The sequence below is a fragment of the Silene latifolia genome, chromosome X, assembly GCF_048544455.1.
Source record: "Silene latifolia isolate original U9 population chromosome X, ASM4854445v1, whole genome shotgun sequence".
Taxonomy (NCBI): domain Eukaryota; kingdom Viridiplantae; phylum Streptophyta; class Magnoliopsida; order Caryophyllales; family Caryophyllaceae; genus Silene; species Silene latifolia.
The window spans coordinates 70,029,780-70,101,868 of NC_133537.1; the positions used below are offsets into that span (position 1 = coordinate 70,029,780).

The 72,089-nt window shown below is 37.9% G+C and overlaps 1 protein-coding gene and 1 non-coding gene across 3 annotated transcripts in view; both read left to right on the top strand.

The window, feature by feature from the left end:
• Positions 1–19,006: 19,006 nt before the first annotated feature.
• LOC141624829 (small nucleolar RNA R71) lies at positions 19,007–19,114 on the top strand. The gene has a single exon (XR_012534632.1). It is a non-coding gene; the product is annotated as a small nucleolar RNA R71 (small nucleolar RNA).
• A 47,845-nt stretch (positions 19,115–66,959) lies between these two features.
• LOC141623398 (uncharacterized) overlaps positions 66,960–72,089 on the top strand; it is a 13,307-nt gene continuing 8,177 nt past the window's right edge. For both annotated transcript variants that reach the window (XM_074439516.1, XM_074439515.1), the window contains exons 1-4: positions 66,960–67,419; positions 67,514–67,661; positions 69,354–69,505; positions 71,317–71,499. In XM_074439516.1, the coding sequence (XP_074295617.1) occupies positions 67,165–67,419; positions 67,514–67,661; positions 69,354–69,505; positions 71,317–71,499 (738 nt within the window). In that variant the 5' untranslated portion in view covers positions 66,960–67,164. The remainder of the gene's footprint in view (positions 67,420–67,513; positions 67,662–69,353; positions 69,506–71,316; positions 71,500–72,089) is intronic.

The following is a 72,089-nucleotide window of genomic DNA, read 5'->3' on the forward strand; positions in this document are numbered from 1 at the left end:
ATAGTATAGTTATGTTACAGTAACTATATAAGTATGTTATTATAATGATATAAGTATGTTATCTTGTCAAGTTAATTCATGGTTCTGTTCTGATGGTAGCAAATTTACTGATTTTTGATGGTAACAAATTTACTGATTTCTTTACATTTCATTGCAATTTCAGGATTCTCATGTTACATTTCTTTGCAATATTACTACAATCAAGAAGAATAGGTACGAATTACGAAGTGTCGTAATTCCATCTTTCTAGCTAGCAAGTGACATATGTATCTAAAATTTCAATGACAGTGTATGGGATATGGCCTATTCCTAGCACAATTCAGAATTTCTTATATGTACATTGGATAATTCCCATATATCGTTAGATTTCTTTGCAATATTACTACATTTTATTGTCACATTGTTACAGTAATACTAGGTCTCCATAACAGTAAAACATAACTTGTTTTTCAATATTTACAGTAACAATAACATTGTTACTGTAATACGAGTCTTTCATAATAATAGCAATATAGTTTTATATTAATCGTTGTCAATGTTTTTCATGCTCAGAGGTGAATCAATTTACCAAGGATTGATTGCTATATCATATTTATACTGAAGAAGGGGCTGTATTATTAGTGAATTCGATGAGGTTCATAATCATCGGTCATCCTCTGTTAATGATCAAGACCTCCGAACACTTTCGAGTGATCTTTTCTTCTTTTCATAAGCAGATTTTTGCAGACCATTCAAAAGTTTACATCGACGCTACAAAGAGGTTCAACATAATGGAGTTTACGAGCTTTTAATGTTTTGTTTGTAATACAATAACGACTTTCATTCATGTATTTATTTTTCATAAGCAAGGCTGATTATTATTATAGTAACATTTTTGTTGTTGCATAACTTATTTATCAAGGTAACATTGGACAATATTAAGAGAAATATTATTTAGTTCGGTACATTAATACTTATACAACTAATCCTCATCCTGCTACTTTAAAGTGATAATGTTACTGTAACATCTTTTAATTTACTTCATCAAAGGGAGATCAATGTTACAGTAACACGATTACTGTAAGAAATCATTACAGTAACACGAGAACAACGATAGAGTAATAATTATCTTTTTCATTTAGTATATAACAGAGTGTATAAATTAATTTAAAAATGTGAAGGTAGAGATTAGTCTTTAATTATTATTGTATTAGTATTATCGTAACATCATTACATAAAGTTGACGCTACTACAATATTTCGTTATTGTAACATAATTGATTCATGAAAGTAATATCAGTAACAATATTTAAGTTTCAACTTGAATTCATTTCAATGACAAAAGGCAAGGTTAACCTGTTACATAATACCACAAAACACCAATGTTAAAGTTTACATCATAATCCCGCGCCAAAATCTCACAACAACGTTAAAAGTCTATACTAGCATTTCAACTTCAATAACGTTGTCATCTTCACGTATATCTTCATGTCGGTGTCTTACTCTTTGTTTGTATGTACCATCTTTTTGCGCAACTCGACTTTTTGTGTTGCTTAATCAAACTTTCTTCTTCGAATTTCCTGAAATTTAAAACAACATTTGACCATTATTAGTGTTCAACATCACTCTTTTGAGTTTATAACAATGCTATACCATTAAATTTAATTGGACAAAAGCACACAATATTATTTTATGATGTTACAACATCCAATATATAATGTTAAAATAATATTGCAAGTTCGATTAAAAAAATATTGACCTTTGCTCAATAATAACTGCATTATCTTGTGTAGTAATAATGTTACAGTATCAATGTTACAGTAACAATGTTACAGTGTCAATACAAGTACGCCATTGCTCCATTATCTTCGTAGAGAAACATCGATAATCAACTATACCAGTATAATTACACACTTGTATCATTATAACACTCTTATAACACCAGAGTAACACTATTACGCAGTAAAATGATACAACTATATCATCATAATAACAAACACATGTCATTAGAATAACACACTTATAGCATTAGAGTAAATTAATTATCCACTACAATAACACTTATTGCATTACTGTAACACCGTAATACCATTAGAGTAACACACTTACCTCTTAATGTTCCATTATCGCATCAAGTAACTACAAAAAGAACGAAGAAATAAGATTGAAAGAATTGAGCGCAACAGTTGAATAACACATTTATAACAATAAAAAAAACACATTATAACAGTAAAGTAAATTTGTTATAGCATGAGCATAACAAATTAACTAAGAGGATGACACATCCGACAACAATATCAGTGTTACAAATTAAAATGTGATTTGAACCAAAAATTATGGCCTGATTCTAGCAAAGTCGCTCATTTCACCACAACAATTGAAAGTCATCAAGTCAACAATGTCAAAACTTTGACAGATCAAACTAATCCGATAACAAGCGAATAAACGCATACAACTTTTACTAATATTGATCCTATAACAAGCGAATCAACACATAGAATTCTAATGCCTTTTGTTTCTATTGCTATTAAGCCTTGAACAGAGGAATAATCTATCAAATACTCAATCACGACATCAAAACTAGCCAAAGCTAGCAATATACCATATTTAATGAATCAAAACAGCTACTACAAAACAAAATCTACAAAATCGAATCAAAACCTCGAACGGAGGAAACATTGAGGTCGCAAATTAGAAGAATCGCTAAGGTTCAAGATAGTTCAATGACGACAAAGGAATTGGAGAAGAACAATCAGTGTGCTGGTTGAAGGCGGCGAAACGAGATCCTAACAGAAGTTCGGCAAGATCATGAGACGACGATCACCATTTCTGAAATATTCTCGAATCTCCACGAGAGATAAAGACATGCGAATTAGGGTTTACAGTTGTTGATGTTTGTTTAATTGGGAATTTTTGTTAATGACGAAAGAGGGAGAGTTGAAGAGTTTGGAGCAGAGAGAGAAAATTAATGGGCATTATATAAGATATTTCCGCTGGATCTGCTTATGTATAGACGGGTAATTTGACACTTTTACCCTTAGTATCACGCGCGCTACTATGGTCGTTGGATCTCCTTCATCTAACGGTTTAGGATGGTAGGACGGACTCATCTAAGAAGCTGGACTCACCGGATGCTCACTATATATATATATATATATATATATATATATATATATATATATATATATATATATATATATATATATATATATATATATATATAAGGGTGCGAGATCGCGTGCAAACAGTTGTTCGGTGCGAACTGTACGAACTTAATGAGAGCCATTAGATTGATTCAAATAAAAGGTCCAAATTACTGGTAAAATAAATCCCCAAATTTGATCCCTTAGTTTCCTATCTCTACCCCGTACTCTAACCTCCCTCTACCCACCTCTCTCATCACCTATCTCACCTGCTGCTGCCACCGGCAACCTTTGTCGACCACCACCGGTGAGTGCAATTCTAATTTCGTCACCACACAACCCGCATAATCGAGAGAAAGGTGAAGAATGACGGCAACCTATTCAGAAAACATCGGCGACGTCGACAAGAAGCACATCTTTGCGTTTCTATGGTGGTCGTGGTGCACGACGTCGAGTGATAGTTGGTTACGGTGGTGCGCGACATTGAGTTGTGTCTTGTGTGTGGTGTTAATTAAAATAGTGGGCAATGGGCGGTCTGTTGTTCACCGCTGTCGACTGGAACGCCTGAGGTTGCGACGATTGGAGAATACCATACTCGATTGAAATTGCTGCAACATTATAGTGGAAGTCATGCCCAACTATTCTAGTTTAGTTTTCATACTCATTTATCTGTTATGTAAAACTTGTTAGTTCATCAATTTCTTAGCTAATTGGATTTACATCAATTTGCTCATTTCCTGAGTTTTTCACCAATTTCTTCGTATATAATACCTAATAAATGTGATTTTATAAAAGTAGATGAGTATATGTATGTCCATTTAAAATTACAAATATGTTGTTTGTCGATGCGATTAATTCGATATTATGTTTACATTGCGATTAAAATTTGTAAAGTTGTTTATCATTTTGTGTTATCTCTTCACTGCAATTTTGTTTAGCTGACTCGATATTATGTTTAGCTCACTGGTTAGGTGCGAAATTTTGCCGTAAAGTGTTGGGAAACCCTCTAGTCTGTCGGGTTTTTGATGCTAGAGAACCCGAATTAGTTGACCTTTAGTCCTTGAGACTGTCGAAGTTACATTTCTCGTCAATCGACATTGTGTGTGTTGTCATTTTATTAAATTAAAAATTGCTAAATGTAGATGAAATGGACGTTGCTCTTAGTTTAAAATTAAAGGCAATGGCGAGCACAAGGAGCTCTATGTTGCTTTTTCTGTCATGCGAAGTATTCTTTCTGAGTGGTGTTGTATAAAACAGTTGAATTATCCAAAACTCATACTGAATCAGAAGAGTTTCAAGAGTTTTATGGCAAATGGAAGCAACAATTTGGTATAAAAGATGGACAAGTTCCACTCAAAACGCTTGAGAATTGGTTGATAAATCATGATCATGGTGGTGATGAATTCAAGGTTAACTTTGTTGTGTTTGTTGTTTCTTTGCTAATGAGAAACACGCAAAAGCCTTTGGTTAATCATCATGTTTTAAAATCGTTGATGAATGTTGATGAAATCAAAGATTACAATTGGTGTTCCTTTTTGTTAAAAAGTTTGCAAGAAAGCAAGATTGAGTGGGTGGAAAAGGAGACTCACTTCGGCGGGCCACTGTTGTTTTTGGAGGTAAAAAGTCCCAAAAAATATATTTGAAGTTCATAAATTAATTTAACATTGGAAGGTACGTTTTCATTCTCTTGTAATTAATTTTTTTTTTTTTTTTTTTTTGCAGCTTATCCATGTTGATCGCGTTGTTCATGTGGAACAAAAAGTTGAAAGAGATTATTATACGTTGGTAAGTTGGACTAGTAGTTTGTTATCATCGAGAGAGAAGGATGAGATGAAACGCGGTATGTTTGGAAATGGTAAGTTGGAAGCACCAATGGAGGAGGTGGTTGACAATACAGGTGTCGAATCTGTCTATCAAACAAAGGACTACACGGAGGAGTATATTCTTGATCTTGCTAAATGTATAACTAGTTTTGCTCAGAACATATCATCTGTTAAGGCTAAGTTAGAAAAAGGAGCATCAATAATTAAGGAGAACAGGACTGCTCAGAAGCTCTGTGATCATGCATTTAGTTTACTCAATTTATCAAATGAGCATGACTCACTGATAGTGAAAGTTCGTTGGTATTAATGTTTGATATTCCGGATGATGTTCTATTTCTTTGAGATTGATGTTAGTAATCATCCTTTGGTTGTTGAAGCTTTGAATAATGTAAACATAACTTTAAAAAATAGTATTCAGGTTGAAAGCATGTCATTGAAGAGGCCGATTTTTTATACATACAAAAAGGTAAATATGTTGATCATATTTTTTGTTATATTATGTTAACTTGGTGCTTAATTGTATTGTTCTTTAATTTGATACATTTCAACTATTCCAGAAGCCTTGTGCATTGAGAAAAGAAGGTGAATTAGTTGACAATGGAAATGAAGATAACAAGGAAGGGGTGTCAAACGGAGAGTCAGAAGAAAACAAAGTTGAAATAGTTGAGGTTGAAAATGGGAATGAAGACAACAAGACAGAGGTGTCAGAAGGGGAGTGTGACAACAAGAAAGAGGTGTCAGAAGGGGAGTGTGAAAATGGAAATGTTGACAACAAGAAAGATGATGACAAAAATGTACGAAATGATTCGAAGCATCTTTATGTTGATAGTGACGTGGAGAATGAGGAAGAAGCCAATACGGATAATCTTACAAATACCCTTGTATGTAGCATGTTATCTGAAGATTATAGTGAAGAACCCAAGGTAACCAATCCTAATCCAAGCTTAGATATTAATACTGAACTTGATTTACTAAGAGGAGACACTGACCCATGTACATAACTATCTAAGTTTCAGCACTGTATTGCTGACTACGTCTACTACACCAAGGGAAAAGGCACTGTTCTTGCTAGGTATATTTTATTCTACTCATTATGTTTCTTTTATTTAATCATTCTGTACATTTCGTTTGGGTATTATGTGCATTATTAATAAAGATAATGTACATATGTGTAATTAACTGACTTATTTTGTGTAACGTCTGAACCAGTGAGAAGCTCTTTGAGTTTAAGAATGTCGTGGGTACCCAATATCTTTTTGCATCTCTAAAACCACCTCGGTATATAGCAGATGCTGTGGTTGATTGTTGGTCAGCTTACTTGAATTTCAATGAACTTGAAAGAAAATCTTCAGCACCACGTCGATTCTTTGCTTCAACCCTCGTATTTGTATGTAAAATTTTATTTCATTCTATATTACAATAATTTTATGTTATACAAGTGTATATTAATAGAAGAATATTATGTTCTGTGTGTGCAGCAAGCATTTCAAGGGCAAAGGAAAGAATTCAAATTTGAAAGAGAATTGGAAGTATTCAAGAGGCATTTTAGAAATGAGTTAAATCATGCTGGGATTATTGATGTGACAAAAGTTGATATGGTTAGCTCAAACAATATATATAGTCAATACAAAGTGTTTTCTGCTGCTAATTTACTCTCGTAACAAATTTTATGTCTGTTGTATCTTCTAATCATTTCTTATATAAAACAGTTTTTTTTCCCAATAATATCCGACAAGTATTTTTATCTGTTCGTATTCAATATGGAGAAGAATAAGTTTATCATTCTTGATAATCAACAGCATGATGAAACCCCAAAAACTCGTTATGGAAACAAACCTTGGAATATGGTAATTGTTCAGTTGCCTTTCATTGGTTATTTTTTCTTTTACAATGTCATATTTTTTGCACGGTCTCTCTATACAGTTTGATCTGAATTTTTCCATGCAGCGTAATGCTTTTAAGAATATTTCAATGACATTGGTGATTTGAAGGAAAGAGTAAGAGCAATGGAGCCTGCTGTATTGAAAATGCCTTGGAGAAACCATCAAAATGTTGTTGACTGTGGTATTTACACAATGAAACACATGGAAACGTACAAGGGGGGTCAGTATTGGACTTGTGGGTTGACAAAAAACAACGTAAGTTTCTAAACAATTTATATCCAATAATTGTAAATGTACTTTTGGTTTAATTAAATGATCTTTCTTAAAGTATTAAAAGCACATTCTTGTTTATAAGTTACCTATCCTCAAGATATTTTAACTTTTGTAGATGGATGGACTTCGAATATTGAGAATCAAATATCTTTGCACTTTGGTTTCATCCAAGTGCAACATTGTTTGTGATGACGTTTGAACAAAGGTGAAGCAGTATCAAGAGAAGCCCTTCCCAAAGAAACTGGATTCGTCTAATGAAGAATTCTACGAGGGTGATGAGACTGTTGGGGATGAGAAGATAGAAGATGAGGTAGTTGGAAACAAAGAGAAGAGTACCGATGATATTGGTGTCCCTGACAACAATGAGACTGTTAGGGTTAAGAAGAGAAGAATGGAGGTAGGTTGTACAGAAGGGAATATTATACCAGATGGCTATGATGCTTCTGAGAAGAATGAGAACATGACAGATGTGAGTAATATAAATGAGCATAATCTGGTTGACAGTGGTGACACTACCAAGGGCGAAGTCATCAACAATGAAAATGTTCATGAACATGAAAGAAGTCAACCAGAGTCTCTTAGCATCCTTGCAAATCGTAATTTACTAAGCACAGATACATGCATTATTACTCCTCTTACTGAGTTTCAGAATTGCATTGCTGATTATGTGTCGTATAGTAGAGGAAAACATACCGATTTAGCCAGGTATATATATATATATATATATATATATATATATATATATATATATATATATATCTACTAATGTACAATATTTAAATTTAAAATGTTTTGTATCCTGTTTTGAGTTAACACTGGTAGTCCTGAACCAGGGAACTTCTTGTGCATATGGGTGAAATTTCTCTTCGGCATATTGAAATGGCAACGCTACGACAATCTAAATATTTAACGAGTGATGTGATCGATTGTTGGGCAAAACTTTTGAATGCCAAGGAATCTAGAAGAAACTCTTCCGAGCCTTATCGATTTTTTTTCACCACAATTTGTGTGTCGTAAGTCAAATATTTATATAAACTTATTTCAACAAGTAAATTTTGTAATGTTTTTTCCCTTGATTAACATCAAAAACTTTACTTGTCTTGCATACAGATGATGCTTCATGGAGAACTGAACACTGTTGAAAATTTTATCGTGATTAAGGATATAATGAAAGAAGAGTTTACCCAATTCTCGGTTAACCCAGATAGAATTGATTTGGTTAGCATTGACAATATACACTCTTTCTGCATGTTATATTTAATTTGCTTGTTGCCTAATTAAATCTTTTAAAATTTACAGTTCTTCTTCCCAGTTATATATAAAAGGCATTACAATTTACTAGTCATTGACAGCAACAAGTATAAGTTCATCATCATTGATAATGTGCATCGTGACGGAAAACCAGAAGAATTTTTCCACGATAGACCACTGTCTTTTGTAAGATTCTATGCTCTCTTTTGCTTAACAGCACTACATACTGTTCTTATTCATTATTGTGAATGTACAATGACTTTACATAGAGTGTACCTTCCCCAAAAATTTTGTGTCTGTCTTAATTTTCTAATTTTTGTGATATTGTACCTCATAATTATTAGTGTCCTAATGTTTTCTTGCACCCCTTCTTCGCCAGCGTAATGTTCTAGCAGAATACTTGAAAGACATCGGTGTTTCAAAGGTAAAAGTTGATCGCATTAAAAAACTGCAGCCTATTCTTGCAAAGATGAAGTGGAGAAACAACACTAACAAGACTGATTGTGGTGTTTACGTTATGAGACATATGGAGACATTTAAGGGTAATCTAAATTGGACCTGTGGGCTTAAAAAGGCGATGTGAGTTTTGAAGTAATACAATTATTTTTAATACATAATTCAGTACACATTTGTACATGTTCTAACCCCTTGTTTTCTTTATTTTGCTAGGATGCTCCCCTACTGATTCTGCGGAAGAAATACATTTCATATATGATTTCAACAGAAGGCAATGTATGTTTTGATGCTGTACTAAATAAGGCAATGGATTTCGTTCAAACCCACTGCCATGGGAAGAATATGACGATGAAGATGAGGAAGATGCTGAATTGAAGCTGTAAAAACTTTTTTAGTTTCGTTTGTGACATACATTTGTGTGAGTAATGTAACATATATTGAGGAAGCTGCGAGTCGTACAACCTGAAGTTTGAAAAAATTTTAATTCAAGAGAGTGTTATATTGCGGAAACAAATTTCAATAAAGTTTATTATGTTCTTACTGAACAACAATAATGTTTATTGTGCAAAACGCCTTAAAATTATTGTACTCTTGGAAAACAATTCGAATCAAGTTGATGATGTCCCTGCAGAACAACAATAATGAACCTTTAATACAAATGTAATATACTTTGGCTATAAGAGTAATGTACTTTGGCTATAAGAGTAATGTACATACAAGCCTTTAAGAATGTTCCTCGTAACAACAATAATGATCCTTTAATACAAATGTAATATACTTTCCCTATAAGAGTAATGTACTTTGGCAGTAAAATCGAATTGTGCATACAAGCCTTTAAGAATGTTCTCGTAGTGTATATTATGGATGTCTATCCTTGAATCAAAAATTTGCACCTTCCACTTCGTTATCAGATTCATCTTCTTCATCGTCGTCCTCCACATCATCAAATTCTTCTCCTTCATCGTCGTCATCTTCATGGTAGTATTTGGTGAATATGCAACAAAATGTAAATTAAATATCAGATTTTATAAGGAGAAAATGGCCAAAATGAACAACTAAATTGATAATAGATTTAATGTTAACCAAATATACATTGCTGAAATTCTCATCTGTTCCTTTAGAACAACCATAATGTTCATTGCACAAAGAGCTTATGTGCCTCCATATAAGATTGATGATTTTGGAAGGTAAACACTATGGGATATGCTTGTATAATTTAATAATTATTTAACATTAATGTAATATGCTTTAACAAGAAACCAAATTATACATACCTGTAAGATGGTTTGTTTCTTTGCAAGTCCTAGAGTTGTGTCCTTAGCGGCCACATGTTTTGCAGTACCTCTTCTCTTTTCCTCTCTTCTTTAGGGTTTTAACATTTGTGATTCAATTCTCTTACCCTTGGTCCTACCCTTGTTTTTAGATTTTTTAGGAACATGAATCACCAACTTCTCAGGTATTTTACAGCCCACATACTTTTCTATTTCTTTCATCTTGTCTTTCTTCTTTGCTGGTTGGTAGGCTTATCGCGTACCTAACAAAGATAAAATACCCTAGGCATAGCTAACAACAAATGAATGTAGTTAGGGAAGTAGGGGTCGATCTCAGGGAGACGGTGGATGCAATATGACAAGCTATGAGTAGAATTCTATCAAGGTCGGTCACGATTTGGTTTGGTTTGATTTGATTAAAGTAAAAGCAATGATGAAAAATAAGTTGTAAACAATTATGAATAAGGATCTAGGGGGAATGGGGTCACACATGTAGATTAGCATAAATTGATGTCAAATAAGACGAACATAAAATCAAATGTTGTTTAGGTTATTAGCAATTTCCTCTCGGTCTATTACCCGACCATAGAACGATTACTAACGAACTCTCGCACAAATTAGATCGAACTATTAAAACATACTTTGCCTAATTCAATTCCCGACTTTCGCTCTTAGGAAATGAATAACAAATTAATCAACGATTATGGCCAAACAATCAAAGATTAACAATATGAAACAAGCATGTATTATAAGCAACAATTTGATAATATAATTCTCTAATTCAACATGTGTAAATGGCTAATCAAACATGGCTTCCCCTCCCCTAGATTAAGAAACTACTCACACATAATTATGAGTAGACTAACAACAATAAGATGAATAAATATGAACATGGTAACAATATTTAAATTGGTCAAATAATAGCATAAACAATATTAAAATATAATAAAGGTAATTGATGTAAATAATGAGAGAATGGATGAAATTTAATTTGGAACTAATTATTTTATTATTTGATGTCTATGTCTCTATGTTTTTTCGTACTTCTCAAAAGCAAATCACCTCCATTATATAGGCGATCATTTGAGCTTTCAAATTTAATTATACATGTACGTTTAGAACAAATAATTAATATAAAAACATTACATATAAAATTATTCCTACGGTTTTGTGCTTTTAGTGCATGAAGTTTTTTCAAATAAAGAATGTTTCATGAATTAAAGAATTAATTTGAGATGTTTCATGTTGTAATTATCAGAATAACTCTTCACCCATGTAAATGTTGCATGCGTTTTGCTCGTAAAAATCCTTCAATGTAACATCATCAAATTGAATGCTTCAAGACTTGATGTTCAATGCACTAACTTCTACGAATATGCTTCTTTATTTTATCATTTGTAAAATGATGGTCTTGTCAACATTATTCAATATTTGGCTTTCATTTTATTTTGGACGGCTTCGTTTTTATTTTGTGGACTTGGAGATTTTGAGTCTGAGCTTGAAGTCCTTAATTGTTTTGCCAGTTTGTATTCATCGCCTCGCTTAGCTGTTTAGCTAATATCAGCATCAAAATAGCTCCTTCCTTCCATGGCCAAGACTCGTCTCAAGTAGCCTCGTGATTCTCGGTGAATGCCATAATGATAGGAAAAATCTGACAATTGCTTCATTTTCTACAAAAACACAATAATGCATGCAAAACACCTAGAACACGGAATTAGCTCATAAAATCATTTTATAAAGTGCAATTGTCATGTAAAATCGAGCTAAAAGAAGGGTGAAAATAATATAAAATTACGACACATCAAATTCCCCCAAGCTAAGCCCTTGCTTGTCCTCAAGCAAGCATACAAATAAAGACAAGGGCAACGAGTCACTAAATCTCATCAATTGCAAATCCCAACATCAGCTAACAAGCACAATGAATCATAATCCCAAAACAACATGGGCATGGGGAGAATGCAAAAACATGGATGAGATTTACATGGTAGCGTAGCATGAAAGACTTCATCTAAACTTTTCGGCTCTTGCATGATCTTTTGACAATGGACTCTCGCGGTTCACTCAAGCACACATCTGTATGTAAAAGGCAATTTATTTGAGTGGCACTCACCTACTCCGACTCATGAGAGTGCGCCCGCAACCTAATATGGTAATCATTCGACGTCCACAAGTCAAAGCAATCAAATGCAAGCATAGAAAGAAGCCAATGGTAAAAATAAGGTAAAGGGATATGGGTAAGAAGGGGGAACAAATGAATTATGGAAAGTGGTGCTAAGTTAAGCTAGCAACTAACCAAGATGTGCATGGATGCTCAATCCAAACTCCAACCCAATCCTAAGTAGAGGACATGAAGCCAAAATCAGCAATTCGACTTCCTTTTAATTCAAAACAAAAGTAAACTTCCCAAAAATCATGATTAACAACATAGAAGTTATTTCACAAACCTCTTCTCTTCTTCTTTTCTAAAAATTTTCAATAAATTCATTTTTTTTTCATTTTGATCATGCTTCTTTCTTTGATTTTCTTTCTTTTCGTCACTTTTTTTCAACTTTCTTTTTTTCAATTCACTTTTTTTTTTTTCATTCTTCACAAATTTCACTTTGTTTTTCTCAACTTCTCAATTTCCTTTCATCCTCCTTTTTCAATCTCAAGATAACATTTCAAGTAGACACAAAGGTACGAAAATCAGTAATTCCGCCCAACCAAGCTCACAATGACATAAGCTGAGCAATATCCCAATTAAGCACCCAAACACAAATGATAAAGTTAGTAGCTCAACAAGGTAGGCAAGTTTTTAATGTAGCTAGATATGAGGAAATGTGTGAGAGGGTTTCAAAATGAGCAACAATAGTCATGTGAACGGCTTCAAATGCTCGCAAAATATGAATGCAATGCTCGTTAGAAATGGGATAAAGACCATACTTATGCGTTTTGACATGACGTACACCATAAGGAGACCTACACACACCTAGATGAGACCGGATATAGATGCACCGGTCGTTAGAGGCTCTACCTTACCAATTTTTTTAGGTTGCCAATGTCAAGATCAAGCCTACTAGATCTAAATTCCATCCACTCACTATGTCAAGACATCCCCATGTATGCAAAATCCCGTCGATAAGTACGAATCATTAGCTATAAAGCTACAATTGGGATAAGCAAGGAGAGAAAATAGTAAGCTCAAGTGGGGATATGCATCATAATGTCACAAGAGAAGAACAATTTTTCAAATTTTTGATTTTTTTTTTCAACTAAACTACATGCAAAGCTAACTAATATGCTCTAACTAGATGCAAATTCCTCCCCCAAGCTAAACATCACATTGTCCCCAATGTGCACACAAGAAACAACCATCAAACCGTAGAAAACGGTTTTCAGCACATTATCCAGCAAGGTACAATACGTTTAATGGGGAAAGGGAACGAAAAACTAAATGCAAAGGAAGAAAAGCTTACTAAACGATCTAGCCTCCCCCAAGCTAGTATGTACAAGGGGGTCATACATTTCGTCATCAAGAAAAGGGCCATCAGTAGTGGCTCGGCTCATATTGGGTGCGTGATCACCTCCGGATCCCAACGCACCATCAAAGGAACTACCTCCAGCTTGGTAGTCACTAGCATAGTCATAAATACCCCTTGCACCACTTGAGCTGCCACCATAATAATCATAGCCTCCATAGCCGCCTCCATAGCCTTCAACTCCATAATCCGAACCACAATAGTATGGGTGGGTTATAAGTACCTGCAACATGATCGAAGAAGACGGAAACCCACCCTCTGGCGAAGGATACAAGGATGGGTGAGGGCCCTCGGGTGGAATAACATCTCAACATCTTCTTCTTCATCATTTGGCTCCTCTTGTGCTCTTCTTCTTTCACCTACAAATGACAATTCAAATAACAACTAAACTAAAAAGAAGTCTCTAATTCTACGAAAGCAATAAATTTTTCAAAATTACAACAAAACACGGGTTGCCTCCCGAGAAGCGCTGATTTTATGTCCCGCATGACGTAATGAAGCTTGAGAATTAATTCGTCAAAGACGGAAGGTCGAAGAAAACTTCCTCCACAACTCCAATGATAGCATTCTCATGATAAATCTTCAAACGATGGCCATTGACTTTGAACTTCTCTCCATTGGTGGTCATTACTTCAATAGAGCCAAGCTTGTTGACATTAATGACGGTGTATGGTCCGGACCACTTAGATCGCAACTTTCCCGGAAAAATCTTCATTCGGGAGTTAAACAAGAGCACTTTGTCACCAATTTGAAAATCTTTCTTGAGTATTTTCTTGTCATGCCAACGTTTTGTTTTCTCCTTATAAAGACGGGAGCTCTCATAGGCCTGCAAACGAAATTCATCAAGCTCATTAAGTTGCAATAACCTTTTCTCACCACATAAAGTAGCATCAAAATTAAGCTCCTTGATTGCCCAATATGCTTTTTGCTCCATCTCCACGGGTAAATGACAAGCTTTTCCATAGACCAACCTATATGGCGAGGTGCCAATAGGTGTCTTAAAAGCGGTCCTATATGCCCACAAGGCGTCATCTAGCTTCATACTCCAATCCTTTCTTGACTTGGTAACAACTTTCTCAAGTATGTACTTGAGCTCACGATTTGAAACTTCCACTTGGCCACTTGTTTGTGGATGATAGGCCAAGCCTCTTCTATGGGAAACTCTATACTTAGCAAGCAATGCATCAAGTTGTTTTTCACCAAAATGCGTGCCACGATCACTAATCACCGCCCTAGGGACACCAAAGCATGGAAATATGATTTTCTTGAACAAGTTTATTACATGACGAGCATCATTGGTTGGAGTAGCAATTGCCTCTACCCATTTAGAGACGTAGTCAACGGCGACTAAGATGTAACGATTACCCTTTGATGAAGGAAAAGGGCCTTGGTAATCAATACCCCATACATCGAAAATTCCAACTTCAAGTATCCCGGTTTGAGGCATCTCATGCCTCCTTGAAATAGAGCCGGTTCTTTGGCAAGCATCACATGTCATCACGAAATTCTTGGCATCTTGGAACATGGTGGGCCAATAGAACCCGGATTGGAGAATCTTAGCAACGGTCTTAGATGGTCCATGGTGACCACCATAAGGGGAAGAATGACAACCTTCTAGAACACCTTTCACATCCCATTGTGGTATACATCTCCGATACAATCCATCGGAGCAATGCTTGAACAAATAAGGATCATCCCATAGATAAAACTTGGCATCATGCATGAACTTCTTCTTTTGTTGATATGAAAGGTTTGGTGGCAACTCATGACCAACAAGATAGTTGGCAATATCGGCATACCACGGAGTATTTGAATCCACCATCATCAAGGAGTCATCGGTAAAAGAATCATTAATTGGAATATGAATACTTCCATCATCAAATCTCAAGCGGGAAAGGTGATCGGCAACAACATTTTCAGCCCCTTTCTTGTCACGAATCTCAAGATCAAATTCTTGCAAGAGCAAGATCCATCTAATAAGCCTTGGTTTTGCTTCTTTCTTTGAGAGTAGATGTTTTAAGGCGGCATGATCGGAGTGGACAATGACTTTAGATCCAATCAGATAGGAGCGAAATTTGTCTAAGGCATAGACAATAGCAAGAAGCTCCTTCTCGGTGGTCGCATAGTTTATTTGAGCTTCATCCAAAGTTTTGCTTGCATAGTAGATAGCATGGAGCACTTTGTCCTTTCTTTGTCCAAGAACGGCACCTACCGCATAGTCACTAGCATCGCACATCAATTCAAATGGTAAATTCCAATCCGGTGATTGGATGATAGGTGCAGAGATCAAAGCCTTCTTAATCCTGTTAAATGACTCAAGACAAGCATCAGTAAACACAAAAGGAGCATCCTTTAAAAGGAGCTCGGTAAGGGGCTTGGCAATTTTGGAAAAATCCTTAATGAAACGACGGTAGAACCCCGCATGGCCTAAAAAGCTCCTTACACCTTTAACATTCACGGGAGGGGGAAGTTGTTCAATAACTTGGACCTTAGCACGATCCACTTCAATACCTCTTTCTGAAACAAGATGACCAAGCACCACTCCTTCATTCACCATGAAGTGGCACTTCTCCCAATTTAAAACCAAATCTAGTTCTTCACATCTTTTCAAAACCTTGGTTAAGTTAGTCAAACATGCATCAAATGTAGTGCCATAGACACTAAAATCATCCATAAAAACTTCCATGATTGACTCAATAAAATCCGAGAAAATACTAGTCATGCAACGTTGGAAGGTCGCGGGTGCATTACATAGACCAAAGGGCATCCTACGGTAGGCAAAGGTACCATAAGGGCAAGTAAAAGTGGTCTTTTCTTGGTCATCGGGGTGAATTGGTATTTGAAAGAATCCCGAATAACCATCTAAGTAGCAAAAGTATTTATGACATGCCAACCTCTCTAACATCTGGTCAATAAAGGGCAATGGGTAATGGTCTTTTTTTGTGGCCAAATTCAACCTCCTATAGTCAATGCACATGCGCCATCCTGTCACAATTCTAGTGGGGATGAGTTCATCTTTATCATTTTTTACTACAGTGGTCCCTCCTTTCTTAGGAACCACTTGGACCGGACTTACCCATTTCGAATCGGAAATTGCATAAATAATTCCCGCATCCAAAAGTTTCATGACTTCCTTTTTTACCACGTCTTGCATGTTAGGATTTAAACGACGTTGACCTTGGACACATGGTTTATGATCCTCTTCAAGATGAATTCTATGCATGCAAAAATCGGGGCTTATACCCCTCAAATCATCAAGTGTATAACCAATGGCTTTCCTATGTGTTCTCAACACATCCAACAATGAAGACAATTGACTCTCACTCAAGTGGGCACTAACTATGACCGGACACATTTCCAACTCGTCAAGAAAAGCATATTTCAAATTCAAGGGGAGGGGTTTAAGCTCGGGTTTTTGTACCTCAACCTTGGTAGAAGTAGCAACCAAACCTATGAATTGAGAGCTTTCCTCCAATGGTAGCTCCTCTCCATCTAATTCTACCTCCAAAGCATCAATTTCTTCACTTCCAATATCTCCATCACCTGAAAAAGATTCCAACAACAAGAGTGCCTCCAAAGGATCTTTGCTTAAAGATCGAGGCAATGAGTCATCTACAATAACATCAACAACATCCAAAACATCAAGGAAATAACATGACTCCTCTAGCATTGGACTCTTCATAGCATTATTCAAATTATAAGTGACCTTGTCATCACCTACTTCCAATGTTAACTTACCATTCTTGACATCAATGACCGCGCCCATGTATGTAAAAATGGCCTTCCCAAAATGATTGGGATTTGTGAATCTTCGGCAATGTCAAGAACAATAAAATCAACCGGAATGAAAAACTTTCCAACTTTGACGGGCATATCCTCCAAAACACCCAAAGGGCGTTTTATAGAACGGTCTGCCATTTGCAAGGTGACACTAGTACATTTTAAGACACCCATGTTTAGCCTTTCACAAATTGAGTATGGCATCACACTCACACTAGCACCTAGATCGCATAAGGCTTTATCAATAGTGTAGGTGCCAATAGTGCATGGAATAGAAAAGCTACCAGGATCTTTTAACTTGGGAGGGGACTTATTTTGTAAAAGAGCACTACACTCGGCGGTGAACGCTATAGTTTCAACATTATCAAAAGTCCTCTTCCTAGTTAAAATGTCTTTCATGAACTTAGTATAAGAAGGGATTTGGGTGATTAATTCGGTAAAAGGAACGGTTACCTGCAAATTCTTCACCACTTCCATGAACTTACCAAATTGAGTCTCCTTTTGGGCCTTCTTTAATCTATGAGGGAAAGGTACTTGAATCTTTTCCGGCTCTTTGACCTGATCATCATTCTTTGGAGGAACATCCTCCATATCTTCCACCACTATTGGCTCATCAACTTTCTTTGAAACATCCTCAACCTTTCTCGACCTATCAACCTTGTTGCCATCTTCAACATCACCACTTTCCTTACCAACTACCCCACCATAATCGTTAGGCATAAGGGGTTCATCATAAGTGGTACCACTCCTCAAAGTGATAGCATTTGCGGTGTCATGAGGTTGTGCACCTTGAGGTGGTAATTGACCTTGTTGTCTTTGGGCACTTGAGGTGGCAAGTTGGGCTATTTGGGTTTCAAGCATTTTGATTGTCGCATCCCTAGCTTGATCGCTCTTTTGAATGTGGGCGGCCATATTCCTTTGTGTCTCAACCAGTTGTGTCAACAAAGACTCAATCTTATTTGATCCTTGGTTGGATTGTTGGTAATTTGATGATTGACCTTGAGTTTGTTGATTTTGGAAGGGTTGTTGAAAGCTTTGTTGGAAATTTTGTTGATAATGAGGCCTTTGAATTTGATTTTGAAAACCCGGTGGGGGTGCTTGAACATGCCTTGGTTGTTGTGGCACATTTTGGATTTGATGTTGTGGATTTAACACATTGGTGCTCTTGTAGGACAAGTTTGGATGATACTTTGTAGCTTCATTGTAGGTGTTGGAGAAAGGACTGAGATTTTGTCTAAAACTTTGAAAAGCATTCACCTCTTCAATAGATGCCCTACACAAAGCGGTGCAATGTTCCGCACCTCCACAAGCTTCACACACCATTACTTGGCTAGTAACATTCACTTGTTCATGAGATTGGGATGAGCTTGCTCCTCGGTTGTCCATTTGTTGTTGGAGAAGAGCCACTTGAGCTTTCAAAAGAGATATAGTTGTATCCTCTTCCTTATCTTTCAATGGGGTGTTACGAGAGTTGACGTATTGGGAATCATGCACCGCCATGGATTCAATGGTAGAATGAGCAAGTTCCGTATCAATTTGGTCAAACCTCCCGTTGTTAGCGGAATCTAGAACTCGACGAGACTCGGCACAACAACCATTATAAAATGTAATGGCAAGGAACCATGGATCTAACCCGTGATGAGGGCACTCTCTTTGCAACTCCTTATACCTTTCCCATGCTTCAAACAAACTTTCATGACTATTTTGACGGAATCCCGTGATTTGGCTTCTCAATTGTTGGGTCTTCTCCGGGGGAAAATACTTTTGATAAAATGCAAGAGCCAATGAATCCCAATCGGTAATTTCCATTGTGGCTCTATCAAGGCTATTAATCCACAACTTGGCTTTGTCTCTCAAAGAAAAAGGGAAAAGTATCTCCCTAATTTGAGCTTGTGTAACCCCGGTTGCCTAATCATCGAGCAATAGTCGCAAAAATTTTGAACATGTAAATTAGGATCTTCCGTTGGACTCCCACCAAATTGCTTCCTCTCAACAAGGCTAATGAAAGCCGGCTTGATTTCAAAATCTGCCGCACCAATTTGGGTAGTAACAATGCCCCTAGGAAGCATTGCTGCGGTGGGCTTGGAGTGATCGGATAAACGAACCATCTTCTTGATTGGTGGTGTTGAATTAGAATCCCCCTCTTCCTCAATAATTTGAATATCTTCTTCGTAAGATCTCCTCACACTTTCAAGTCCTTCAATAGATGTAGCTTCGTAAATCTCCTTAAAGAAGCGTAGTCGTCTATGCAAAGTTCTTTCGGGCTCTGGATCGATTGGAAGTAATTCACCAATCCGAGAGGACCTGGGCATAAGACAACAACCTAGAGGAGATCGTGAGTAACGGTCTTAAGGAACAAGTGCTCCTTAAGACAAAGAAAAACAAGATAGAAATCAACTAATCCCAAAGCAAACAAAACCGTGCTCCCCACAAGCGGCAGCGCCAAAATTTGGTAGGCTTATCGCGTACCTAACAAAGATAAAATACCCTAGGCATAGCTAACAACAAATGAATGTAGCTAGGGAAGTAGGGGTCGATCTCAGGGAGACGGTGGATGCAATATGACAAGCTATGAGTAGAATTCTATCAAGGTCGGTCACGATTTGGTTTGGTTTGATTTGATTAAAGTAAAAGCAATGATGAAAAATAAGTTGTAAACAATTATGAATAAGGATCTAGGGGGAATGGGGTCACACATGTAGATTAGCATAAATTGATGTCAAATAAGACGAACATAAAATCAAATGTTGTTTAGGTTATTAGCAATTTCCTCTCGGTCTATTACCCGACCATAGAACGATTACTAACGAGCTCTCGCACAAATTAGATCGAACTATTAAAACATACTTTGCCTAATTCAATTCCCGACTTTCGCTCTTAGGAAATGAATAACAAATTAATCAACGATTATGGCCAAACAATCAAAGATTAACAATATGAAACAAGCATGTATTATAAGCAACAATTTGATAATATAATTCTCTAATTCAACATGTGTAAATGGCTAATCAAACATGGCTTCCCCTCCCCTAGATTAAGAAACTACTCACACATAATTATGAGTAGACTAACAACAATAAGATGAATAAATATGAACATGGTAACAATATTTAAATTGGTCAAATAATAGCATAAACAATATTAAAATATAATAAAGGTAATTGATGTAAATAATGAGAGAATGGATGGAATTTAATTTGGAACTAATTATTTTATTATTTGATGTCTATGTCTCTATGTTTTTTCGTACTTCTCAAAAGCAAATCACCTCCATTATATAGGCGATCATTTGAGCTTTCAAATTTAATTATACATGTACGTTTAGAACAAATAATTAATATAAAAACATTACATATAAAATTATTCCTACGGTTTTGTGCTTTTAGTGCATGAAGTTTCTTCAAATAAAGAATGTTTCATGAATTAAAGAATTAATTTGAGATGTTTCATGTTGTAATTATCAGAATAACTCTTCACCCATGTAAATGTTGCATGCGTTTTGCTCGTAAAAATCCTTCAATGTAACATCATCAAATTGAATGCTTCAAGACTTGATGTTCAATGCACTAACTTCTACGAATATGCTTCTTTATTTTATCATTTGTAAAATGATGGTCTTGTCAACATTATTCAATATTTGGCTTTCATTTTATTTTGGACGGCTTCATTTTTATTTTGTGGACTTGGAGATTTTGAGTCTGAGCTTGAAGTCCTTAATTGTTTTGCCAGTTTGTATTCATCGCCTCGCTTAGCTGTTTAGCTAATATCAGCATCAAAATAGCTCCTTCCTTCCATGGCCAAGACTCGTCTCAAGTAGCCTCGTGATTCTCGGTGAATGCCATAATGATAGGAAAAATCTGACAATTGCTTCATTTTCTACAAAAACACAATAATGCATGCAAAACACCTAGAACACGGAATTAGCTCATAAAATCATTTTATAAAGTGCAATTGTCATGTAAAATCGAGCTAAAAGAAGGGTGAAAATAATATAAAATTACGACACATCACTGGTACACTTCTGTTACTAATCATATCCAATCTAATATCTCTCAGTTTTTCAATCAAAAGCTTCATGTCGTTATCATCACACTCAGCTACGCTGACACAAGAATAAACCTCTTGCCACAGCTCAGTACTCAAACTTTTCGGTCAGAAAACTTTTGAGAGACATCTATCAGTTTGCCATCTTTGTCAAAGACAGGCTTAGTCATTGCAGCTTTTGTCCATCTTTGTGTTATGTACTGTTCTGGTATTTTCTGAAAATCTTGGTTGTGTAGAATCCAAAGGCAGTGCCTGCACAACAAGCCCATTCTCTGAAACATAGAACAGGAACAAGTAATCTCTCCATGTTATCTGGTGAATATGCTACGTTCCATGACTTATTTGGCATCTGCAAGTCTGTTAGAATATATATTTTTGTCTCATCAATCTTCTCCACATCTTTAAAACGGCAATCAGACAAAGCTGCAACCAATTCTGTTTGGAAGTCTTTGAAAATGTTGTGCGAGTACATTTCAGAAGCATGGACTTCAAGGTTTGACTTTGTTTTCCATTGGATTTCAGAGTGTTTGTTGTCACTGTTCAATTTGGACTGCTTGTGTCTTTGTGCTTCCAAGGCACTCTCATAGCACACCCAAAACTCAACAAGGGTCAAATGAGGTGTGAGGAACCTGTCAAAGAAACTATTTTCACTCTCGGACCTAGAAGTAACCCTCATCAAGCCGACATTGAAACATCTTTAAAATAGGCAGGGATCCACTGTTTCTCGAGATCGTACATATCTGAAAACCACTCGTGTTCTACAAGTTGATAATCAGTCATTATCTTCCCCCATTGTTCTTCGAATTCATCAGGCTCAAGTTGGTTGTTCCAAACACACCTATTGAGCCTGGTCTTAAAATCCTCATCTTGAAATAGTTGATAACTGACTTTCTCTCTTAGTTTCTTCATTATGTGCCACATGCACGATCGTGTGTTGACTCCTTAAACACTTTAGGGACTACCGACTTCATTGATTTGTCCTGATCAGTAATTATAATTCTCGGTTGGCACCCGCCCATTGCTTCCAAAAATGTCTTGAACAGCCATGTATAACACTCAATACTTTCATCACCTATCAACCCAGCTCCAAACGTTATGCACCTTTTGTGGTGATCAATTCCTGTGAAAGGCACAAACACTATATCGTATTTGTTTGTTCCATATGTAGCATCTGCTGATAAAACCTCACCGAATAGCATGTAGTTCTTTATGCAGATCGGATCTGCCCAAAACACTCCAGCCAGGCACTTGTTTTCATCTACTATAAAATCAAAGTAAAATGAACTGCATGTGTCTTTTCTCCCAATAAGATTTTCAACAAATATTTGTGCATCAAAATTACCAATGTAGGTTTTTATGTCCCTGACAAAGTTTTTGAAATCAACCTCAGTAGCCCCAATGTTGTCGTAACCTCCACACAACTCCTTCCAACCTCTATAGGCTTTCACACCACCTAGTTTTAGCACCTTTACCTTTGTGACAAATTGCTTCTGTACCTCTGTCATTTTTCGGTTTCCTTTCAAGAATATTGTAGATTCAGGCGAAGCAAGTGGATGGTTATGCGCTTCATCGAATTTGGTAACAATATAAGTTCCATTTTCTTGGTATTTAAACTGCCCTAATGCACGATAGCCAAGTCAATTCTTGTAATCGCCCACACGCTTATGTCATGTCACATCGATTCTCGCATCATTCTCGGCAGATATCGGTATCGTATCGATCCTCTTCCTTTTCCTACTTTCCTTTACACCTTGCCTATTGCAGACAACATTCCTTAATGCAAAACTGTTTGGTAACTCATTGCCTTTAATCCTTTTTGTTGTTGCAAGTCTTGGCGTAAACCCACAGATTGTACAATATTCTTTGTAGAATAACTCTGCTGATTCTAGCGTTTCGAATACTTGTCCTACTTTAGGTTTCTTTTCCTCTGGACAGAATGGAATGTACTGGAGTGCATTTAATGTTTCAATTCTTGTCCTTGGTGTTTTAAAGCTGTTATTTGTAGAAGAAGACGTAGTTGCATCACTTGTACTCATTGTCTGGTTCAACAGTAGTTAAGTAAGTAAGTATATTGAATATTATTGCATCAATAATGCAGTAATCTAATTCTAATATGCTCTACAAAGATTGGCAATTTATTTCGTACAAATAAAGGTTCATATATAATGTATTCCTGCGAATGTATAATCATGTCTTTAAAGGAACATTTATTTTACTGCTAATGTTCATAGGAAATATTGTTGTCCATTTTGATATAGCATATATATAATGTATTGAATGCTAATGACATTAAACAAAGAAATAGTCATAATATTATTTCATTAATATTAGAAAAATATTTACAAAAGCCATTTCAGGCTTTCAAAATGGTAAAGCCTACTAAGGCTTATACTGAAAAATAAAACACAAGATAATACCTAATAACAATAAACAGAAGATAACACAACATATTTCTAAACTAATCTAACAAATGGAGTCATAATAACCCCATCCCAGCATCGTTCCTCAATTTCAAATTCTTCTTCTCTTTCCTTTAAAAATTGTCGTTCTTGTCTTTTGTGATGTCTAATTATTTCTGCACGACTAGACATAGTCGTGCAGATGCAGAATCTGTCAAGGACCCGATTATTCTTTATGATAGTTATTACACCATTTTCATTTCCGTGAACCGCGTCTCGGTAATAATCCCTCTCCTTTACCTCTGGCTCGTTCCCTATAAGGAACCACTTTGACCAGCCCTTGCACACCATGGCCATGTTTTTCTTTTCTTCCCTCCCAAGTCGATTAAAAAAAATCCGGAGGAATGCCTCATTAGTAAGGAAATGATGTAAACGACGACTGGGAGATGGTACATCCATCTCCACAGGAATGTCATCTCCATCAAACCAGTTTGAAAAAAATTGGCTTACTTTCCATTCCCTATAATGGGCCATGAAATTTTGTTTGTAAGCATCATTCTTGTAGGGAACTATCAGGCATTTTGAGTAGTCCATTGTTTTTTTTTAAAGAAAATTAAGTACTTTTCTGAAGAGATTAAAAGTTTTGGTTATTGGAAAAGGTAGGATGTAAAACTAGTTGTGTACTCTTGGGTTTATATAGTGGATTAATTGATTATAAAAATTAAATTTCAGGAACAGTTGTGTCTTTTCAACCGACACAAACATAATCATGGTAATTAATAAATTGGGTGAAGTTATCTATGTTACTTTAATTTATTGCATAAAACAGTATATGCACATTATGAAAATACGTAATGGACATTTGAATTAAACTGAATTCACATTTTTTTTCCAAATAATGTTCCATGTTCTTTTTTAAATAATTTAATGTACCTTTAAATATAATATAATGTACATTTTCCAAACAGTGCTTAATAATATTTTAGTTGTACCTAATTATCAGAAAATGCAAATTACGAATATAGATAGTTGACAATTTATTTTATGGAACATGTTTTTTTATAATTAATATAATTTACATTTAGAAGTAATATTCAAATTAATGTGAATAATTGCGTCTTTTCACCACATAAGCAAGTTATTTCGTACAAATAAAGGTTCATATATAATGTATTCCTTCGAATGTCCATTATCATGCCTTTAAAGGAACATTTATTTTACTGCTAATGTTCATAGGAAATATTGTTGTCCATTTTGATAGAGCATATATAAAATGTATTGAATGCTAATGACAATAAACAAACAAATAGACACAATACTATTTCATTAATATTAGTAAAATATTTACAAAAGCCATTTAAGGCTTTCAAAATGATAAAGCCTACTAAGGCTTATACTGAAAAAAAAAAACACAAGATAATACAAAATAACAATAAACTAGAAAACTAACTTAATATATTTCTAAACCAATCTAACAGTCGGAGTCATTATTGGGGGTAGAGGGCCAAGTAGTTGTCTTCCCTCCCTTTATGCACCCCAAGGTCCACTCTATTCATGAGTGCCATCAAATCATTAATACCCGGGGTGTTTGGGATTTCCGGTTGGAATTGGGTATATGGAGTGGGGTAAGGCGGGATAGGGACGTAGGAAGGTGGGCTAAAAGGTGCACCTGGCCCTCCACGAGGTGGTTGACGGTGTGGCTCTTCCCTTTGAGGGGGATTATCAAGAATTTGGATTTCAAGGAGGTAGCTTGGTGGAGGAGAGTATGGACTCAATCTTGGGTCAATGCCCGGTATCTTCCATCCCTCAAGGACCATTGAGGTGCATCCCTTGGTGTGCCACTCCACACTCCCATCTCGAGTGTGGTTACACAACCGGTGACTGTGGAAGATGGTGTGCTCATCAATCAAGGTCCTCCCTTCAAGAGGAATATAGGTTCCTCGGGCATTGAACCCGGGGCAAAGGTGTTTGGCCAAAATTGTAATTAGACCTCCCATCACGAAGGTTTTGAGTTGGGTGGTCCCTTGAGCAAAATCATGGAACCTAGTAAGTATCTCAAGTGGCGTGTTGAAGTTATAACGCCTCACCGCTCGAACATTCAAATAAGACTCAAGAAAAGTTAAGTCGATGAGAGTACACCGATCTTGCTCGTACCTCCCATTGATGCAACCGGCTACAAAGCGTTCGGTGAATCGAATCACCGGGTGTTGGATAGCAAATGTATAGCAACGCTTTATATGGGTAAAGTCCCTCCCGGAGATAGCTTTCCAAAGAAAGTCCACATTGAAATTATCGGGCTTTTTGGTATAGTCGGTGGGTACTTCAAGACCGAAAACATAGGCAAATTCCTCAAGAGAAAGAACATGGTCTAGGTTGCATAACCTAAACTCCATGCCTACATTGTTGTGGGTATCCGCTACAATGCGAAGGCTACTCAAGAATTCAAGTGTGAGACTAAGGTAAGTCTCTTCATGGGCATGGAAAAAGCTCCCAATGCCAAGGCCATTAAAGAACATCTCGGTAGGGTACCTTATCTTAAGGATTTCCAACACCCTAGTATCAACAAATTGAGTAGGTTCGTACTTCTTACCTAGGAGTTCGACGAATTTTTCGCGGTGTTCGTCGGATAGGAAGATCACTTCTTGGAAGTTATTGAGTTGCTCAATGCCTCCTCTCATTAAGGGTTGGGTGCTCCTTGGTAGTATTACCTCTCGCGGTGTTGAAGAGCTTGATCCCTTGCGCTTCTTCCCGATTGATTCAATCAATTTCTTGGCCTTTCCTTTGGTGCTCATATTGGTGATGGGGGTGTTTTTGAGGATTGGAGGGTGATTTTGAGGATTGAGATGAGTGTTTTAGGGTTTGGTAAGGTGAGAAAATGAGGGAGAAGGGGGGTGATTATATAGAAGAAGTAGGGAATCCGAACGGATAAGATTGGATCGAACCCGTTTTATCCGCGTAAACAGTACAATCCGAGCGGATTTAAGACGGGACGGGCGGATTGTCGGGAAAGAAGACGGGCGTCTTTGGTAGAATCCGCACGGATTCTAGGACAGAGAATTTCTTTGGCTGGGAAGCAGGGAAAAGACGGGCGGATTTTCTTCAGGACGCACGGCTTGATCTGGACGGGCGGATTTTCTATAATCCGCACGGATTTTGACACGATTCAAAATCTTGCTTCTGGATGACACACGGGACGGGCGTCCCGTGAAGAAGACGGACGGATTGACTGGGACGGGCGGATTTTCTAGAATCCGCACGGATTCTTCAGCAGTTTCAACTTTTTCTTTCCCGCGGGCCCTGGACGGGCGGATTTGCTGGAATCCGGGCGTCTTCTTCTTCTCTCCTTCTCCTTCTTTCTTTTTGATGAAGCAACATACCCCTTTTTCACTGATTTTCTCTTTTTTCCTTATCTTTTTCTGAAATTTGCTCATAAAACATGTAAGATGACTCTCTCTCTCTTCTCTCTCATGCAAGAAGTTAAATGCAAATGTAAATGTACAATATTATACAAGTGAAAGGATTCAAGAAATATCTTACAAATGGTGGTTTTGAGGTAGGACTCCACCAAACTAGTTCAATGTGTAGAGACTCTTATCCATAGAGCTCAAAGCTCTTAATAAAAGATCAAAAGCTTGTGAACAAGCTCCAAATAAGCATAAGTATGGGTTGCTCAACTTGAATATGAAATTTGGCCAAGGAAGCTTGTAGAATGTTCTTTTTCTTAGCTTCTCCTTAGCGTTAGAGCTTTCCCGATGCTTCAAATAGGTAAACCCATGATTCTTGCCAAAACTAAGCATGAAGTGTGGTTCATTTTCATCCATGGACTTCCACCTACCAACTTCTTCTTCAATTTTGGTGATGATGATAGCACTTTGATTATTCAATCCTTCCGAGGTAGAAGGAGAATTTACATGACTTTGATGATCGGATACCATAGGAGTTGAAATCATGAGTGTCAAATCTTCACAAGTAGCCTCACGAGCAATTTTCTCATTGAGCTTTCTCACCAAATAGCTCTTGTAAGAAACTTTGGCCTTTTGGAGAAGGTCTAACATATCCTCTTCGATGATCATTGGCTCCATGATAGGTGCCAAGTGGTCTTCATGAAGGATAAAGGAAGGGCGTTCTTCTTCATGATAGGGTATCTCAAATGCCTCAAGGATAGGCTCCTCAAGCAAGGTGATTTTACGAATCCCTCCTCTAGGCTCATCATCATTGTTGCTATCCTCACGCGAATCATAAATGGGGGCTTCATTTAGCTCTTTTTCCAACACCTCAACGTTCACATCAAAAGACACACCCTCATACTCACAAAGGTTAAGAGTATTTGGGTTGCTCAACCTCATGTCCTCTTCATTGAACACGACACTTTCATAGTCACAAGAGCTCAAAGAACTTGGCTCTTCCCACTTTTCATCTTCCATGTCAAATGTCACTACTTCAAACTCGCATTTATGTTCAATATCCAAAGAACGGTGGTGAGTGTTTGCTTGGAATTCTTTTAATTGGGCAATTTGAATCCTCAACTCCTCTCTTTGGATAACAATATCTTTAAGAACATTATCTTCTTTTCTGCTCTCTTCTAGCATTTGTTTGAAGAAGTTTTGTTGATCTCCCATCATTTGGAGAATCATGTTTTGAATGGGTTCATCTTTTTGTTGTGGGTGGGTGTAAAAGTGGTTGTGGTGGGAAAAATTGGGGTAGTGGTTAGGATTTTCGTTGTACAAATAATAAGGTAGGTTTGTGTTGACTTGCTCCTCAAACTCCCCATACCCATAGTTATACTCAAAAGATCTACCACATACTCCATTTGTCAAGTCTTGCATCATCATGGTTGAGACAAGTAAACAACTACAAGCATGGAAACTACACAAAAACGGTAAGAACAATCCTTGAGGAACAAGTTCCTCAAGGTGAAAGCACAATTAAAATAGACAAACAAGTAAGAACTTAATCACATAGCACCATCCCCGGCAACGACGCCATTTTGGTGTGGAACGATGTCGTCACTCATCCAATCAAACACATTTATAATACTCAACATACAACTAGTTAGCGGTAAGTCGAGGTCGATCCATGGGACGGTGTGCTTTGGGTTCTAAGTCTATCTATCTCAATTTATGCTAGTGTCACAATTTGGTTGGGTTTGTAGTTGTGTGATGCGACCATAATTGGCGCATATTTAGCCCCCGAATTACCATTGTTTTCATGCTTTTCAGTGCCTATTTGGGTCATTTCTTATCTTTAGTTCTTTGTTTTGCATATTCTTTGAGATTTTGATCCCTTGGTAGGAAAGGAGTAAGAATCTTGCATTTTCATGGCAAAACAAGGCTAAATTGATCATATTCAATGACCAAGCATCAAGGAGAGACAAGACTAGAAGGCCTTTGTACATAGCATAGTAGAAGAGCATTGTTGAGAAAAGGATCCTTGAGTCCCCAAGGAAATCCCCAAGGAATTCATGAAGAAAAGGGAAGAAAAAGAAGAAGGAAAGTTGCTTAACTGCAATCCGAACGGATTGTAGAGAATCCGTCCGTCCTCGCCAGTCCGAGCGTCCTCACCAGGAATCCGCTCGGATTCCCCATGCCCAGTCCGAGCGTCTTGTTCCTTGATCCGCTCGGATCGTCCATCCCAGATCCGGCCGTCCCGACTCCCAGCCGCACGGATCACAAAGACAAAGACACGATTTCGTTCTTCAAGCTACGAAATGGAGAAGCCCTTCTCTCGGATAATCCTGGAGGCTCCTTGCTCAACTTAAAAAGTGTAATTACTAGTTTAGCCCTTAGTTAACCCTAATGCATCCTCCTAATTTGCACTATAAATACCCCATTAGTCTAATTAGAGGAGCATGTTCTTCTTATCAATAATTAGAGTAGTTAATATCAATCAAATCTCTCTTCAATATTGTAATCAAATATTAATCAAGTTTTAATCCAAGTTTTAGTTCTTTAATCTCTCTCTTGTTCTTACTTTGTTTTGGGTAATTGAAGATTATTTGGGTTATTATTGGGAGATTGACAACCTCTCAATCTAGGATTCAAGTACTTCTATTATTCTTGCTTTATTATTGGAATCATTAGTAGGTATAATCTCTTAATCCCTTTTTAATTATTGCTAATTACTTTCATTTATTCATCATGTTTCATTATGTTAGTATGATTGACAACCTTCCTAGCATGATCAATATGATAATAAGTGAGTAGTCTCTTAGCTAGGGTTTAATGGGTGATTAGGGGAAACCAACATGGGGAATGATTCATGCTTAAATTAATATGCTTTCATATCTTATTTGCTTGCTTGTTTTGATCTTAATACATGCACATGTTATATTTGATGAAATGCTAAGCCTATGAATCCTTGCATTTACTATCATCTTCTATCCTTTCAACTTGACTTGTAAGACATAACCCAACTCGAGTCTTGTTAGACCATGCATGTGTTAAGTAGGGAAGATTAAGTCGACTTGTAGGTGTTGTACAATCCAAGAGATTCGGCTCCGGGACCCAAACTTTCCTAGGATTGTAAGATATAACCCAACTCAATCCATCACAACAATAATTGCTTGCTTATAATTTGAGAACATGTTTGTATGATCATATCCCATGATTCCCCTATGAACCCATGACACCCTAGTGCTTTTAATCAATTGTTTACACCCTAATTTCATTTACCTTGTTAGTTTATTTTCATTGCTATTTTAGTTTAGTAACCTTCTACATCAACCCAATTTGTGACACCCCTAGACACCACTAGTTACAATAGAATCTTCATTTCAATACCCGTCCCTTGGGATCCGACCTTTACTTGCCTCTTTACTAATTGTAGAGTTGTTTGTGAAGTATAAATTGTGTTTTGTATCGACCATTGACCAACGACCACATATGCTTAATTGTGAACACCAAATGGCTCCGATCAAAAATGGCGCCGTTGCCGGGGACGGTGTTTAATTGATTTAAGATTTCTTTTATTGTTTTTAGTTGTGTCTTTTTCACCTTGGGAAGTAAAACTCCTCAAGGTTTGCTCTAATTGTTTTCTAGTTGTTTGATATTTTGCAAGAATGGATTTCATAGATTGTTATGTAGAGGACCATTTGAGTATCCCTTACTTCAAGGATCCCATGCAAGCATTAGAGGCCTTAGAAGCAAGTGAGGCTAAGAGCATGTATTGGGAGTTGGAGGTGGATCTCTTTGAGGCCGCTCTAGCTAACAAAGAACTCACCCATGCACAATCCGAGTTGGTGCATAATATTCTAGTGGAAGCATGTCAACCCATAGAGGATGAGCAATCTATCCTAGAGGATATTCTACAAACTCAAGAGCAAGAGGAACCCATCATGGAATTTGAATATGACGAGGTTAATGAAAGTGAAGAAGAATATGTCATGAGAATGGAATGTCTAATGGAGATGGAGCAAATTCTCAATGAAACTCCAAAGGAGGAAAGTGAGGTACAAACTCCTACTTTGAAACCCCTTCCCCCAAATTTGAAATATGCTTACCTTGATGAATCAAAGACCAAACCCGTGATTGTTAATGATAGACTTGATGATAACCAATTGGGTAAATTGCTTAATGTGTTGAAACAACACGAAAAGGCTATAGGTTATAGTCTAGATGACCTTAAGGGGATAAGTCCCAACTTTTGTATGCATAGGATTCATCTAGAGGACGACCATAGACCTACCATTCAACCCCAAAGAAGATTGAACCCCACATGCAAGAAGTTGTCAAAGGAGAAGTCATGAAATTACTTGATGCGGGAATCATATATCCCATATCGGATTCTTTGTGGGTTAGCCCCGTCTAAGTGGTACCTAAGAAAGGAGGTACTACGGTAGTGACAAATGAAAAGAATGAATTAATACCCACAAGAATGATCACCGGTTGGCGTATGTGCATTGACTACCGTAAATTGAACTCCGCAACAAGGAAAGATCACTTCCCTTTACCATTCATTGACCAAATGCTTGAAAGGTTAGCCTCTAACAAATTCTTTTGTTACCTTGACGGGTATTCGGGATTCTTCCAAATCCCTATACACCCGGATGACCAACATAAGACCACCTTCACATGCCCCTATGGCACTTTTGCATATAGAAGAATGCCTTTTGGATTATGTAATGCCCCCGCTACTTTCCAAAGATGCATGATGAGTGTCTTCTCCGATTATCTAGAGACCATAATGGAAGTTTTTATGGATGATTTTAGTGTTTATGGAAAGGACTTTGACTCATGCTTGCATAATCTTTCTCTTGTATTGCAAAAATGTGAAGATGTTAGTCTTGTTTTAAATTGGGAAAAGTGTCATTTCATGGTTAATGAAGGAATTGTTTTGGGTCATTTGATTTCGGAAAAAGGCATCGAGGTAGATAAAGCTAAAGTTGAGGTGATAGAGAAACTCCCACCTCCCGTGAATGTTAGAGGGGTGAGAAGTTTTCTCGATCACGCGGGTTTTTACCGTCGTTTCATAAAAGATTTTTCTAAAATAGCAAAACCCCTCACTCAACTTTTGCTTAAGGATGCCCAATTCCAATTCTCGACGAGTGCGTTGAAGCTTTTAATAGAATCAAAGAAGCATTGATCTCGGCACCAATCATCCAACCCCCAAATTGGGAGTTACCTTTTGAGATTATGTGCGACGCTAGAAACTACGCCGTTGGAGCGGTACTTGGCCAACGGGTAGGGAGAGCTCTTCATGCCATCTATTACATAAGCAAAACCCTCGACCCTTCTCAAGTGAATTATGATACAACCGAAAAAGAGCTTCTTGCCATTGTATATGCTTTGGATAAATTTCGGTCCTACTTACTTGGATCCAAGGTGATTGTATTTTCGGATCACCGTGCTCTTCGACATCTCTTGATAAAGAAGGAGGCAAAACCAAGGTTGTTGAGATGGATTTTGCTACTTCAAGAATTTGACTTGGAAATAAGAGACAAGAAAGGAGCCGAGAACGTAGTGGCGGATCACTTGTCAAGGATCCGGTTTCATGATGAAAATGGAGAAACCCCGATCAATGACTCATTCCCGACGATATTTTGATGGCCATTCAAACTCAACTTGAAAGGCACATCACCCCATGGTTTGCCGATTATGCTAACTATATTGTTGGAAAAGTGCTCCCTCCTAATTTGAACCACAACCAAAGGAAGAGATTCCTATTCGAAGTGAAGAGGTACTTTTGGGATGATCCAAACCTCTACAAGGAGTGTAGTGATGGGCTCTACCGGAGATGCATCCCTCAATGGGAAATCCAAGGAATCTTGGAAGGATGTCATTCATCACCCTACGGTGGGCACCATGGAGCAAGAAGAACCGTTGCGAAAATCCTCCAATCGGGTTTCTATTGGCCCACAATGTTTCAAGATACAAGAGAATTCATCATTCATTGCGATGCTTGTCAAAGAACGGGCAATATATCTTGGAGGAACGAAATGCCGCAAAGGGGCATTCTAGAGGTGGAGATTTTCGATGTTTGGGGAATTGACTACCAAGGACCCTTTGTGACATCTAATGGGAATAAGTACATCCTTGTGGCCGTAGATTATGTTTCAAAGTGGGTGGAGGCAATTGCCACCCCAAATGATGATGCAAAAACGGTCACCAAGCTTTTCAAGAAGATAATCTTCCCAAGATTTGGAGTTCCTAGAGCTATCATTAGTGATGGAGGAACACATTTCCATGAAAAGAAGCTTGCATCCCTTTTGACCAAATATGGTGTTCAACATCGAACCGGCTTGGGATATCATCCTCAAACAAGCGGTCAAGTGGAAATTTCAAATAGAGAGATCAAGCAAATTCTTGAAAAAGTTGTGAACAAGACTCGAAAAGATTGGAGCACAAAGCTTGATGATGCTCTTTGGGCTTATAGGACGGCCTATAAGACTCCCATAGGTGCCTCCCCCTACAAGCTTGTATATGGAAAAGCATGTCATTTGCCAATCGAATTGGAGTACAAAGCTTATTGGGCAATCCGAGCACTCAATCTTGATCTCAAATTGAGCGGTCAAAAGAGGATGATCCAAATCCAAGAGTTGGAGGAATTCGGACTACAATCTTATGAGAATGCAAAGATTTACAAAGAAAGAACAAAATTGCTTCATGATAAGAGAATTCGACAAAAGGCCTTGCACAAGGGAGACAAAGTCCTTCTATTCAATTCCCGCTACCGACTCTTTCCGGGAAAATTGAACTCTAGATGGATGGGTCCCTATGTGATAACCGAAGTTGGGAAGTATGGAGATTTCGAACTCAAGGCCGAAGATGGAAGCAAGTTCAAGGTAAATGGTCAAAGATTGAAGCCATACTATGAAGGAGCATTTGTTGGAGAGGTCGAGGCTACCTACCTCGGTCCTCCTTCTCCTTGACATCTCATCAAGAATGAGAGTTTGGTGGAGTCCTCCCTAAACCACCATTTGTAAATATACTAACCCTCTAACTTGTATTTATTATTTAATTGCATTTGTTTAATAGCATAAATTCTTTTCATGAGCGCAAGTGAGGGAGGGTTACTAATGAGTTTTTGAATGAAGGAAGGAGAAAATTCCTAAGTGTGGGGATGCATTGAAAGAAAGGAGAAGAAATTAACACCCGCAGCAAGAATCCGTGCGTCTCTCTGGAGATCCGGACGCCCCTGGCAGAATACGGACGTCAAGGGAAAAACGCGCGTCCATTGTGTTGAGAAATTGAAGGTTTCTGGATCGATGAAGAATCCGAGCGTCCTAAGGAAGAAGACGCCCGTCCGAGAGAATCCGGCCGGATTAGTGGAAAGACGCCCGTCTTTTCCCCTGAGCATTTCAAAGAAAAATCTCTGTCGAAGAATCCGCCCGTCTTCTCAAGAAGACGCCCGTCCTGACCCTGAAGAATCCGAGCGTCTTATGCTCGGGACGCTCGTCTTGAGGCGAGAAAAATTCTGGGATTTTACTCGTGGCGAGAATCCGGCGTCTTGCCGAGTAATCCGCCCGTCCGTGAGAGGAGCATCCGAGCGTCTCGGCTTCGAATCCGCTCGTCTCCCTGCCCGTTTCTCGACCCGACTTTTCTCAATTAAATTACACCCCACCACCCATATAATGACACATCACTACTCCTTCCACTCACCCTATAAAACTCACCCCCTTGTAACTCCCATACATATCCAAATCATTCTCTTCACCCTCAAAATCAAAAACCCCCAAATTTTCTAGGGTTTCCAATTCTCAATCAACAAAGAACAACCTTAGCAAATCTTCAAACAAAATAACCCAAATCAAAAGAACTCAAGGATGGCACCTAGAAGATCCTCCTTTAGAAATGCAAGAAGACCTAGGATGGTGGGAAGTTCTTCTACCTCACATCTCAACACCATTAGAAGAGAGCATGTGGAAATTGTAGACCTCACAAGGCTCGACGACTTCTCGAATGTGGAATTCCTTGATGATGTGCAGCGATTGGTCTTCCATCGACTCTTAAGTAAGAATATTCTTCCCACTAAATTCCTTTGTCATGATACTTTGAGAAAACTTGGAATCTTTCACCAAGTGGAGGCTTTATTTGAGGTTTTTGGTCTTTCAACACTCTTTCGCATGTTTGAACCCACCTATCGGTCTCTTGTGCTCGAATTCTTGAGTTGCTTAAAGATTACCACTTCAAACAAAGTGATTAGCATAGAGTTTAGGTTGGAGAATGTCTCTAGAACAATGACCCTTGTGGAATTTGCGAGAGTGTTCGGTCTTGATGTCTCGCCTACCCGAACATCAAGACCCAAGAAGTATAGTGTCGCACCCTTGTGGAGGGCCATGACGGGCCGGGACTTCATTCTTACCAAAGAGTGTCTTGCTTTTCACATCCAAAACCCAATCTTGAGGCTCACATACCGATTTCTTTCGGGTACCCTCTTCGCCCGCCGAGACCCGGCTATTGTGAATCAAATGGACCTCATGTTCATGGAATCCTATCTAAACATTCAAGGGAGAGACGGGTATCATCTCAATGCACCGCTAGTCTTGCTAGAAAAGTGGGCGAAATTCCGAAATGGTGATGATGATGGGAAGAAGCATATAGTGAATGGTGGACTCATAACAAGACTTGCAAAGCACTTTAATCCTAGGTTCAATGAGAACAATGAGTACACTCCACTCTCGGGAGGAATGAGAATTAATGAAGACCTCCTTGTTGTCCAACACCATTGGATAACCCTTGAGGGGGTTGATAAAAGGATCAAATGGTTGACAAAAGGAAGTGATCCTATCTACCTTCCGATGGCCGACCTACCTCGAGTCTCCCCAAGGAGAGGAAGCTTGTCCCCAATACCCTCTTACCTCATTCAAAGTCAAGAAAGGCAAGCTCCACCCCCGCAAGCTCCTCCACCACAACAACAAGAACAACAAACTCAAGGTGAAAAGATAAAGGTGCCTCCCTACCCCTTTCCCTACCAACCTTACAACCATCCGAATCCCTTCATCCTCCCCCGTGACGACTTTGTCACGGGAATCTTGCAAGACTTGCACTACCGTCAATATGAAACCAAGGTGGACAACTATTATGCTCTTTACCCTCAATACCACGACATGGTTCAAAAGGGACGGATAAGTGAAGAAGGAGCTTTTCCTTCATGGGCTCAAATGGAGTTGCTCTTTCCTAACTCGGACAAGGCCAATGAAGGGGCAAACGGTCGCAAAGGGGAGGAGAGCGGCGACTCTTGTGGAGGTGATACGGTGAAGCTTGAGAGTGAAGAAGATGAATTCATGGATCCAAGTTTAAGTGATGCTTCTAGGGATATTTGGGATACCGATATTGAAGGAGATGATGCCGATTTCTAGGAGATTACTTCATCACTAGGTGGAGCGGGCAAGAGGCACCCACCTTAGTTCAAGTGAAGTTTTCTCATCTCTCCTCTTTATCTTTATTTTTCATGAAAAGAACTTTGCATCTTGTTTATTTGTATTTTATTTAACTTTGATCATTGTTGGTTTAGTCCTAGCAACATCAAAGGACTCACACCTCGGTTCCTTTGAGGTGTTCTTTATTGTTCCCACTTTTGTAAAATCCAAAATGACAATCTAGTTTCATGCATAGCATAGCATGTGCATGAACTCCCCCATGCTTTGACATTAGCAATAGTGTCTTACTTGGTTTGGGGAAGTTAATGCATACGCAACGGGAGGTAATTTAAATTATCCTCTCCGTCATAACAAAAACCATGCATCATGTAGCATAGCTTAGTGTAGAATTGCATTTAGTATAGAAATCATGCATCATTCTTGCATAATTTCCATCATTTTGGCCATTGAGGACAATGCCCATATTAGTGTGGGGATGAGAATTCTAACACTTAACTTTTATTCAAAAACCATAAAAAAATTGAAAAATTTCAAAAATCATAAAAATTTGAAAAATTGAAAAACCAAAAACAAGTTCATTTCCTTTGTATATATTGTCTTGTATATATTGTGTTTGTTTCATCCTTGTTCACTTTGATTGACTATGCCACATCCGAGACATGAGGATATTGAAGACCGCATGGTATGATCTTTCCAATCTCCTTTTTCCTCTTTATGTTAATGACTATGTGGCTTTATTTTGATTGATGCGGTAAAACAATGTGAACTTAGGATTGCATCTAGAATTATTTGGCATATTAGTTGGTAGAATCATATGCATTAGGATGTGTATATGCTAGTTGCATCATGGCATGTAGTTGCATGTTAGAAAAATTTTGCGAAACCGTCTATTTGGGAAGCTTGACAAGTGTATATAGGCCCTAGTAGATGCTTTTTATTCTTAAGACTTTGCTTGTTAGAATACTTGTAAAACACCCTAGGATGTGTCATGCTAGTATCCTTTGACCCATGGATTAAGGCCGAGTCAAGAGTACCTTGTGGTGTGATAACTCCTTGGCTACCGTTTATTCCAAGGTGACCCTTGAAACCATGCATACTTCCATCATTCATCCATGTTCTACCATATTTTTGTCATCAAAGGGAATGGGCACAAAACAAAAAGAAATCAATTTGAGTTCAACGAAATGAAAAGTGAAAGAAAGTTTGCAAAATGCATCAAATGAAAAGAGGAGCAAAAATAGAACTCCTAAAGCTTCAAATACAAGGCACCCTCGTTACTAATTGGGGTGACTTTAAAAATGTTCAAAAAGAAATGCAAAAAGTTGTCAAGTATCGAAATGCCAAAAATCAAAAAGAAATGGCAAAGAAAGTGTTCTCAAAAAGTTATATGCCACAAGAAATTGGGGGGAAAAACAACAAACAAAAGCAAACTCCTAAATGAAACTCAAATTCTATCGATCCCTTTATCCATCATATCCATTTTTGTGCATGGTAGAGAGGGGACGACCCTTCTTCTTGTCTAGGCAAGAGGGGGAATTCCGCGATCCTCCAGTGTTTCTAACACCATAGGAGTCTACTCTTGACAAAAGCATTTAACGATTGAGGACAAAGGTACCCTAGCTTGACACCTTTTGGAGGTGATTTATTGGTATCCTTCTAGGCTTAGTAGTTTGAACAAATTGCATCTATGAAGGATTGTGTACCCTTAAATTGCTTCCCTTGTAGATAATTTCCGCCACTTAGATGAGGAAAGTGGCTATTCTTTTTGTAGATGCATCCATTATGTGTTTTTGTGTGCTTAAAAGTTTGGATGTGTCGCCATTTTGGCAAGACCCACCTTGCCTTGCAAGAAGGCATCCTACCTCATGGTTGTCTTGTTGTGAGTTGAAGGGGCGGAGTGAGACCCGCTAATTGTCTCATATCGGCTATTATTATTAGGTTAGGTTAGTATTGGTCCTAGTCTTTGTCACCTCTTTACTCGGGACGAGCAAAGGTTCGGTTTGGGGATATTTGATGCGACCATAATTGGCGCATATTTAGCCCCCGAATTACCATTGTTTTCATGCTTTTCAGTGCCTATTTGGGTCATTTCTTATCTTTAGTTCTTTGTTTTGCATATTCTTTGAGATTTTGATCCCTTGGTAGGAAAGGAGTAAGAATCTTGCATTTTCATGGCAAAACAAGGCTAAATTGATCATATTCAATGACCAAGCATCAAGGAGAGACAAGACTAGAAGGCCTTTGTACATAGCATAGTAGAAGAGCATTGTTGAGAAAAGGATCCTTGAGTCCCCAAGGAAATCCCCAAGGAATTCATGAAGAAAAGGGAAGAAAAAGAAGAAGGAAAGTTCTTTGAACTACAATCCGAACGGATTGTAGAGAATCCGTCCGTCCTCGCCCGTCCGAGCGTCCTCACGGGAATCCGCTCGGATTCCCCATGCCCAGTCCGAGCGTCTTGTTCCTTGATCCGCTCGGATCGTCCATCCCAGATCCGGCCGTCCCGACTCCCGGCCCGCACGGATCACAAAGACAAAGACAGCTGATTTCGTTCTTCAAGCTACGAAATGGAGAAGCCCTTCTCTCGGATAATCCCGGAGGCTCCTTGCTCAACTTAAAAAGTGTAATTACTAGTTTAGCCCTTAGTTAACCCTAATGCATCCTCCCTAATTTTCACTATAAATACCCCATTAGTCTAATTAGAGGAGCATGTTCTTCTTATCAATAATTAGAGTAGTTAATATCAATCAAATCTCTCTTCAATATTGTAATCAAATATTAATCAAGTTTTAATCCAAGTTTTAGTTCTTTAATCTCTCTCTTGTTCTTACTTTGTTTTGGGTAATTGAAGATTATTTGGGTTATTATTGGGAGATTGACAACCTCTCAATCTAGGATTCAAGTACTTCTATTATTCTTGCTTTATTATTGGAATCATTAGTAGGTATAATCTCTTAATCCCTTTTTAATTATTGCTAATTACTTTCATTTATTCATCATGTTTCATTATGTTAGTATGATTGACAACCTTCCTAGCATGATCAATATGATAATAAGTGAGTAGTCTCTTAGCTAGGGTTTAATGGGTGATTAGGGAAACCAACATGGGGAATGATTCATGCTTAAATTAATATGCTTTCATATCTTATTTGCTTGCTTGTTTTGATCTTAATACATGCACATGTTATATTTGATGAAATGCTAAGCCTATGAATCCTTGCATTTACTATCATCTTCTATCCTTTCAACTTGACTTGTAAGACATAACCCAACTCGAGTCTTGTTAGACCATGCATGTGTTAAGTAGGGAAGATTAAGTCGACTTGTAGGTGTTGTACAATCCAAGAGATTGGCTCCGGACCCAAACTTTCCTAGGATTGTAAGATATAACCCAACTCAATCCATCACAACAATAATTGCTTGCTTATAATTTGAGAACATGTTTGTATGATCATATCCCATGATTCCCCTATGAACCCATGACACCCTAGTGCTTTTAATCAATTGTTTACACCCTAATTTCATTTACCTTGTTAGTTTATTTTCATTGCTATTTTAGTTTAGTAACCTTCTACATCAACCCAATTTGTGACACCCCTAGACACCACTAGTTACAATAGAATCTTCATTTCAATACCCGTCCCTTGGGATCCGACCTTTACTTGCCTCTTTACTAATTGTAGAGTTGTTTGTGAAGTATAAATTGTGTTTTGTATCGACCATTGACCAACGACCACATATGCTTAATTGTGAACACCAAATGGCTCCGATCATTGTGTCTATACTAATGCAAGCAATAAGGTAAAACAAGCAATAAAGGAAAGATGTAAACAAATGATTAAAAGTGCTAGGATATCATGGGGTCATAGGGGGTTCATGATGTCGATCATACAAACATGTTTACAAAGTTGCAAGCAATTAATGTTGTAAAGGAACCGAGTTGGGTTATATCTTACGGTTCTTAGGAAGAGTTGGGTCCCGGAGCCGAATCGATTAGATTGTACAACACCTACAAGTCGACTTACTTTCCTCCTAATCAACTTCTATGCATGGTCTAACAAGACTCGAGTTGGTTTATATCTTACGAGTCAAGTTGAGTAGATAAGAGATGGTAAAAATGCAAGGATTCATAGGCTTAGCATTTCATCAAACATAACATGTGCATAAAGTTGACATCACAACAAGCAAGCAATTTAATCATGTGAACATATTAGATTAAGCATGAATCAATCCCATGTTGGTTTCCCCTAATTACCCATTAATCCTAGCTAAATAACTACTCACTCATTATCATGGGAAACATGTCATTAATGGTGTCAATCATCACAACAAGTATAAACATGATAATAGAATGAAGAAATGAACAATAAAGATTAAAGAGTAAAGGAATTATACCAACTTAAGATGATCCAAATAATAATGCAAAGAATAATAGAAGAACTTGATGATTGATGGAAGGTTGTCAATCTCCCAATAATAACCCAATAATCTTCAATTACCCAATAATAAACTTGAATAATAAACTTGAACAATAATTAAGGAGAGATTAATGTGTAATTTATGGAAAGATTAAATGATAATTTATTCTAATCTACTCCTAATCTAATCTAAGAGAATTTCCTCCTAACCACCACACTGATTAATTACAAAGATGGGGTATTTATAGTGGAAATTAGGTGGATGCAATTAGGGTTAACTAAGGGCTAAACTAGTAATTACACTTTTGGGATTTGAGCAAGGAGAAGCCGCTATTTTCTGAGAGAAGGGCTTCTCTTTTCGTAGCTTGAAGAAGACAACCGTGCTGTGAGGGAATCCGTGCGTATTGGAGTCGGGACGGGCGGATTGTAGCAAGGGAATCCGAGCGGATTTGGGACAATCCGGTCGGATTCTGGCGGGGCAATCCGAGCGGATTCAAAGCAAGACGCTCGGATTGTGTAGTGTGGAGACGGGCGGATTGGAGACAATCCGCTCGGATTGTTCTTCAGCAACGATTCTGCTTCTTTTCTCCCCTTTTGCTCATTCCTATTTTATTCTTGCGGGATTGGTCTTTAGTCTTTGCTTCCTCTTCATACTAGTCCATCTAGTGTCGTCAATTAGCTTCCAAATATGCATGAAAGACGGGGATTTCCGCCTCATTTATCTCCTTTTCTACAAAACATATGAATTTCGATAGAAGAGCAAATAGGAAGGTTTTGACGGATAAAATGGCCATAGAATGTTATAATAGTATGCAAAATAGGCTCAATTAGGGGACTAAATGTGCGCAAATAATGTTCACATCAATGTGTATGAGGATGTTGTGGAGTTTTGTGTTGTGGTTTTTCGTGCCTATATTTTGTTAGGAGCTTGTATTTAGTTTATATGGCATACTAGTTGATAGAAGCATATGCATTAGATTTGTATATATGTTAGTTGCATCATGGCATGTAGTTTGCATGTTAGAAAATTTTATGAAAATGCCTAATTGGGAAGCTTGACAAGTGTATATAAGGCCCTTGTAGATAATTTTTCTCCTTGAGACTTTGTTTACTAGAATGCATTCAAGACACACTAAGTTGTGTCATACTAGTATCTTTTGTCACATGGTCTAAAGCCTAGTCAAGGGTTTCCATGTGAGTCATCTATCCAACCTTATGATGTGATATGGACTTGATCAACTTATCTAGGGGACCTTGATTGACTTGGTGGTTTGACAACCCAAAAATACTTTTCATTAATAAGTTTGAAGTGCTTATTTCAAAAGTTTTGTGATGTGGAATCGTTTTAATTGCCAAAGAAACCTCAAATATTTTGAATTGTTGAATTGCTGAGAAATTTGAAGGAGGCATACCACTTCAATGTGCTTTGGTGAGGGATCCATTGAACTGGCTCCCCACACGATTGTGAACTCAACTGCCCAAAGACAAAGTGACTATCACCCCGAAAAGCTATTGTCCAGAGGTTAACCGGTTGCCTAATAAGCGATTGGCGAAAGCAAAGGACACTAGCAAATGAGGGACAAACCCCATCTTAAAGTTTTGAAATGTGAAATGCGGAAGTTGAAATGAGGCCAAATTTTGAATGCTAGTCAAATCCACTACTTTTGTTTTAATTGACTTGAGCACTGCAGTCCCAAAAACCTTTTTGTTATGCCACCTTGTTGAGCTTGGGACGATCCTTGGCTTTACACTTGTAGAGAATCCGAGATTTGTCATGAAATATGCCACTAACATCATAGGGATCATCCCTCCACCCCATCCAATCGCCCTTGACGAAAGCATTTAGCAATTGTGGACGAAAGTAGCCTAGTTTGACACCACTTGGAGGTGACTTGTTGTATCCTCTTGGACTTAGTGGCTTGAAGAACTAGTATCTATGATGGAATGTGTACCCTTAAATTCCTTCTCTTTTAGTTGATTTCCGCCACTTAGATGAGGAAATGGCTATTCTTTTGTAGATGCATCCTTTGATTTATTTATGTACTTAATGTAGGGTGCATCAAAGTTTTGGCAAGCCCCACCTTGCCTTGCAAGAAGGCATCTTACCTCATAGATGTCTTGTTGTGAGTTGAAGGGGCGGAGTGAGGCCCACTAATTGTCTTACATCGGCTATATTATTAGATTAGTATAAATAAAGGTCATAGTTTTAGTCACCTCTTTACTCGGGACGAGCAAAGGTTCAGTTTGGGGATATTTGATGTGACTCATATTTACGCACATTTAGTCCCCTAACTAGCCTCTTTCCTATGCTTTTTAGTGTGTATTAGGTTTGTTTCTTGTCTTTAGCTTTCTATTATGCATATTCTATAAGAATTGGTGTCCTTGGTAGAAGAGGAGCACTAACCTTGCCTAAACGGAGTAAACTAAATTGATTGCATCCAACGACCAAGCATCAAACAGAAGACCAAGGCTAAAGGCCGTAGCTCAATAAAGCAAGTCTTAGGGCAATGAAGGACAATCCCCATGACCCAAGAATCTATCCCCATAAGTTGTTGGGCAAGGACGACGAGAAGAGAGCCATTACAAGAGGAAATTGCTTGGAACTAAACCAATACTTGCTTGTTTAGCTCTGAAACTATTCTAGATGGAACGGCGTCGAAAAATAAAGTGGTCTAGGCTTTTGAATCACTCCAATAGAAGTCTGGATGAGGAAATGACGTCCCTTTTACAATCCGAGCTCAAATAGACAAGCTGAGCATCAAGACGGGCGTCCCAGCATCAGGACGGGCATCCCAGCATCAGGACGCTCGACCTAAGCTCCAGAATTGTTTCTTCACAGCTCCAGGACGCACGACCTGCTCAGGGGACTTGCAAGGAGTTAGTCGTGTTTCGTGGGCCTAGCCTTTATTTAAGCCCATAATTAACCCTAAAGCTTACTTACTATATGTATCCCTCTTGTATTTAGAAGGAGATTAAGTTTCCTTAGAGTAGATTAAGCCTTCTTAGGAGTATATTAGAATAGAATTAGTCTTTAATCATTCCACAAATTGCACTTTAATCTTTCCTTAATTATTTCTCAAACAATCTTAGATCTAGCCTTATACTTGAAGAATTCTTGGGTTTGTATTGGGGAATTGACAACTCTCCACCATTAATCAAAGAGTTTCTTCTATTGTTCTTCCATTTCCTTTGTTCATCTCAAGTTATTTATATTTGGATCTCTTGGGTATGTATTTGAAGAATAAGTGACAAGTCTTCATCTTTATTCATGGATTCTCCTTTATTTATGTTCATCTTTACTTTCCAAGTTGGTAACCTTCTTAATCCCTCTTTATTTACTTGTTAATCTCTATTTTTATTACCTTGCTTTATCATTATGTTCATTTGTGTTGTGATGTTTGACACCATTACTAGCATAATAATCATGATGTGTAGTGAGTAGTCTTCTAGCTAGGGTTAGTGAGGGATTAGGGGAGTAATTATGGGATAGATCTATGGTTAATGAGTTCATATGAATGCTTGCTTATTATACTTTCAACTTATGCACATGTTATGTTTGATTAAATGCTTGATTGACAACCTGGCATGATTCTCTTACTTTTCAACAAGACTTGTAAGACATAAACTAACTCAAGGCTTGTTAGACCATGCATATAGTTGAATAGGGAGAACCAAGTCGATGTAGGTGCTGTAAATTTATGACCAACTCGGCTCCGAGACCTAAGTCTCCCTAGGAATTGTAAGACATAAACTAACTCGATTCCAACAATAATAATTACCTACATCTATATGACTCATTTATGCTATCTTACCATGATTCCCCTATGATCCCATGATCCCCTAGTGTCTTTTATCATTTGTTCACATCCTTAATTTTGTTGCTTGTTTTACCTTTCATTGTTATTTATTGTTTTCATTAGTTTAGAATCATCAAATCAAATCAATTGTGACAAACCTAGTGCAACTACAATTAGATTGAACAATTCGAATACCCCCGTTCTTTGGGTTCGACTCCGACTTACTTGCTATGCTAGTAGTTGGATATAAATGTGTTTGACGTCGGACAACAACCCGCCCATCAGCGAGCTTGTGCGATGGAGTTTGGTGGAAGTTGGGAGTATAGACTTGATTTGATTGAGTTTTCATACAACAATAGGACAACAGCTATCACACGAGTATTGGGATGTCACCTTTTGAGGCGTTGTACAGGAGGAAGTGTAGGAGTCCAGTGTGTTGGGACGATTGCGCTGAAGCTATGGTTTTGGGACCACAAATGGTACAAGATATGGTTGAACAAGTACACTTGATTCGACAAAAGATGAAAGCAGCTCAAGATCAGCAAAAGAGTTATGGGGATTTACATCGTAGGGACATCGAGTTTGAGGTGGGTTACAAGATCCTCCTGAAAGTGTCACCTATGCGTGACGTTATGAGGTTTGGCAAGAGAGGGAAGTTGAGTCAGAAATACATAAGTCCTTGTGAGATTTTGGATCGGATAGGTGAAGTAGCTTATCGGCTAGCCTTGCCACCATCTCTTGATTGGGTGCATAATGTTTTCCATGTATCATAACTTCGAAAGTATGTTAGTGATCCATCTCATGTGCTTGAAGTGAAGAATATCGAGCTGGATGAAGCTCTCACTTATACGGAGATACCAAAGGAGATATTGGATCGTAAGGTGCACAAGACAAGAAATGGTGAAACCGTCTTACTTAAGGTTTTATGGTCTAATCAAAATGTGGAAGAAGCCACTTGGGAGCCTAAAGAGGCAATGAAGGAACGCTGCCCACAACTTTTTGAGCAGGTATGTTTGGTTACGGGGTCATAACCTTTGTCTTTTCAAGGGGGTAGGAGATGATCACATGTGTTTTGGGTAGTTTTGAGGTCGGTATGGTTAGTGTCTTTTGAGTTGGGTGTTTGTGCGAACACAATTGGTTATGGTTGGGTACATGGTTAATGTCTTTTGAGTTGCGGGTGTTCTTTTCAAGCTGCGTGGTTAGTAGGTTGGTTTTGCATGTTGTATCAGGTACGGTGTGAACTTCGGGGACGAAGTTCGTTTTTAAGGAGGGAAGACTATAATACTACGGTTTTCTGGTCTTAACTTACTCGGTCGAGTAGGCCATACTTGGCTGAGTAAGTCGGCGAGTTCTTTTAGACAGACTACTGTTTTGGGTGCACTCGGCCGAGTTGTGAGGAACTCGGTCGAGTAGGCGTACTCGACCGAGTACTTCAGGTACTCGACAGAGTACCCGGACTAACTGGTTAATTTCCGCGGTTTTGATTAAAATAGTTGGAGAAGTATAAAAGCGTGATTAGCAGTTTCTAATCATTTTCTTAATCATTTTCTCTTAAACCTAAACTACGTCAACATTCTCCAATCATTTTAATCACTTCCAAGGCCAGGGTCGATCGATTTGGGATTCTACATCTCTTTTCCACATAGTTTTAATCAGCAAGTCTTATACCTTTATAAATTTGTTGCATTGGTTATAGTATGCAAACCCTAATTGGGTGATTTGGGGGTCTTTGGGGTGATTGGTCATTTTATGTGTGGTATATTGATTGATTGTCGCTATAATAGGTGAGGATTTCGTAGAGGAAGTGTTCTAGCTTATCTTGTGGTGATTGCTGGGAATATCTGATCAGGTAGGGTTTCCCTACTCAATCGGTTGTATACTTGATTATAAGATGTGATTGTGGTTGTGCTTGATTGTTTGGTATTGTTATCATTGTGATTGAGATTGTACTGTGATTGGTTGTTGTTGTGGGACCATTTTTGGGAGATGGTTCCAAACCCCATGTTCGCCCCTTGTGGCTCCCGTCATAAGGGGGATGTGCACATTAATGATCTAGATTCGCTCGTTGCAATGAGCGAGGCTTAGGTGACAAGGCTGCGGTCCCCACTAGCGGTGTGGGTTTCCCGTTGCGATGGGAACCTGGCAGGGCTAGACATTTCGGTGTGTAGTCGGTTACTGGAGACTGTTTGAGCTTGGAGGATTGATTGGTTACAGTTTGATTGGATTGTGTTAGGGTGTCTTTGGATTGAGGGATTTGGAGGGAAAGGGAGGTGAGGGAATTGGAAGGATGAGAAATTCATTGTTTGGTTAGTAAGATGAAGGTAGATGATTTGGAGGGGAGGGAAATTGGATCCCTCAATTTCCCTCCTACAAGGCAAATTATTTCCCCACCAATATAAGCAAGATTTAGAGGGAAAATCATCTCCTCCATTCTCCCTTCCCTCCCCTCCCTTTCCTTTCTCTTCCCTCCTTCCCCCTCCCCTTCCTTTCCCTTCTATTTTTCTATCCAAACAAGGCCTTAGTGTGAATTCTTATTTTGGTTGTGCAGTTGACTGGCCCCGTTTATTGTTTTCAAAACTGTGGTGATCCATTCGGGGATGGTGAGCAGTTGGCTTAGCAGGTATTGGATGTTGATGTAGCATGCGGGATATGGATGGGGCAGAGTCATCACATTGTCTTTAACTAGCTTCTGCTGTCACTTTAAACATTAGCTTTTCTTTTCGTTTTATTCGGAGTTGTATTTCGGTTTTGGTTTTGATTTTGGTGTTGTATTTGATTAAACAGTATTTTACCTTTAATAAACGTTTTTTTATGGTCCATTTGATATACTTTACCTCGGGCAACCGAGATGGTAGCGCTTCCATTTACTAAGGTAGGCCTTGGTAAGGCACTTTGATAGATGGCGATGTTACACTATGTTTATTTCCAAACCAAAACCGAAATACAACTCCGAAATGAAAAGAAATGAATAGCTAATGTTTAATGCGACAACGGAAGGTAGCTAAAGAAAGTGTGATGACTATGCCCCGTCCATTTCCTGCATACTACATCAACATCCAGTACCTATTAAGCCAACTGCTCACCATCCCCGAATGGATCACCATAGTTTTGAAAACAATAAACGGGGTCAGTTAACTGCACAACCAAAATAAGAACTCACAATAAGACAATACAATCAAACTGTAACCAATCAAACTTCCAAACTCCAACAGTCACCAGTAACCGAATACACACCAAAATATGTAGCCTTACCGGGTTTCCATCGCAACGGGAAACCCACACCGCCAGTGGGGATCATTGTAACACCCCTAATTTCCGTAATATAATTCTATAATTTTATTTTCCCATTTTTTTCATATTTTATTTTCCGGGAAAATATCCGTCTCTTGTCTTTTGGGCTCGTTGGGCACGAAAAACGATGAAGACCCGCTCCTTCTTTGGGTCTCACGTGTTTTTGGTGTAGATGGGTGAGTTTTGGGCCTAAACCTAGAATAAACCCATGAGCTTCTCTATAAATATAAGGGGAAACCAAACCCTTGCTTTTCTTTTCTCATAATTCTCAAAACCCTAAACCTAAATTCTCTCCTCCCCCTTCCTCTCTTGTGCCCCGCGCCCCTTCCTAGGGTTTCGTGCCGTTCTTCCTCTCTTCCTCCTTCCTTCATCATCTTTCGTGCTTAGATCGATCCTACTTCTGCTATTTATCTATCTTCTTCGTTAGTTTTATGTTTTTCGCATAGTTTTTATAGTTTTATAGTTTTTATATATATTAGTATATTTATTAGATTCGTTATCTTTGGCACGTGGATGATTTAATGAAGGCGTGGAAGTTGCTCCTGGAGAGGACGTTTCTATCGTTGAAGACGATCTTTAAGATTATTTACTTAACAAGGTAACTAGGTGTTTTCTTTTAATTGTGTTTATGCCAATTGATGTAATTAATATGATTTAATGAATGTTTTGTATGATTAGTACATGTTTGATTGTTTATTATCATGTTAATTATGTTTTCACATGTTTGTATATGTTTTAATGTATTAATTATATATCGTATGTTGGTTATGTGTTTATTATGGGTGTCATGAGCATAATTAGGGTTTACGAATAAACCCTAGTGGCGGCATGATAGGCGGCCAAGAGTGCTCTCCAAAGTTATAGCTAAAGCTAGTATAACCTTGATGATGATTCATGAGTTATAGCTAAAGTTAATACAACTTTGGGTAGTTACCCTAGTTGTGGCTGGAGCTACTATAACGTTGAAGTACGAGTTAAGGTTATAGCTGGAACTAACGTACCCTGAGATTATGGCTCAAGGTTGTGGTTGAAACTAGTATAACTTTGAGTTTTGTATCAAAGTTATAGTTGAGGTAAGTATAACTTCAAGTCATATATGTTGAAGTTATAGTCGAGGTTACTATAACCTCACATCTAGAGTTTATGTTATGGTTAAGGTTACTATAACATTGCATGGTTAATGTTAAAGTTATAACTGAAGTTACTATAACATTTGGTTGCTTATACTTGTTTCATATGTTGTATTGTGTTTAACGTGTTATGTCCTTGTGTTGCATATGTATTTGGTTACTCTTGTTCATATGATAAGTAGGATGGTCAGTTATACTATCCTATGAGTTGAGTCGTGATGTTGTTCACGCATGTTAGTACTGATCGTTATCTTTGTGCATTTGTTTGTTGGCTGGTTTGAATAGATGACGGTAGTATCAGTTATATACTATCGGAATGAACTAACGCCACCCGTTGATGCGGGATTTATTTTGGTCTATGTTCGGGGGTGGCCAAATTCGTCAGTTATACGTTCTGGGTCCCGAGTGTCGTTCGGTGTATAGTTATTGCATCGAGAGGTCTGGCCAGGTCTTAGGCATATAGGCAGTGGTGATACGTTATACATAGTACCGTGGAGGCAGTGGTTATACGCTCCACACCGATGGAGGCAGTGGTGATACGCTCCGTCAGTCAGAGGCAGCGGTGATATGCTCTGACAAGTTAGAGGCAGTGGTGATACGCTCTAACGGGCGTTCGCTCTATTCGCTATGCTTTGTTGCTAGCTTTGTGCCTTCTGTTGTTGTGGATTGTGTGTTACCGTATTCGCTATGCTTTGATGCTAGCATTGTGCCTTAAGTTGTTAGGGGTCGTGTCCTACAATGGTTATTAGGGTACATGGTCTAGTTCTTGCATATGATTTAGGTTTGCGTGATTCCGTCTAAGATTGATAAGTCATGGTAAGCTTTGTTGGGTCTTTCATGAGTATAGATGATCTCGCATGTTTACTGGTTTTACATTTCATTTATTAATGATTGTTGATTATATTCAATTGTTGTAAACATGACTGGGAGAGCATCTAGTTACTCCCGACTGATTATCGACCCCCATTTTCAGGTTGTTCAGATGTTGCTGTCTGGTTGATGCTTGCTTGGGGAATGTGCGAAGTGAGCTTAATAATAAATTAGGAGTTTGCCTTATGTTTTAAGAACCTTTGAATAATGTATTAGTTTGGTTTTGGATTTAGTAGCGAACCGGATTGGTCAGGTATTTCCGCCACCTTGACCCTTTTATCAGTATCGTACTCTGATATTTACTTTATATAAGTTTTTCCTTTGTTTTATAATCCGGGTTGTTACAGTTGGTATCAGAGCAAACACGCTCCCAACTCTCGCCTAGTTGATGACTAAAATAAATGACCTAGTTAATGAGTGAGAGTAAATGGGGTAGAAACCAATAGGATTGGTTGGTTTTCTTATGTTGTAAAGTGTATGAGTAGTTGTTTGGAGTGGTACTTAGGTTCTACCACTTATAACGAGACTACGTTCTTGTAGATGGTGCGCAACGGAAATGGTGAGTCTGATGCAGATCGCATCAGGAGACTTGAGGCCGCTTTGGCATCCATGGCCGAAGGTTTCACTAATCACCTTAACAACAACAACAACAACAACAACAACAACAACAACAACAACAACAACAACAACAACAACAACAACAACAACAACAACAACAACAACAACAACAACAACAACAACAACAACAACAACAACAACAACAACAACAACAACAACAACAACAACAACAACAACAACAACAACAACAACAACAACAACAACAACAACAACAACAACAACAACAACAACAACAACAACAACAACAACAACAACAACAACAACAACAACAACAACAACAACAACAACAACAACAACAACAACAACAACAACCATCCGCAATCGACCGTCTTTGACCGCTTTGCTCGCACCGTCCTCCGACTTATGATGGTGCGAATGATCCTACTGCTTTGGAGGCTTGGATTCGAGAGATCGAGAAGCTGTTCCTTGCTACTGGATGTCCTGAGGATCAAATGGTGGATATCGCCACCTATTATCTGAAGGACGAGGCCGACAATTGGTGGGCTCTTGCTAGAGCTGGTCTGGAAGTTCAGCCAGGTTATGGTTGGGCTCTTTTCTCCGAGGCTCTAAAAAAGAGGTTTTATCCGGAAGAGATGCGCTGGCAGAAGGAGTAGGAGTTCCTTCGTCTACAGCAAGGTTCCATGACCGTCGAGGAGTACACCAACAAGTTCGTGAAGCTGTCACATTTCGTTACTTCTGTAGCTATGGATGAGGTTTCGAGGACTCGTCGCTATGAGAAGAATCTAGCTCCTAAAGTCCGGACTGCTATGTCTGGTATTCCTTCAACTTCTTTCCAGCAGGCTTATGATCGTGCTCTTAGCATTTATGATTCAGTTCTTGCTACCGAGGCTGAGGAGAGCGCAAAGAATAAGTTCATGAAGAGGCCTTATGTCGCGCCTAGTTCCTCCCATAAGAAGCAGAAGTTCGAAGCTCGTCCGTATGCTCCGCGTGATCAGAGTCAAGCTAAGAAGGATATGGTTTGCTTCAAGTGTGGAAAGGCTTACTACCCGGGTAAGTATTGTGAGACTGGTAATCCGATCACTTGCTTCACCTTTAAAGCTCCAGGACACAAGGCTGTTGATTGCCCCCAGAAGCCAAAGCTTGATGCTCCCAAGGCTGATGCTCCGAAGACTGGACGCGTGTTTGTGATGAGTCGTGCCGAGGCAGATGCTAATCCAGATGTGGTTACGGGTACCTTTCTCGTTCATTCTTTATCTGCTTTTGTTCTTTTTGATACGGGTGCATCGATGTCTTTCGTATCCGAATCCTTTTCCGTCCGTGCTGGACTCTCTTCTTCATCATCCGTTCATACCTCTATATCCCTTCCTACGGGTGAGATTGTTTCTTGCTCCGTTCTTTTCAAGGACATACCATCGTATCGCAGGGGCGATCCTTCCCCCGATCTCGTCAATTCAAACTCGGAGAGTTTGATGTGATTTTGGGTATGGATTGGTTATCTCGCTATGACGCTAGGTTCCTATGTCGTGATCAGAAGATCGTGCTTAAGAGTCCTACAGGTTCGAGGGTTTCTTATCAGGGTATTAGGGTTACACCTACGGTCAAGTGGGTTTCTGCTATGAAGATGGTTAACATGGGTAGAAAGGGTCATCAGATCTATCTGTGCAGTGTTCATGGTGTTTCAGTTGAGCCTAAGTTAGAGGATATCCCTGTGGTTAAGGAGTTTCCCGATGTCTTTCCTGAGGAGCTACCTGGTATTCCCCCTGAGCGAGATGTAGAGTTCTCGATTGAGTTGCTACCTGGAACTGGTCCCATTTCGAAAGTTCCTTATCGTATGGCACCAGCTGAGTTACAAGAACTTAAGAAGCAACTTGAGGAGATGATCGATAAGGGTTTTATCCGACCGAGTGCTTCGCCGTGGGGTGCTCCTGTTTTGTTCGTCAATAAAAAAGATGGTAGTATGCGGTTGTGCATCGACTATCGTGAGCTGAACAAGGTTACTATCAAGAATAGGTATCCTTTGCCGAGGATCGAGGATTTGTTTGATCAGCTCCGTGGTGCAAGTGTGTTCTCGAAAATCGATCTGAGGTCAGGTTACCATCAGATTCCCGTTAGGAATGAAGATATTCCTAAGACCGCCTTTCGTTCGAGGTATGTCCACTATGAGTTTGTGGTGATGCCGTTTGGTTTGACGAACGCACCTGCCGTTTTCATGGATCAGATGAACCGCACTTTCAGCGAGTATTTAGATAAGTGTGTCGTGGTGTTCATAGACGACATACTGATTTACTCGAGAGGCGAGGCTGAACACGAGCGTCATCTTCGTGTTATCTTGGAGACTCTGTATAAGCAGAAATGGTATGCTAAGTTCTCAAAGTGCGAGTTTTGGTTAAGGGAAGTTACCTTCTTGGGTCATGTGATATCTGGCGATGGAGTTATTGTCGATCCATCGAAGATCCGAGCCGTGGTCGATTGGGGTAGTCCAAAGAATGTGAACGAGGTTCGGAGTTTCCTTGGACTAGCTGGGTACTATCGTCGGTTTGTTCATGACTTCTCTAATATCGCGAGACCGATGACTCAGTTAATGAAGAAAGAATCCAAGTTCATTTGGACTGAGGCTTGTGAAGTTGCCTTCCAAGAGTTGAAGAAAAGGTTGACTACCGCTCCTGTGTTGACTCTACCAGAAGAGGGCGTCGAGTTCGATGTTTTCTGCGATGCGTCGAAGTTTGGGTTGGGATGTGTCTTGATGCAGAAGGGTAAAGTTGTGGCTTATGCTTCCCGTCAGTTAAAAGTTCACGAGACGAACTATCCGACTCACGACCTTGAGTTAGCGGCAGTAGTGTTTGCACTTAAGCTGTGGCGACACTACTTGTATGGAGTCTCTTGCAACTTTTATACGGATCATAAGAGCCTGAAGTATATCTTCACTCAGAGAGACCTTAACATGAGGCAGAGACGTTGGTTGGAGCTGCTTAACGACTACAAGATTGAGTTGCAATATCATGAGGGTAAGGCAAACGTGGTTGTCGATGCTTTGAGTCGCAAGGTGTGTCACGCCATGAGATCCGTGTTGGTGTTACCTGACGACTTGAGTCGAGAGTTCCAGAAGATGAGCCTTGAGGTAGTTCTTCCTGGTACTTTAGATTTGAGTGCGATGGTTGCTGAACCCGAGATCCTTCATGAGATCCGAGTTAAGCAAAGAGAGGATAAATACTTAGAAGGAGTTCGAGACGCTATAAGTGAAGGGCGCGCCAGAGACTTCGACGTTGGACCTGATGATGGTCTACGATTCCATGGTCGTTGGTGTGTGCCTAGCTGCGAGGTCTTAAAATGTAAGATTCTCAAAGAGGCTCATAGTACTCCCTATTCGGTTCATCCTGGTGGTGATAAGATGTATAAGGATCTGAAGCTAAGGTTTTGGTGGCCGGGTATGAAGAAAGAGATCGCCGAGTTTGTAAGTCGTTGCTTGGTTTGTCAGAAGGTCAAGTTCGAACATCAGAGACCTGGTGGTCTACTGCAACCTTTGGAGATTCCCACTTGGAAATGGGATTCGATTTCGATGGACTTTGTCATGGGTTTGCCAAGGTCGCCGAGAGGAATGAATGTGATTTGGGTCGTGGTTGATCGTTTGACTAAGGTCGCGCATTTCATTCCAATGAGGGAGACTTGGAGTCTCGAGGAACTAGCAAATGCTTATCAGCGTGAGATCATTCGTCTTCATGGGGTTCCTAAGGATATCATCTCCGACCGTGATCCGAGGTTTTGTTCTCAGTTTTGGAAGAAGCTTCAGTTAGCTTTGGGTAGTGAGCTTAAGATGAGTACGGCTTTTCATGCTGCAACTGATGGTCAGACTGAGCGTACGATTCAGACGCTTGAAGATATGTTGCGAGCATGTGCTTTGGAGTTCCAAGTTAGTTGGGAGAAGAGTTTACCGCTTGTTGAGTTCTCCTACAACAACAGTTATCAAGTTAGTATTCAGATGGCTCCGTTTGAGGCACTTTATGGAAGGAAGTGTCGTAGTCCTTTGTGTTGGGACGATTCTAGTGAGGCTGTCGTTCTTGGTCCAAAGTTGGTTCAGGAATCGATTGAGCAAGTGAGGTTGATCCGCGAGAAGCTTAACGCAGTCCAGGATCGACAGAAGACGTATGCAGACTTGCGGCGTAGGCCGATTGAGTTTGACGTTGGCGATAAAGTTTTTCTTAAGGTTTCGCCAATGAAAGGTGTTAAGATATTTGAGCTTAAGGGCAAGCTTAGTCCTAAGTACATTGGACCGTATGAGGTGCTCGAGAGAGTTGGCGAGGTAGCCTATAGGTTGGCTTTACCTCCGAATATGTCGAAGGTTCACGATGTTTTCCATGTGTCGCAGTTGCGTCGTTATCGCAATGATCCTTCCCATGTTCTTCAGGCTGATGTTATCGAGGTTGAGCCTAACCTGACTTATGAGGAACGTCCTGTTCGCATTTTGGAACGTCAGGAGAAGAGGTTAAGGAATAAGGTTGTACCTTTAGTTCGGGTTCTATGGAGGAGTCAGAAGTTTGAGCAAGAGACTTGGGACACCGAAGCGTCTATGTGAGAGAAGCATCCACATCTTTTCGAGTGAGGTAGTTCTCTTATCAAGTTTCGAGGACGAAACTTCTTTTTAGAGGGTTGGATTGTAACACCCCTAATTTCCGTAATATAATTCTATAATGTTATTTTCCCATTTTTTCATATTTTATTTTCCGGGAAAATATCCGTCTCTTGTCTTTTGGGCTCGTTGGGCTCAAAAAACGATGAAGACCCGCTCCTTCTTTGGGTCTCACGTGTTTTTGGTGTAGATGGGTGAGTTTTGGGCCTAAACCTAGAATAAACCCATGAGCTTCTCTATAAATATAAGGGGAAACCAAACCCTTGCTTTTCTTTTATCATAATTCTCAAAACCCTAAACCTAAATTCTCTCCTCCTCCTTCCTCTCTTGTGCCGCGCGCCCCTTCCTAGGGTTTCGTGCCGTTCTTCCTCTCTTCCTCCTTCCTTCATCATCTTTCGTGCTTAGATCGATCCTACTTCTGTGATTTATCTATCTTCTTCGTAAATTTTATGTTTTTCGCATAGTTTTTATAGTTTTATAGTTTTTATATATATTAGTATATTTATTAGATTCGTTATCTTTGGCACGTGGATGATTTAATGAAGGCGTGGAAGTTGCTCCTGGAGAGGACGTTTATATCGTTGAAGACGATCTTTAAGATTATTTGCTTAATAAGGTAACTAGGTGTTTTCTTTTAATTGTGTTTATACCAATTGATGTAATTAATATCGTTTAATGAATGTTTTGTATGATTAGTACATGTTTGATTGTTTATTATCATGTTAATTATGTTTTCACATGTTTGTATATGTTTTAATGTATTAATTATATATATCGTATGTTGGTTATGTGTTTATTATGGGTGTCATGAGCGTAATTAGGGTTTACGAATAAACCCCAGTGGCGGCATGATAGGCGGCCAAGAGTGCTCTCCAAAGTTATAGCTAAATCTAGTATAACCTTGATGATTATTCATGAGTTATAGCTAAAGTTAATACAACTTTGGGTAGTTACCCTAATTGTGACTGGAGCTACTATAACGTTGAAGTACGAGTTAAGGTTATAGCTGGAACTAACGTACCTTGAGATTATTGCTCAATATTGTGGTTGGAACTAGTATAACTTTGAGTTTCGTGTCAAAGTTATAGTTGAGGTAAGTTTAAATTCAAGTCATATATGTTGAAGTTATAGTCGAGGTTACTATAACCTCACATCTAGAGTTTATGTTATGGTTAAGGTTACTATAACATTGCATGGTTAATGTTAAAGTTATAGCTGAAGTTACTATAACATTTGGTTGCTTATACTTGTTTCATATGTTGTATTGTGTTTAACGTGTTATGTCCTTGTGTTGCATATGTATTTGGTTACTCTTGTTCATATGATAAGTAGGATGGTCAGTTATACTATCGTATGAGTTGAGTCGTGATGTTGTTCACGCATGTTAGTACTGATCGTTATGTGCATTTGTTTGTTGGCTGGTTTGAATAGATGACGGTAGTATCAGTTATATACTATCGGAATGAACTAACGCCACCCGTTGATGCTGGATTTATTTTGGTCTATGTTCGGGGGTGGCCAAATTCGTCAGTTATACGTTCTGGGTCCCGAGTGTCGTTCGGTGTATAGTTATTGCATCGAGAGGTTTGGCCAAGTCTTAGGCATATAGGCAGTGGTGATACGCTATACATAGTACCATGGAGGCAGTGGTGATACGCTCCACACCGATGGAGGCAGTGGTGATACGCTCCGTCAGTCAGAGGTAGTGGTGATACGCTATGACAAGTTAGAGGCAGTGGTGATACGCTCTAACGGGCGTTCGCTCTATTCGATATGCTTTGTTGCTAGCTTTGTGCCTTCTGTTGCTGTGGATTGTGTGTTACCGTATTCGCTATGCTTTGATGCTAGCATTGTGCCTTAAGTTGTTAGGGGTCGTGTTCTACAATGGTTATTAGGGTACATGGTCTAGTTCTTGCATATGGTTTAGGTTTGCGTGATTCCGTCTAAGATTGATAAGTCATGGTAAGCTTTGTTGGGTCTTTCATGAGTATAGATGATCTCGCATGTTTACTGGTTTTACATTTCATTTATTAATGATTGTTGATTATATTCAATTGTTGTAAACATGACTGGGAGAGCATCTAGTTACTCCCGACTGATTGTCGACCCCCATTTTCAGGTTGTTCAGATGTTGCTGTCTGGTTGATGCTTGCTTGGGGAATGTGCGAAGTGAGCTTAATAATAAATTAGGAGTTTGCCTTATGTTTTAAGAACCTTTGAATAATGTATTAGTTTGGTCTTGGATTTAGTAGCGAACCGGATTGGTCAGGTGTTTCCGCCACCTTGACCCTTTTATCAGTATCGTACTCTGATATTTACTTTATATAAGTTTTTTCTTTGTTTTATAATCCGGGTTGTTACAATCATAGCCTTACCACCTAAGCCCTGCTCATCGCAACGAGAGAACCCATATCATTAATGTGCACATCTCTCTTGTGATGGGAGCCACAAGGGGCGGACATTGTAACACCCCCATTTATTTAAGAGCCTTTAGCAAGACATTCTCAAGTAAATAAGGGTGTTACCATCTCAGTTGGCTGAGGTAGTAAGTGTAAAAGACAAATATTTACCAAGTACTTTAAGACGATATAAATTAAAGTGCCTCAAAAGGTTTTATTACAAAATTCTAACGATATAAATAATTAATACAAAATGCTTTATAAAATAACTGCAGCGGAAATTAAACTAGATAGTCTGAATAATTTAAGGCCGATCTCTAGACTCAAGTGATGATCGTCCCAAGCTCCCCCTTTACGCATCCAGCACTTCACACAGCTAACCTGAAATCAATCTGTTACCCAATATTTGGTTCATCACAGGTGTTCACGAATACACAGTTAACCACGAGGTTGAGTAAACTAAACAACAATAATATTACGATATCCTGCAATAAGATATAGTCAAGAAGCTCAAACCAAGACCGTCACACACACGGCTTAACCGTGTGCCACGTCACACGCCACAACCGAAACCACAACACAACTGACACCACACGGTGTACTGCTCAGGTCCACGCCAAACTCTGAACACCGCTGTTCATGGCGAACCAAAACCGTACAGGACCACGGCTCTTCCACATCCCTGTGCCTGACCGACCAAATAATCTCAAAGCATTGTCATTCCTCTTTCACAATTCCAACCAACAATAGAGAACCAACCAACAATGATAACAATATGATTATGAGACAACAATCATAACATATGCTCAAGACAATAATTACGACGATGTGCTTAGGACAACAATTACAGCAATAATCATCTTTCAACAATTCACCATACCAATATAGTATAGTTGAGTAGTTAACCTACCTTTTAAGCAAATCTTCAATAAATAGCAAAGCCATCCAATTTAATAATTTTCCTCAATAAAACCGTCACCTAAGACAAGCAATATTATGCATACAATTACTAATCTATCAATACAATAATGATTAAGACAAGAATCTACCCCAAAATCACCCAAAAACACACTCAAACAGCACGGTCAAACCTTTGGTCAAGGCGGTCAACGCCTGGTCAACGCCGGTCAACGCCCCTCCGGTCAGTCATGCTGGTGGTCAATGGTGGTTGGTCAAAGGCGGTTGGCAATGGTCAAACTACATATGTAAACAATTGATTAAAAGATGAAAATAAGATCTTACCAATAAATCTTAAGATGAATGTTTCCCTTATGTTTCTAGTTCCTTCTCTTTTATCCCTCTTAACTCCCTCTCTATATTTTGTGATTTGTATTTGTGAGCAATAAAATCTAAGGTGATGGGTGAAGGGATATATATAGTGACAAGGAAGCTTTTAGGAAATTTCTAGGAAATAGGATATAATAATATAATATGTAAAATATCTAAGGTAGGTATAATAATAATAATAATAATAATAATAATAATAATAATAATAATAATAATAATAATAATAATAATAATAATAATAATAATAATAATAATAATAATAATAATAATAATAATAATAATAATAATAATAATAATAATAATAATAATAATAATAATAATAATAATAATAATAATAATAATAATAATAATAATAATAATAATAATAATAATAATAATAATAATAATAATAATAATAATAATAATAATAATAATAATAATAATAATAATAATAATAATAATAATAATAATAATAATAAGTTGAGATAGGACACTACTACAGATACAGGCTATAACAACGGTTAAAAACCGTTGTTATATAAAAAAGCGGACATTGTTAAAGCGTCCGTTGTAGTAGGTTTTAACAACGGTTAGTTTTTCTAAGAAACCCGTTGTGAAAACTATTAACAACGGTTTAAAGTAGAAAAAACTGTTTTGGAAAGGGTGACTAAATTTTGGTGGGAAAGTTATAACAACGGTTACAGTATAAAAAACCGTTGTTATAACTAAAGACAACGGTTTTTTTTTTTTAAATAACAGTTGTTGTTTATTTTAAAAAAAAATTAAATATTACTAGATGCATGCATTATTACGGCGGCCCGTTATAATTCCGATGCATGCATTATTACTGCCAATCCCTGCATATGAATGGACAATATATGGAATGAGAAGGGTTATAAGATTTGAAGCAGAGATATGATGACACAACTTCCTAAACATATATTAATTAAAAAATAACTCAAAAGACACATTACTTAGTATAAATACATGCATTATCTCAACCACCATTCCATTATCTCACTATATATCTCCAAACCCTAACTGCTAAAACAAACTCCAAACCCTTAATCTTTCAAACAAACTCCAAACTTCATCAACAATGAATGATATCATCCGTAAGATCACATTACTATGACCGAGCACAACAGAGTTTCATCCATTTGGTTCTTTGGACATCGAGGACAGGTACAAGAGCTACCTTGAGGACGCTCGGACCGCACTCAAGGACGCCAAAAAAATGGCTTGACAGAGCAGCAGTTGTTGCAGCTATATGACGATATAGCAACTGCTGAACAAAACCTCCAAATAGCTAAGGAGGAGAGGATGGATATCATAGAAGAGAATGAGACTCTTTATGCATATCTAAGAATTGCATTTTTATCAATGTAATTCGTTTTTTAATTGATGTATTTATATATATATATGTATATATATATATATATATATGTATATATATATATATGTATTTATATATATATATATGTATTTATAGAGAAGAGATCAAGTGAGTCCACCTAACATCCTTGAGTCCATAAGTCCTCTTTAGGACCCTTGAAAAGATGGGATGAAGGGCTGAGATTGAAGGGGAAAAGTGGGGGATTAAGGCTAAAATTAGTGATTAATGCTAATTTAAGACTCACTCTCTCTCTACCTCACTAATCAACCTAATTAAAAATTAATTCACTATATATCAATTATTTTCACATCAACTTCTCTCTCATCTCACAAATTTCATTACTCTCATCTCTCTAAAAACCAAAATAACTCAAAATCCAAAAAAAAAAAAAAAAATCTCACCCAAATATTTTCAAAACCCAAATAATTCAAAACTCAATTATTTCCCCCCCATTTCCCCTGCTCGACCACCACGGCCACATGGCCACCACTCAACCACCACAACACCACCGTCAACAAGAATCACCACTTTACCCCCAGCCCCGCCGTCACACCCACCACCAACAACAAAAAAAATACCGCAGCCCCCCACTCCACGACAACAACCACCATCACTATCACCAACAACCCACAGCCCCGCCACCACCACGCGCACCAAAAAACACCCCACCAAAACCGCCACCAACAACACCCCACGACAACGACCACTGCCTCACATCACCCCCACGACTGCCGCCACCAACAACACCCACCAAAAACTCCCACAACCGCCACTTCCTCCTTTCTTCTTTTAGATCTAACCACCATTACCAACAACCACCACAAACACCCACCACCACTCCCTATCGTCCATCCCGGCCTCCACCGACCTCCACTATCTCCCTCCCCTTCTTATATTTCCAGATCTGAAACCACACCCCCTCCAACCTCCAACAAACCCACCATCGACATCCAACAACAAGAACACCAACCCGCCGTCACAATCAACCAACGAAAAAAACGAGAGGAAGAGAGAATGGCGACGGGCTGTTGGTGTTGGCGAAGGTGGTTTGGATGATAGTAGTTGTGGTGGTGGTGTGTTGTCGTCTTTGAAATTTTTTTATTTTGGTTGTCTTTTTATTTTGGTTGTCGTCTTTTTGTTCTGTTGGTTTGTTTTTTTTTTTTTTTTTTTTTTTTTTTTTTTTTTTGTAGTTTTTGTCTTTTTTTGTTTAGTTTTGATGAGTTGTGAATGAGTGTTTATTTCAATTTTTGCCTTTGTTGTTTATTTTGTTTTTTTGTTTCTCCTTTCTTCCAGATCTCGTTTCAATTTTTTTTTTTTTTTTTTTTTTTTTTTTTTTTTTTGTTTGTTTGTTGTGGGGTTATATATTTTTAATTTTTATTATAGATTTTATTCTTAGATCTAATAAATATATTTATTATACTCGTATTTTTTTACATTTACCCTCGGAGTTATGTACATTTACACTCGTATTTCTTTACATTTACACTCATATTTCTTTACATTTACACTCATAATTTTTACATTTACACTCATATTTCTTTACATTTACACGCATTTTTCAGATTTACACTCATATTTCTTTACAATTACATTTGTATTTCTTTACATTTACACTCATAATTTTTACATTTACACTCATATTTCTTTACATTTACACTCATATTTCTTTACATTTACACTCGTATATCTGTACATTTACACTCGTTAAATTTATATATATTTGCACTCATATATTTTTGTGGATATGAGTTGGTGGTGGAGGACGGCGATGGTGGTGTTTGTTGGTAGTCGGACTAAAGTTTTACTCATAAAGGACCAAAGTCACACTCGAACGACCAAATTTACACCCTAAAACCTTCAAATTTACACTTAAAATACTACATTTACACTCGTAAAACATCACATTTACACTCGTAAAATGTTAAAATTATATAAATTCAAAATTTCCGTCACAAAAAATCAAATTTACACTCTTAAAATGTTACATTTACACTCGTAAAACTTCACATTTACACTTGTAAAATGTTAAAATTATATAAATTCAAAATTTCCGTCACAAAAAAATCAAATTTACATTCTTAAAATGTTACATTTACACTCGTAAAACTTCACATTTACACTTGTAAAATGTTAAAATTCTATAAATTCAAAATTTCCGTCACAAAAAAATCAAATTTACATTCTTAAAATGTTACATTTACACTCGTAAAACTTCACATTTACACTTGTAAAATGTTAAAATTCTATAAATTCAAAATTCCCGTCACAAAAAATCAAATTTACACTCTAAAAATGTTACATTTACACTCGTAAAACTTCACATTTACACTTGTAAAATGTTAAAATTCTATAAATTCAAACTTTCCGTCACAAAAAATCAAATTTACACTCTTAAAAATGTTACATTTACACTCGTAAAACTTCACATTTACACTTGTAAAATGTTAAAATTCTATAAATTCAAAATTTCCGTCACAAAAAATCAAATTTACACTCTTAAAAATGTTACATTTACACTCGTAAAACTTCACATTTACACTTGTAAAATGTTAAAATTATATAAATTCTAAATTTCCGTCACAAAAAATCAAATTTACACTCTTAAAAATGTTACATTTACACTCGTAAAACTTCACATTTACACTTGTAAAATGTTAAAATTATATTTCCGTCACATTTACACTTGTAAAACTCATACAACATTACATTTACACTTCTGAAATCTAAAACTCAAAACTGATTAATTAGGGGCTAGAGAGAGAAAGAAAAATTAATTAGTGTGTAGAAATTTGATTAGTGGTAATTTCTTTTTGGTAATTTTCAATCTCAACCATCCATCTCAATCCAACCATCCACATTTTTTTCCTTTTCTTTTTAAAGGCCTTTAATCAAATTCATCTCAACCTTCCATTTAGTCCATCCAATGGCCCTTAGAGGGACTTATGGACTCAATGGTAGAGGAGGACTCATTAGATCTTACCTCTGTATTTATATATATATATATATATATATATATATATATATATATATATATATATATAGATTTAGGATCCTATGAGAACCCTCTTCCCATGAGAACCATGAGAACCTCATGTTCAGAACTTTTGTACCAAAGGTACAATAATATTATATGATGATTCAGAACTTTTGTACTAGAGGCACAACACTACTATAAGTTCATTATTTTGTTATTTTACTGTTATGACTAATACAAAAATACTTAATACAAAAAATTTGTCTTCTACGTGTTAAATGAAACATAATGCACTGATGAATAATGAGCTAAAATCTTTAATTATTCAAGCCCCACAAAAAGATACCATAAGTCAATACTAACAAATGCTGTAAATGACAAGACTACTAATTGTTATCATCTTAGCCATCCTCGCCGTCGCTCAATCCCCTCCTCGGTCTACTCCGTTAGCTCCCCGCCGTCGCCGGTTACCAGACCACCAACAGCTGCCACAACTCCACTCACCGCCACCGTACCTCCCGTCGCCGACGATATTCCTGCCGATTCTCCAGCTACTAATCCATTGAATTCAGTCGTCGATGTACCTGCTGCCGCGCCGTAAAGCGGTTTTGTTTCGTGGAACAGAGTTGCGGTTGTTGGTGTATCGTCCACCGTCGTTGCTTTTGGCTTCTTCTTTCATGTTCTAATTCCACGCCGCTTAAGTTTTCCCTTTTTCGATTTATGTGTTCAATTTATTTCAGCATACACTTACCAATTTATTTGTTATTATTTTGATTATAATTGATGTCTGTTAAAATATCCTTATAACATATGAACATTAGTTATAACGTATAAAGAATGCATTTTTATGAATCTACAAATAATAAAAAGGTTGATTGTTGTCTTATCAGATGTCGTGTACCTTTGGTATAAAGGTTCTGAACCCGTAGTATAATATTATTGTACTTTTGGTACAAAAGTTCTGAACATGAGGTTCTCACGGTTCTCATGGGAGGAGGGTTCTCATAGGATCTCAACCCTATATATATATATATATATATATATATATATATATATATATATATATATATATATATATATATATATATATATATATATATATATATATATTAAGTTTATCATGAATTCCTCTCTATCATCTTGCTTCTTCTTTGTTTTATTTTATTTAATTTGTTTTACAAGCTAATAAACGCAGAAAAACAACAGTGACAAAACTAATTAAGCGAATAAAACTTAGAGAAAGAACATAATGATTGATAAAAACACATGCAAATGAAATAATTAGAGAAAGAAAATAATGACTGAGATGACAAAACCTAAATTAAATCATGCATATTTACCTGATAATTAGAGAAAGTAAGAGACGATGAAACCAACAGTGACGGCGAGATGATAAAGCGACGATGAGGAAGAGAGAAAAAGACGATGAGAAAGTGTGTTTGTGTTTGTGTTTGTGTTTGTGTTTGTGTTTGTGTTTGTGTTTGTGTTTGTGTTTGTGTTTGTGTTTGTGTTTGTGTTGTGTTTGTGTTTGTGTTTGTGTTTGTGTTTGTGTATGTTTGTGTTTTGTGGCTGTAGCTGATATGTGTTTATGTGGTTTATAGTATGGAAAGTATTGACAACGGTTGTTAAACAAAAACCCGTTGTCATTACAGAATATATTAATAACGGGTCCATAGTAAACCGTTGTTAAAAAGTATTAACAACGGGTTTATAAATAACCGTTGTAATTACTTTTCACTAACTTTGCGCCAATTTTACGCCAAATTATTAACAACGGTTGTGCATGTTTGACCCGTTGTTAAAACCTATAACAACGGTTATGGAACCATAACCGTTGTAACTAATTTTAGTAAAATTCGCGCCATCCGTTCTACAACGTCTTATGGTGATTTTCGTGAATAAGCGTTGTTAAAGGGGCGTTGTAGTTGCCTGGATTTGTAGTAGTGGGAATATTATAATATTATAATATTATGAATTATTATAAGAAGGTGCGAAATTAAGAAATAGATTAGCGCGTAATATCACTTAGCGAGTTCAGCTTTGCGCACAGATTTTTAAACAGCTGCCATTTTTTCGTTACTTATCGGAATCAAGCCTGTGACCATGCGTTGGAAAGCTAAGACAATAAAAGTTCCCTCTAAAACTCCATATATGACTGTTTGAAAATGCCCCTAAAATAAGTGATCACATTTCCAAGTATGACACATTTGTGCAAGCTCTCTATTAGTCTTTCATAGTCTACCTTGTACTTAGACACGCATCAAGGGTCCTATAACCTTAGAATATGAGGGGTATTACAGTCTTCCCTCCTTAAAATGAACTTCGTCCTCGAAGTTCGCGCATACTACCAATCACTCAAAACCAACATTATGCACACCAATCAAAATGTTATTGTCACTAACTCATATGATGACCTTACTTACATATATTAATCAACTAAATACCATTAACTTCAGTAGTATTACAAACATGGGGTTGGAACCATCTCCCGAGAATGGCTCCACAATCAATCCAACAACCAATGTAATCACAAACCACAATCACAATCGTATTACCAACAATCAATCACAGTTACCAACTTATAATCAATTATGCAACCAACTGTGTAGGGAAACCCTGCCTGATCAGATATCCACGGAAAAGCACAAAAAAGCAAGCTAGAACGCCTCCTCTACGAAGTCCTCACCTATTATGATATCACACAATCAATCAACTACACATCATATGATTATCTACCCCAAACCCCCAAATCACCCAATTAGGGTTTGCATAACTATAACCATAACAACAAATTAACAAAGGTATAAGACTTACTGATTAAAAATACGCGGAATGAGATGCAAAACTCCCAAATCGGATAACCCTATCCTTGGGAGTGATTAGAATAATCAGAGAAGCAGTGAACGTGGTTTTTAGATTTTGAGAAAATGATTATACAATGATTAGGAACTGTTAATCACATTTTTATACTTCTCTAATTATTATAACCAAAACCGCGGAACTTAACCTGTCAGATACTCCGCCGAGTACGCCCTACTCGACCGAGTTTCTCACTACTTGGCCGAGTGCACCCAAAAGAGAAGCCTGTCTAAAAGCACTCGACGGCTTACTCGGCCGATTATGGCCTACTCGACCGAGAAAGCTGTAACCAGAAAACCGTGGTATTACAGTTGATGGTGAGCTTGCAATTATGGGTAAATGGTTGGACTTGCGGGTAGATATTTTCAATCGACATGGCTTAGGGTGTTGATCAAGGCGATTGACAACGTGGTTGATGGTTGTAGGTGGTCAGTGGTGTAGGTGAGTGCGCTGTACAGTTGTGGTTTTAGATGGCCAGTGGTACATGGTGGTTAGTGGGATAAATGTTGTGAGGGAGAAGGGTTAGAGGAGAGGGGTTTTGATGAAGGGTATTAGGAGAAGTCGTCAACTTGTTATTCAAGTAGCCGGTCATCTAATTCTATTTCAAAAATATAGAGTAATAGTTTGGTTTATTATGAGTTAAAATGAAGTTTAGATTATTGTAAGAAAATCACTCATACAACAATCCTAATTAAGTAATGTTCTTTTCGACGACTAGAGCCCACCCTACCTCATTTCGATTCTGGTAAGCTTAATTCAGCTCGAGACAAAGAGCAACAAAAGAAGCATTTACAACGCTCAAGTCCTGAATTACAATCACTTTACTGAATACCAATCACACCAAGTTTGCAATTTCATGTCCATGTCCATTTAAAATCCTCAATCACCCACAAAATTCCCCAAAATCAAATCTCTTGATTCACGCTCAATGTCGACTTACCGCCTAGCTTTGATCATCAATAACCCTGTTAACAATGATGAATTTCTTCTACTCAAACAATCTCCACCACCAAAATTCGGCATTGAAGAGTACGATTCTTACGTCGATTCCGATCTCTTTGACTTACCTTCTACGCAATTAAGTTTATTTCAAGGTCAATCTCAATTTGAATTGGACGACGCTGAATTGTGCTCTCATAAGCTCGATTTGCGTAATTTTGACTTTATTTCAGCTCTTAATCAGGTATTTTATGTAATTTAATAGTATTAGTTAATTAGTTGAAGTGATTGGTTTTAGGTTGTTTAATTTTGTGTAATGTATGCTAAATGCGTGTTAGGTGTCGGAGGAATTAGGGATTGGGAGGTTGGTTGAATTGCGCTGGAAATTCTGCAAGTATGTACAAGAGCCCGAATTCGGCCCGAATCCTCTTGTTCATACGGTGTTCATTTCTACTAATTTTGAACTTGGCGACGGATATAATGAAGGTTTGTCTTGCGTTTCATGTTCTCGAAGTGTACTAAGTGAAGTGAGAATTGTGTAAATGAAGTAGTTTTGCGATTTCGCTGCACACATGCATTTGTGTTATTTCTATTTTAGGTATGCTTTAGTTGGTCTCTGGTTTGGAGTATGAAATTATCAAGAAGCTAATCTCTGGACGGTGACATTTGAGAATTGCAGTTTATAAAATTTGAGAGCAATGAAAATAGTTAGATATTCCAATTTTTAGCCAAGTTTCGTGCTTTAGTCAGTTGCAATTGTCTGACTCTTTACTAAGCTTTTCAAATATCTATGAAGCAGAAAGTACAGCGATTAGTATTAATATTAGCCTCGCAGAAATTTTTTTAATGAAGCAATAGACACGTAAGGAGTATGGACTCAGAATCTGGTCTGGTCATTAATCATCTAGTCATCCCCTCTTCAAATTTTCCCGCCTAAAATACTACAACCTATAATAGGCCTAATCTTTGTAGTCTACTCTATATATATACGTATGTTGGGCTACAAATGAGTGTATTCTTGGATTGAAATTTAGAGAATTTGTCCTACAGAAAATTTAATTTAAGGCTTTTATGAAAATAAATAATTAACCTTTTATGATAAAAAGTTGTGGCAAAAAATACATCGCTAGAAAGAAACTATTAAATAATGTCATTAGATTTGTGTAAAAAGTAGTTTCATTAAAATACACTTACATTTTTTGATTAATTTTGCAGTTTTATTTTTTTTCCTCAAATTAAAATACAAGAATGAGACATGAAAAATTAATGAATTATCAATTTAAAATCTATAAATAGTACACTAAAAAGTAAAAATTTTGTATATACGTGCATGCATTGCACGGGCTCTATACTACTTTATTTATTAAATTTGAAACAAATGAAGTGGCAGAGATTTTTGGCTATGTTATATTGTTATCCTTCAGCTGTGTCTATGATGATAATCCAAGGCTGCATGATTCGTAATTACACCCCTAGCCCCCTTCACAAGTATGTATTACACATACACTACACGCACAATACACACTTATTACGCTGCGATGAGTTTTAACCAAAAAACTTAATGCGTTGTAATACGCATATGACATACGTGTGAATAAGTTCGCCGTTCGCTTAGGTTTAAGCAAATACAGTAACACAGGATAATACCTGGACAAAACTGCCGAGGCATTTAACTTTTCTCGAGACTAATTCCATACCATTAACTATGTATTGTCTTGTAGTTTCTCTATCATAATGTTTTCATTGCTACTAAGCCTGGTTAAACCTCGTCTGCGAATCTTAGACTTAGTACCTTAGAAAAGATTTCAGAGAGGACCTCCACTGAACCTTAGTCTTTCAACAAGGTGATATGCTCAGTGTCAATGTTGGAGGATTTAGTGAAGGATTAGTTGCGGAGAGAATTACAAGCCTTTAGCGATGCAAAAGACCAGTGTATTGATTACTTCAAGCCTGAGGACAACTGTCACAATATGTGAACTTCCCCAATGTGTCACCATATGTGCCAGCTTCACTAACATGAGTTTCACAATGTGTGGAGAGATAATGAACTGACTCTGATAGACTAAAGTGGTTTTTGACGAAGCTTTGTGATCCTGAATTCATGATAGATAACTTTATCTGCTAGCTATTCTTTGTCGTTCTCTTTGCACAAGCTAAACTAGGTTGAACCGTGTCCAGGGACATTTCTGTGGTTGAGCTGGCCTAAATGCATCGAATTGCTTAGAGATGTGAAACAAGGATGTAGCCGTATTGGACCCTTGGCAGTTAACAGCATTCTGCATGACTCTGAACTCTCCAAGTGGGATGTTCTCCAGAACTTGCGTTACCAGGTTAATTTCATCTGGATTTCTTGGCCGTGTTATATATTTTCTTGTTTTGCTGGAAGTAAGCGGCTCATGACAGGATGTGCTAGCAGACTTAAGTACAAAAAAGGATACTAAATGAAAAAAGCAATGCAATTATGCATACAGATTTGTCTTAAAGTATGCTCCGACCTTTTCTTACTTATCATGTTTTTGGCATGGGTGAAGTGTTTATCATGCGGCTATTTTGATACTAATATGGATCAATGGTTGCATACTGAGGATAAAAGAGTTGGAGTAGCTTTCAAACCAACAAACCGCCCCTTTACGTGTTCGGACCAAGTGCATTTCATTATTGATATCTTTTTTTCGGGACAGATTGTGAGATTGACATTTCCATTTTTTTTCTCGAAGGAGCCAAAGACTTGCTACTCCCTCCAATCCACACCAAACTTATAACAACCCGACCCGCCACCGTCGTAACACAACCCCAATAAGATGGGATGTGTACCTTTGGGCCTATTATTTGTCCTCACTTAAGCCCAAAAGCACAAGCCCTTGTTACTAAGTGGTGGGTGGAAGCCCTTATAAACATATCACAATCCTCATATTTTCCCGATGTGGGACAACTCAATCTCATAACCTCACGGGGTGTTGCAAACTCCCCCACTTAAATAACACAACGTCCTCGTTGTGCCCGTAAGCTGACCGCAGCCAAGCCCAGAATCCTCCCCCGCTAGGTGGGTGACCCAGGTACTCCTGACCACAGGCTCACCACACGGTCGCAGGGTTGCTCTGATACCATTTATAACAACCCGACCTGCTCAGCCCAGAATCCTCCCCCGCTAGGTGGATGACCCGGGTACTCCCGACCATAGGCTCACCACACGGTCGCAGGGTTGCTCTGATACCATTTATAACAACCCAACCCGCCACCCTCGTAACACAATCCTAATAAGATGGGATGTGTACCTTTGGGCCTATTATTTATCCTCACTTAAGCCCAAAAGCACAAGGCCGTGTTACTAAGTGGTGGGTGGAAGCTCTTATAAACATATCACAATCCTCATATTTTCCCGATGTGGACAACTCAATCTCATAACCTCACGGGGTGTTACAAAACTCCCCATATAGGTTTTCACATGTTTTAAGAAACAAGGAAAATGGGTAGTGAATATAAGTGGGGAGTTTGGTGTGGATTGGAGGGATAAAGTGATGCAAATGTGTAAATAGATTGTAGTAAAAAGGACCATTTGGTCAAGCTTTTTACTAAAAAGGGTAATGGGGAGCTATGTTACTCCGACTCGGCTTGAAGGGTCGGACACGGGTGCGTATCCAAGTGTCGAAGTAACATAGATGGGGAGTTTGCTGTGGATGGTACATATTTAGTAAGTGGGGAGTTTGGTGTGAATTGGAGGGAGTATTAGTTTGCTTTAGAATATGTTGGGAGTTAATCTAAAGACTCACTAGACTACTAGCACTTCTTATATTGTAAACTAGCATTCCGTCGACTTACATCATGTGTCATCCAAAAATAACCTGTGATTCAGCACACGGGCAAGGCTGTGTACAATGTACTTCAAACCATTTACCGCCCCATAGAAGAATCTTTTGACACAATTAGGTAATGGCGTAATGTGGTTATTGTTATTGTTGTAATTAACAGTTCCGTTCTGTTATTTTGTGGTTCAGCCATTCAGGTATATTTAATTTCGATATCACGAGTAAACTGCATCCAGTATCTGTGTTTTTTTCTTTCTTTTCTTTCTGATGTTGAAACCAGTAAAACTCATCTTCTAACTGAGCATTGTTGAATACTTTTTTTATTCACTGTTTAGGAGTATCCGCTTGGAGTTATGCTTGTACCTATGGGAAGTAGAACTACGAAACCTTTCAGCACTACGAACTTGATTGTCGTTGCTCCAGACATTGTAGCTAATTGTCAAAACAATGCAAGCTTTGCTGCTTATGGAGATGCTCTGATAGTGGATCCAGGATGCAGTTCTCGATTCCATCAGGAAGTAAGTAATCTCATGTGTTTTCACTTTTCAGACTCCGTAGGCTAATGTGAAATTTTCTTGTACTAACATTTGACAGTGTAAGGTAGAGTATAGACTCGGCCTCCCAGGCGCAAAATTCTTTAGTAGAAACAGCTGTTTGACATCATAAGAACTTGGAATTTGAGTTTTTTGAATATTGCAACTGCTTTTGGTTACAAAGTACGATCTTTTGAAATTTTTCTGATTTTGAATGCTAATTCGAATATTGTATGAATGCAAGTTTTATTTATAATACTAGGACTTTTAAGATTTGTGTATGACTTGCATGTTTACAACTGCTGTTTTTCAAATGTGTTCTATTGTCTCATACATTTTTTACTCTTTATCATGCTGTCTTTTTTACTTATGTCTTGTCAAGGACAAAAGGTTACTTGCTTTTGATTTTTCTTTTGTATTGAATAAAGTCTTACTCTAGAATTGAAGGACATTTTTTTTTCTATTCTTTTCGACATAAGATGTTTTCCTTCAGGGTGGGAGACATTATTTATACAAGTGTAGAAGTTAGTGACTCTGCTTTTAAATGTAAGACTGTTTTTTCAAAGATCCAAGCA